General features: G+C 55.2%; 2 protein-coding genes across 5 annotated transcripts in view; both read left to right on the top strand.

Annotated features, from left to right (window-relative positions):
* The first annotated feature begins 28509 nt into the window (after positions 1-28509).
* Positions 28510-55816, top strand: LAPTM5 (lysosomal protein transmembrane 5). Its single transcript, XM_026014451.2, has 8 exons — positions 28510-29071; positions 45568-45661; positions 46363-46439; positions 48057-48188; positions 48850-48972; positions 51229-51324; positions 53109-53201; positions 54475-55816. Exons 1-8 carry the CDS (start codon positions 28985-28987, stop codon positions 54562-54564), a joined length of 792 nt encoding a protein of 263 aa, XP_025870236.1. The 5' UTR covers positions 28510-28984; the 3' UTR covers positions 54565-55816.
* Positions 55817-66104: 10288 nt separating this feature from the next.
* Positions 66105-69123, top strand: part of MATN1 (matrilin 1) — a 9193-nt gene continuing 6174 nt past the window's right edge. The window contains exons 1-2 of one of the 4 annotated variants that reach the window (XM_072750496.1): positions 66105-66324; positions 67958-68304. In XM_072750496.1, coding sequence (XP_072606597.1) covers positions 66198-66324; positions 67958-68304 — 474 coding nt within the window. In that variant the 5' untranslated portion in view covers positions 66105-66197. The remainder of the gene's footprint in view (positions 66325-67957; positions 68305-69123) is intronic. The other 3 variants (XM_026014525.2, XM_072750495.1, XM_072750497.1) reach the window with 3 other exon arrangements.

Below are 69123 nucleotides of genomic sequence, written 5' to 3' on the forward strand. Positions count from 1 at the left end.
AAAGGCAGGCACCAAACCCCTGAGCCACCCAGGAATCCCCCCAGGCTGGTCTTGGTGACCAATAAGATATGGACGGAACTGCTGGAGCCTCACTTCTGAGATTAGGTCCGAAGAGACAGGGCAGCTTCAGTCCGGGTCACCTCCCTGTCTTAGATCATTTGCTCTGGGGAAGGCCAGCTGTCCTGCCATGGACAGCCCGATGGAAGGCCCGTGAAGCCAGGAGCTGCAGTCTCCAGCAAACGGCCGATGGCCGCAGGGTGAGCTTGCAAGTGTGTCCTCCAGCCCCATCAAGCCTGCAGAAGATAGAGCCCAGGGTGACATCTGACTTCAACCTCACCAGGGACCAGAGTCAGGACCACCCAGCGAAGCCACTTCTCCATTTCTGACCCTCAGACACAGCTAATAAATGCTGCTCTGAACCACTAATGTTAGGGGGTAATATGCTCCACAGCAGTAGAGCACTACTTCATCCTCTGACCCGGTCCCCCTGCCTGACCCCACCCGAACCCTGGAATGCAACCCTGATGGAGTGTGGGCCGTCCTCCTGGTCCAGCACAGCTGACTGGACCAGGGGAGCCACCTGACGCAGCTTGACTCCTTCCAGAAATTCTTCCTTTCTCCTTCCCTCTTATTTCTTCCTTTTTCTTGCCTGCCTGCCTTCCTTCCTTCCTTCCTTCCTTCCTTCCTTCCTTCCTTCCTTCCCTCCTTTCCTCCTTTCTCCTTCCTCTCTCCCTCTCTCCCTTTCTCTTCTTCTTTCTGCAGGAGTTGAAGATCAGATCAGAGACTCAGCTGGAATAGAAGGGGCGCTCTGGGGTGGCGCTGCCAAGCCGGTCTCTCTTCAGAGAGACAGCACTGAAGTCAGAGAGCAGCAAGGCGGGGGAGAGCCCTGGTGGCCCCGGGGGACACACGCTGCCCTGGGACCTGGCAGGTTTTGTGTCTCCCGGCTATGCTGTTGGCGGCCGAACGGTGGGGAATTCCTCTGGCCATTAAAATAATCTGTGTGATTTGAGCTCCCGTAAGTTTCTGCTTTCCCGATCATATCATCTTATGCCAATAATCTTTGTTGGCAACATTTTTGGACAGACATAAAATGTTCCACTGAGCGGGCCGGTCTTAGTTTGCTCTATCACTGACCTCCGGTTGGACATCTAGGTGATTTCCAGTTTCTTTCTATTATAAATAATGCCATGACGAACATCTCCGGCACTAAAGCCTGTCTCCCGTCTTCAGTGATATCTTCAAGAGGTGTTCCCAGAAGCGGGGACGAGTGGGCCAGAGGATACAAACCTCTTGAAGCAACCCAAACATCCTTCCTTCCAGAAAAAACGGCACTGAGTCCCGCCAGCGGGACACTGTTCATCTCACCTCCCCCGACCCCAGCGCCAGGTTTGTCTCCGGCTGCAGCGGGCCTGGCTCCGGGCACCTGCTGGGGGACGGGCCCGCGCATCCCCCTGTGTAGGCGGCTGCTGTGTTGTGCCAGTGCCTCTAGGGTCTACACAAGTCAGGGAAGATCTATGTCGTTTTCTTTGATTTCAAATGAAGTAGATTCTAAACACCACTTAAAAATACATTAATAATGGTGTTGGTGCATCATTCATCTTGGAGAAGTGACAGATGTTTCCCTCAGCAAAATGCTGAAGTGGGAAAGTGGGTTAGGGAGTTAGGAGATTGATTAGTTTCTGTCAAGGGGCTCATTACCTCTAGCCTAGACGACCTCCTAACTGGCCCCCTGCCGCCAGCTCCCACAGCCTGTAACCCTGGCCCAATCTGTCCCCTACACTCGGGTCTAGTTAATCTTGCTGACACAGTTCTGGAAAGTGGGGTGTGTGAGTGGTCGGGAGTCAGGTGCCCGGGGTCCTCGTTTCGGCTCTGTCACTGAGTTCCTGGGCGTGGCGGACGCACATCTGCTTCTGTTTCCCCCTCTTCTTGGGTCAGTACTCTGATTTTCCTTTGAGGTCCTACCCTGCCCCTTTCTCAGTCCTGGGGTGTCGTGCTAGGCTGACACTTCTCCCCTCCCCATCCCACCCCATCTCAGAGGTAGGCATATCATACCCAGGTTTGGCCATCGAGAGTTCTGCAGACCTCTGGCCCGATAATTGGTTCAAGGGGCAGCCTGTGTCTGAAGTTGAGCCAACTGTTTTCTGAGGCCTGGATCCAACTGTACCTGAAGTTCACTCTTCAGCATCCTGGTTATGTGACCCAAATCTCTCTCCCTCCTGCCTCTGCCCCCTCCTCCACCTTCACTTTCTCCTCCTTTGCCTCCTCCTCCTCCTCCTCCTCCTCCTCCTCCTCCTCCTCCTCCAAGTCCATCAGGGTTGGGGGCTTGTTACTTACAAACCAAAGAGCTGAGACTGGTATAGTGTGACCTTGAGTACGTCCTCTTTCTTTGGTGGTCTCAGTTGCTCCGTCTGGGAAATGAAAGATTTCTGGATTCTTTGAGGTTCTTCCCTAGCCTGGAAGGTTCAAGTTCCCCATCTGGGCTGTGGTGACCCTCATCTTGGGAGGGTCACAGGTGGAGGGGCTGACTCGTGTGGAGATTCATCTGTGGGGCAACATCACCAGGAGAAACCTCAGTGGGCACGGTGTCCCCAGACCTCCGAAGGGCTGCCCTGGAGCCAAGGCAGTAGCAGAGCAGGCTCCCTGGGGAGCAGGGGGGGAAGACCTAGGGGCCTACTGGGGTTTCGTGGAACATTGCGAACAGTAACGAGATGCGCTGCCCATCTCTGTGTCTGTCAATGGTTCCCAAGTACCCTCAGGATGAAGTCCCATCCCCTTAGAGGGGCAGAAGGCCAGGCTCCACGTGGGGCTTAATAAATATTAAAGGAACAATTAAATGAACAAATGCCTTTCATGACCAGGCTCTTGCCTAACTCCCCAGCCCTAAACTCAGACACTCCACTGTCGACCCTGCACACCTCCCCTCACTGGCTTCCTTGTACACACCTCAATCTCTCGTACATGCTGTTCCCTCCTCCTGGCCTCTCTTCCCACCACCCAGCTGGCAAACACACTTTTCCTTCAACCCTCTGCTCAGCTCATTTGCTGATTCAGCAAATATTTGTGGAGACCCTTTACCAGAAAGTGTGGGCACTCCTGTAGGTGCTAGCATTGACCAGGCGAAGTCTGTTCTCATGGAGCCTCTTCCTGGGGTGGTGGGGTAGGGCGTGCAGCAAATACGGAGGGTGTCAGTAGGTGATGAATTCTTTGGAGGAGATTATTCAGCCATGGGGGTGATGGGGAGCGTGGCTGGGGGACGTGGTTGTTTTTGTTTTTTAAAGATTTTATTTATTCATGAGAGACACACAGAGACACAGGCAGAGGGAGAAGTGGGCTCCATGCAGGGAGCCCGATGTGGGACTCGATCCCAGGACCCCGGGATCACGCCCTGAGCCAAAGGCAGACGCTCAACAGCTGAGCCCCCTGGGGCGTCCCAGTTGTTTTTGTTTTTAATAAAGGGCAGCCAGGGAAGCTACTCTGATCCAGTGACACTTGAAGGAAATGAGGGAGTTTGCTGTGATCTGAGGGAAGGGTGGTGCAGGTGGAGGGAACAGCAGATGCCAGGGTCTTGAGTGAGGAGGAAGCTCAGAATGTTTGTGAAATGGTGAGGCGAGCCCTGTGCTGGAGTGAGGGGGCGAGGGGTGTGGGCAGAGGTCAAAGGGTGACAGCAGAGGGCAGCTGTGCAGGGTGGTGTAGGCCAGAGCGGGAGGGGGGCAGGGAGCAGGGAGACGGGCGGGACCTCCGGCAGAAATCCAGGGTGACGGCAATGGGAGCAGTAGCAGTGGCCGGATTCTGGGTCTGCTTTGAGGGTGGAGGGGCGGATCGGCCTGCAGGGGGGCAGGAGATGGGTGTGGGGGTGGTGAGGACGAGCCCCGGGCCTGGGGAGGGGTGTTGTACACAGGCTGGGAGGCTATGGACGGACCCCAGGTGGAGGGCAGGGCTGCCTGGTGGCTTCACCCAGCCATTGGCCGCTGGACTGGTGCTGGAGATGGGGACTGACACAGGAATTTGGGGCCATGGGGAGAGGTTGGGGCCGGAGGCATGAGTTTCAGCAGGAAGCAGGTGGTTAGACCAGAGACTGCAGGGGGCGAGGCGGGGAGCCAGGGAGTCCTGACTTGGAGGAGCCACCAGGAAGCAGGAGGAAGACTGGGGAGAGAGAGGCTGCCCCAGAAGTCAAGAGGAGAGAGACATGTCCCCTGCTGAGACCGGGCACAGGACCTGAGGGCTGGAACCTGGCGGGTGGCCTCAGCAGCAAGTGGGTGCATGGAGATCTTGCGAGAGAGCGAGAGGGCGGCGGGGACAGTGGATGAAAGTGTAGATGAAAGTTCTGCAGGGAGGCCCCCAGGGGCCGTGCTTCGTGGGGCTGGGGATGTGTGGTCTGGAGGGTGGCGGAAGCTTCTGGAGGACTTTGAGGGCTTTATTTAGTTTAGAAATCGCTCTCTGGCTCTCCAATGGGGAACTTCAGGAGCCTTTGATCCTGAGCAGGCCCTGCCAAGCCCCTTCCTGCCGCCCCTGACCCAGGGCCCCCTGCCCGCGGGTGCTGGCCTCTGTCCCCGCTGCCTTGGATCCTGGCCAGGCTGCGCGCATGTGTGCGTGGGCCTGGCTCAGCCCCACCAGCCCCGGGGCCGCGGAAGTTGGGGCGCAGCGGGAGCGTCCGGGCAGAGCCGTGGGAGGGCCTTTTGTCCTAGGCCGGCCCTGCAGTTTGGTCAGGCCCTCGAGGGGCCGGAACTGGCCTCTGATGCCCCAGACAAAGGTCTCCTTGAGAGGCCAGGCAGTGGGGACCTGCAGCTTATCCCCCCTACTTTTGTGAGACCATCAGAGGGTCGAAGAGCGGGGAGCACGGCTCTTACGTCACCAATACTGTTGGGGAGGCTGCCCTGCCCTCACTGCTCGGCTCTTCCTGGCCACCTTCAGCCCTGCTTCTGGCCTCACCCCTCCAGGGCACCTGTTGGGGCCTCAAGCCGCCCACGAGAGTGACTGGTGTGGGTCAGAGTAAGGGCGGCACTGCCCGAGGGCCAGGCCCGCGCCCCTGGATGCTGATCCTCACGACAGCCTGCAGCCTGCAAGACCGCTATCCCCCTCCCAGCCCCCCCCCTTCACAGATGAGCACCCGAGGCAAGCAGGGTTCAGGGTGTGCAAGGGGTGGGGCTGGGGTTTAGCCCCAGGCAGCGTCTGGCTTCCTGAGATCTGAGATGGTGCCACCGGGAGAGGGAGGTGGCCTGCTCCACAGAGCCGTGCCCGGGGTCGGGGCTGTGCCTTGCAGTGCAGAGGCTCCTTGCGGTGGCTCCTGGGACCTTGGGCAAGTCCCTTACCTCTTCGGAGGCTGCTGGCTCCCCTTCCCGGGGTTGCTGTGCTAACAGAGGCCAGGCCGCGTGTGCTCTCTGGTCTGTGGTTCTACGCACGGCTGCAAGGTGTGAGTGGCTTCTCTTCTCTTCCCTGCTCCCAGGTGCCATTGGTCACCACGGCTGAGAAGGTGACATGTTTTGGGCACCTGGGTGGCTCAGTCATTGAGCGTCTGCCTCTGGCTCAGGGTATGACCCCGGGGTCCTGGGATCGGGTCCCACATCCGGCTCCCTACAGGGGAGCTCCCTGCTCCTCTGCCTGTGTCTTTCTCTTTCTGTGTGTCTTTCATGGATAAATAAACAAAATCTTAAAAAAAAAAATAAAAAGAAAGTGACACGTTTCCAGGCATTTACCTCAGTAGTGGTCTCTGGAACATCCCCTAAAATCGTGGCTTCTTATCAGGGTGCCAGCCTGGCTTACCTGGGGAACTGTACACAAAGACCCGTCCCTGAGTCCCACTGGAGATTCTGAACCGAGCTCCTACAAGCTATTATACCCAAAGCAGTGAATCTCTAACAGTGGAATGAATGCCTGACTGGGAGAGGTGGTAAAGGAGAGACTTGGAAGGCTGAAGTTGGGTGGGGGTGGGAGGGTCCTTTCCACATCCCTGGTGTACTCAGCAACCCCCTGACAGAGAAGCAGCCCCTTTGCCTGATGGGTCAGTGAATTGAGTCTGCTAAGCTTTGCACTTAATTAAAAGGGAAGGGAGTCAATGGTCTGGGGCTCAGGGAGCTCCTGATCTGTCAGGAGGTGCCGCTCAATTGTCCTCAGTGAAACCTCACTTCCGAGCATCCTTCCCGGAGGGGAGGGCATCTGGTCTCTGCTTCTTCTCATGTGCTTCCCTCTGTCTCTGATGACAGCTGCCCTGTACGTGTGCACGCGGCCCTGGGCTGAAGGCAGTCCCTGCGGTAGGACACTGGGTGAGCTCCTTTAGTGGATGAGGGCCCGAGCTTCTGAACCACAAAACCACTTACTCAAGGTCCCACAGCTGCTAATCTGTAGGTTAAGAGTGTAAGAGTACAGTCTTAACCCCTACTCAGCGCTGCTCCCTATCAGACGGGAATGCAAACCGGGGTGGGCTGCGACCAACAGGAAGCTTACTTAGCACTGTTGAAAGGACTTGGGGCTTCTCATTCTCATGGATTAGAATTCTAGGGCTGGCGCAGTAGCCCAGCAGCATGCGCAGAGAAGGGGCTCTCTCCAGTCTATCGTCCCTGACTTGTGGTTTTTGCCCTCTTAGTCCCAATGTGGCTGCCGTATCTCCAGCCCTCTAATATGCATTCCAGGCAGAAGGGCGGTAGAAAGGTCAAAGGTCTCCAATTTGGGAGGCTTTGTCTTTTTTATTTGGGAAGGGAAGCCCTCCTAGCAGACTCCCACGTAGATCTCCTGGTCCAGAAATGCCCTTGGCTGGAAGGTAGTTAGGAAAATGAGAAATTAGCCTTCCAGTCTCTAGAGTTCCAGATGGTAATGGAGGGGGGGCTGGGTAAGGCGTTGGGGGCCAACCTGTGTTCCCACGTGGCCTTTGGCTGTGGCCTTTCCATGCATGTTCCTTCACCTGCTCAGCGGGCCCCGCAGAGGCCCACTTCTCACCTGGGTCATGGAGGGACCGCCTAGGTGCTCTGCCATCCGAGGTCTGGGCAATGGCCTAGAGCACAACATGGGGACAGTTTTCTGGTCCACGTATTCCTCATCCGTGTGACGGGGCCTTTGGGGCTTCTCGTTCCATGGGGAGCAGGTGCTGTTTTCAGCAGACATTTGAGGAGGGAGGTGGGACCGGGAGCTGGCCGAGGGGAGGGAGGCCCTGCAGAGGCCAGTGGGACTCTGGACACCTCCCATCCGGGGCCCCATCAGATGGTCTGTCCTCCACGGGCCTGTGGTGGGCTGACCCCAGCGCCCTCCCCACCGATCGATGGCTCTCCGCTGGGCTCTGGGCCGGCGTCCACAGGGGCCTGGTCTGCCCGGCCAGGCACAGCACTGTCCCCTAATACGCCTCATGGAGGAGCGGAGGAGGCTCCTTGGCACCCACCCTGGGGCCCTGACTTGCTCGGGAGTGATGCAGACAATCTCTCTCTGTGCCTCAGTTTCTCTGTGGCCCAGCATCCTGGGGCTGGTGGGGATGCTACAGCCCCCTCCCCACAATTCCATGTTGTCTTGATCCCTGGTCTGTCTGGGCCAAGCTCTCCAGAGGCCTGGAGAGGAGCAGGTGTGAGTGTCCTGGGGGTGCAAGTGGCGGTCCTATTCTTCCCTGAACTGCGTGTGACCAGGGCTCCTCACCTCTGTAAAAATGTCCCCATTCTAAGCCCCTTCCAACTCTGTGGCCCCTGCTCTCGCCACCCAGGAGCACCTCTCAATAGACCGTGGAGCCTCCTGCCTGCGAAGGGGCCCCAGGACAGTCTCCTCTTGGGTCCCTGTCCAGAGCTGGAGCCGAGCTGGGTTTGCGGGTGCAGGGCGCCCCCTGGTGGCGTCTTAGAACCCCGCTTGTCCAGGCCCCAGTCTCCAGGTCCTCTGCAGGGCGAGGTGGGGTGGGGGTGGAACGGGGTCCAGCTCAGGGGGATGCAGCTTTCTTTCCTTTGGGGAGGATGAGTGGAGGTGGGGCGGTTATAGTTCCTGGGAAGCTTTTGGCCCCAGAATGTAACCCTGCCGCCCACATCCCCACTTCAGAGAAACCAAGGTCCTGGTTGGGCTTTTTCTCCCCTTGTTTCTGGGGACCTGACGGGGTACCTCGTCTCTGGGAGGAGGATGGATCATGGCCATATTTTGGCCGAGGAGGTTGAGACCCAGGGGTCTCGGTGATCAGTTTCCCTCCCAGGCCCTGGGATGCCCTGGGAACTCTGGCCTCTCAGGCTGGGCTCCCCGTTCCCTCTGCTTGGACGCTCTCCCCTTCTTCGGAGGAATGAACACCCGTCCTTTGGGTTTCGGTTCAAGTGCTCTTTTATCTATTTATTCTTTATGGTAAAATATACACAACACTATTTACCATTTTAAGCATTTGAAAGTGTACAGCTCTGTGGCATTATATACACTCACGCTGTTGTGCGACCATCCCACCATCCATCTCCAGAACTTTGTCATCTTCCCAGACTCAAACTCCATACCCATCAAACACGAACTCCCCATTTCCCCCCTCCCCGTTTCCCCCTCTCCCAGCCCCCGAGAACTCCCATTCTACCTTCTGTCTCTATGACCTATTCGAGGTGCCTCATATCAAGTGGAATCCTACAATACTTGTCCACTTGTCCCTGGCTTATTTTGCTTTGCAACACGTCCCCAAGGTTCATCCGCGTTGTAGCAGGCGTCAGAATTCCCTCCCTTTCTAAGGCTGAATGACCTTCCACCGTGCGTGTGAACCACATGTGGTTTATTTATCCTTCCACCCGTGGATGGACACTTGGGCCGCACCTCCCTGTTGGCCATCGTGAATATGCTGCTCTGAACACGGGTGGGTGTGCAGGTGTCTGTTTGAGACCCTGCCTTCAGTTCTTTTGGGTGTACGCCTCGGGGTGCAATTGCTGGATTGCATGGCAGTTCTTCTTTTTTTCTTCTTCAAGATTTTATGTATTTATTCATGAGACACAGAAAGAGAGGCAGAGACACAGGCAGAGGAGAAGCAGGGTCCTCGTAGGGAGCCCAATGTGGGACTCGATCCCTGGACGGGGATCATGCCCTGAGCTGAAGGCAGACACTCAACCGCTGAGCCACCCAGGCATCCCTCGCATGGCAATTCTATGCTTGATTTAAGAATTGCCAACCCTTTTCCACAGTGGCCACCCCATTTCTGTTTCCATCAGCAGTGCCAAGCTCTCTTAGTCTCACCAGTACTTCTTTATTTCCTGTTTTGTTTCTTATAGTAGCCTGCCTTCATGGGTATGAAGTGGTATTTGTAGTTTTGATTTACATTTCTCTAATGATTAATGCTGTCGAGCATCTTTTTCATGGGCTTATCTGTCTTTTTTTAGTTTTTAAAGATTTATTTATTTATTTGAGAGAGAGGGAGAGAGCGTGCGAGTAGGGGGTGGAGGGGCAGAGGGAGAGAGAATCCTCCAGTGGACTCCCCACTGAGAGGGAGCCGGAGGTGGGGCTCGATCTCATGACCCTGTGATCATGACCTGAGCCAAAATCATGAAATCAGGAGCCAAATGCTTAACCGACTGAGCCACCCAGGCGCCCCAGTCTTTTATTTATTTATTTATTTATTTATTTATTTATTTATTTATTTATTTATGATTTTAGTTATTTATTCGTGAGAGACACAGAGAGAGAGGCAGAGACACAGGCAGAGGGAGAAGCAGGCTCTGCAGGGAGCCCGACGTGGGACTCGATCCCAGGACTCCAGGATCACTCCCTGGGCCCGAAGGCAGGTGCTAAACCGCTGAGCCACCCAGGGATCCCCTATTTTAATGAACACTGTTTCCCCCTGACCCGCAGCTTGTGCACCATCCGAAGACCTGTTAGAAGTGCAAGTTCTTGGTCCCCATCAGGGATCGGCTGAATGGGAAACTCCCGGCGAGCTGGGTTTTAACCAACATTCTGGGTAATTCTGAGGCGCACTCAGGTTTGAGAACCCCTGATCTGGGCATGGTGCCAGGCACTTTATCTCATTTATTACACTGTTATTATCTCCACTTGGCGGAGGAGAAACCAGGGCTCGGAGAGGTGGGGTAGCTCATGGAAGTCACGCAGAGCCTGAGGTCAAGCTCCTGGCCTGTCCACCGACCAGGTGCCTTCCCTGGGGTTTCCAGGAGCCCGGGGCACATTCCCTTCGTGACCAGCATGGGGAGCCCTCGACCCAGGACCCAGAGTCTAGGCTTGAAGGGAGTGGGGAGAGCAGAGCTTGGAAGCTTCTGGAAGCTGGACAGAACCCTTAGGGCTTACCCTCTCAAGTCCCATACCACCTGCCGGGCCCTCATCTCTCTCCATGGGCTCTCAGCTCTGACCCTAAAGAACCCTGAGGCAGGGACTTGGGGCTACTTGGTCAAAGTTTGAGAGATCTCATTAACAAGCTGTGTGACCTTGGGTCTGCTGCCCAACCATTCTGAGCCTCAGTCTCCCCATCTCTAAAATGGGGGTTACCATCCCTGCCCTGAGGATCTTTTGAGAACCTGAAAGTTCCTTCACGTCTGAGGCGCTTCAGTTTCTTGGAGGGTTGAGGCAATCGGTGATCTGTCAAGGAGAGTGGAAAAGCGGACATTTGCAGGGTGCCAAGTGGGTGGTGGGTGCTCTCAATGTGACAGCCTATTTCATGCCAACAGAGTGGAGGAAGGACTATTATTCCCTGTTTGCCGATGAGGAAACCCAGTTCAGGGAAGAGAAGTGGGCTTTGAGCAAATGGCAGAGCTGGAGCTCAGACCCAGGCTCTCTCTCTTCTTCCCCAGCCATCCATCAGAGGGCCAATGTGTTGTCCTAGGAGGGACAGGGGAGACGACAGGTGCGCGGGGTTCCTCCTAGGACCCTGGGACTAGGCCAGGTTTTTGGCCCTATCATTTAGCAGCTCTGCCCCCCAGGGTGCTCCTCCCTCATTTCTATGTTGAAACCTGCCCCCAAGGTGATGGTGTGAGGGGATGCTTAGGTCTGGAGTGCAGGGCCCTCAGGAATGAGATCCCATTCTTTGCAGAAAGGACCTTGAGAACTCCCTGGTCCTCTACCAGGTGAGCACCCTCCATGCAGGGGCCTTGACCTTGGACTTCACTGAATGCTCAGTACGAGGACCCCATTTTACAGGCAAAGGAACTGAGGCAGGGAGGCACACAGCTGGTGAGTGGCGCGGCGGGGATTTGAACCGAGTCTGGTTCCAGGGCTCACGTTCTCAGTTCACCTAGAAGAACAGCTCTAAAGGTTCCTGAGTTATCAGAGGCAGAGGGAAAGGCTGTTCATGCCCTTCTGTCACCCATGGGGTCCTTTCACGACACAGGAGGCACCCAGCCCTGGGCTTGGCACACTGTGGGCCTTCTGGAATGGAAGACCCTCCTCCTTTTTCTTGGAAAATCAGTGTGGACATGCTTCATCATGAAGGAACGGGGTTGGTGTGCCCAGCTGTAAGGGCTCTGTGGATGTAGCCCTGGCCTGCTCCCCGGCTGGACAAACTGGGGGAGGCCATTGGTTCCCTCCCCCTGCAGACCCCACTACCCGGGACAGAGGTCTCTCCCGGTGTGTCTGGAGCCCTGAGTGAGGGTCTGGAGTCTGCAGACACCATGTTCCTTGGGGGCATCGTGCCCCCTTCCTGGGCATCATGCTCTTTTCCTTTGTGTTATCCTTGGAGCCTGTGGGCCATGGGCTCACCAGGGGCTGGGGTGGGCCTCTGCTGGGTACACAAACACCAGTCCGGCATCCAGTGGCCTCTGAACAAGGGGAGCCCTCAGCAGAACTCCATAACATTTCCAAAAACAGGACTGGGCCCCCCTGGAATGCAGCATTCCTCCCTCTTGCTGGCAGCTGCTAATTTATGCTAATCAGATGTATGCAAACCCCAAGTCCCCAGTGGGTCCAGGGGGACAGGGAGGGTCCAGCTGGCTGAGAAGGGGATGAAATGGGCCTGTGTTCCCCTGGTTACCCAGTCCCTGCCCCTGCCAGGGCCCCTGGAGCGGCCCCAGTTCACTTGAATCCCTGCAGGCCAGAGGGGCCAGGCCTGGTCTTTGGTGCTGGGGACCCTGGGGAAGGTCAAGGGGATGGGGGCTTTGGGGCATGTAGGGTCTCTGGTGGAGAAAGGGCCAGGTCCAGGAGGAGCAGAGCTTTTGGACTGGCCCCTAATACCGGGCGACCTTGAGTAAGTCGCTTATCTTCTGTGCCCCAGTCTCCTCATCTGTAAAGTGGGGATGATAATACCAGTGCTTCCTTCTGAGTGTTGAGGGATTGAGCTGCTGCACCTGGCGGGGGGGACTCGGCGGCGTTGGCCATGACCCTCAGCAAGCCGCGAGCGCTGCTGGGAGCGGCTCCATCTCTGACTCGGAGGCCCCAGGCTCTCTCCTCCCTCAGGAGTGTGGGGAACGAGGAAATTCCTGAGGCCAGACCCTTTCCATCTCAGGTCCAAGGGCAGATACTGGAGGCCGGTGCTGGGGTCCCCGGGGTCCGTTCTTGGCTCCTCTAGCCCCGGGTCTGGAAAGGGCACGCCACTCAGGACCAGGGACGCGGGTCCAGCCCTGACTCTGCCCCCGTCCCACCGTGTGACCCGAGGGTGGCCTTCTGCTGTGAAAGGAGATCTGTGCCTGGAGCGCCCTGTGGTCTGCCGGGTGGCACGCGGGGTTGCTCTGTGCGGTGTGAATTTGTGCTTAGCGCGGGGCCTGGCACCTCCAAGGCCTGGACAAACCTCCCTTCTGCTCTTAGGGTTTTTGTTTGCCTTCTCTGGGCTCAGTTTCCCCTTCTGAACAATGCTGGAAGTGTTGGCAGCTGGGTTGTCCTCCTGTGGGCATGTCATGACCTCTGGCTACGTGACCGAGCCCAGAGCCCCAGGGACTGGCTTCCTTGGGCTTCTGGAACCATCAGAGCCACAGCAATCAGGTGATTCCCGGTGGCCCACCAGGAGGCCCGGACCTGCAGCCAAGAAGAATTAATTTAAATTTTCCACGGAGGGACTGGCTCCCTGCCCCGGCCACGTGAGTTATTTTGGGACACCTGGCCAGTGCTGTCTGCCCTCATCCAAAGAAACCGCCCCACCCCAACGGGCGAGGCCTGAAGTCCCCCGCCCACCCTCGTTTACCACTCTGCCGGGCTCCGGGGCTGGTCCGTGGCTGGTCCGTGGCTGGAATCCGGCATAGGCTGGAATCCGGCATAAGCCTTGGATTCCCTAAGCCCGGTCTGGGTGGAGTGGGCCCAGGATCCTGAAGTGTCGTGATCTATTAGTGGCAATGTGGTCTCTGGGCCGGGCCGGGGCATCCTGAACCGAAGTAAATTAAATAATAAAAATAAAATAACATAAACAATCCCGGTGTCACCTGGCTGCGAGGCCTCCACGGTGTGTGACGGGGCATTCGATAGGCCTCAAGATCCGGGAAGGAAACCGTGTTCTTGTCGGCTGATGACAAACACAGACACAGCCCATGGGACGAGGCAAAACAACTCTGCAATTTTCTTGCCCTTACGAAGTTGGCTACAGTTGAGTGCCCAGGTGTCCGGGGGTGCCTCTCCCTCTTGGCTTTGCTGCCCCGACCATCAGGGGCTCGTTACCCTGCTGCTAGCTCTCTCTGGGTCCTGCCCAGAGACTGGTGCCTCCAGCTGGCCTGGGAGGGCCTCCCCTGTGCCCCTGCATACTCGCGAATCTTCTAGTGCAGCATCCTCAAGAAAAGACTTTCTCAGGGGGTCCCTCACATAGGACGGCTTTGATCATCCCCCCCACCCCCCACCACAGCCCTCCTCCAGCAGTGAGACAGGGGAGGGACAAGGCTCGGAGCTGGGGCCAGGCCTCCCTGTGTTAGGGCAACAGCCCCGACAGCAGCCACCACTTACAAAACATCTGCTGCGTGCCAGGCCGGGTGCGGAGCGCTCCGCATAATTTTACTTGATGCCCGTGACCACCCTGGGTGGGGGGACATCCTATCCAAGGATGTGCTGGTAAACAGGATCTCTCTGAAAGACAAAGCCAACTGCAGCAATTATCACTGACTGCTGGTGTTTGCCAGTTTCCATGGGGAAACACCTCCGCTGTGGCTGAGAAGGTTGCTGAGCACAGTTAGGGACGCTGGGGCCCCGCCGGCCTCACCAGCGGGGCAGGGGGAGGCGGGGAGGCTGCTCCAAGCACACCGCTGGGCTGTTCGCTTTCCCATCCGTGTGCTGGGAGGTGGTTGTGATTTGCAAGCAGAGACGTGTGAGGAAGGCAGCTTTCTGTTTTCTGAAGTGACCCTAATTCCTATTTGATGTCTTCACCCCCCTGAAGTCATGAAAACATCATCATCCATCTGGTCATTCTTGGTCCCCTAGCCCGAGGGTTGTGGAAGGCCTGGGGGTTTAGGTGGCACTGAGACGCTGGCTGAGAGGGGCCCATTAGACCCCGACGTCGTCATCTCCTGGCTTCCCCTGGGTGTGGTCCCTGCTCTTGTCTCCTCCTTGCAGGGTCCTGCTGGGTCCTCCCTCGTTCCTGATCACTACGTTGTATTCAGAGCCACCAGCTCCCTGGTCAGTGCTGCGTCTATGCCGCCAAGGGTGCCGGGGAGGCATTGCACTGCACCTGCCCCTCTGAGGGGAGAGCTCTCTGGGCACCTGCCAGGGGCCGGGGGTCTGGCTGAGGATCTGCTCCCAAGAAGGGCCATGTCCCTGGCTCCTGCGCCAGGTGGCACCTCTGCCCTCATCACATCCTGAGCCTCTGTCTTGGGTCTCCAGAGCCATTTGGATAACTCTGACTGCAGCGGGAGCTTGGGACCCCCAGCCCCCCAGCTCTCTCCGCTGCTCCTTGCCTGCCTCTTCCATAGCTTGGAAGTCCACCCGGTCTCAAGGACAGGGGGGCTTCTCTGGCTCATCGCACAGACTTCCACATTTTCTGCACTACGGCAGGGTCTGGACTTCGGAAACTCAGAAGCCGGGGAACTGGACTCCTGTGTTGTCTGCATTCTTCTGTGTTATTCCTTACGTCAGCAGCATGCTGGGGGCGTGGGACTGAGTGGGGGTGGTCAGGGCCTCGCGGGGGTGCGGTGTAGGGGGGCCCAGGAAATTCTGGGGAGAGGCACTGGTGGGTGTTTCAACATGTTATCCTACCACGTGCTGACAAAGAAGCACGCACAGAGAGGTTAAGTGACCTGGACCAGGTTGTCCAGCAGGTCAGAGGCCTGAGTGGCCGAACCCAGGTCCCCAGGTCCCAGCTGTAGAAAGCCACTAGCAAGAGCATCAGAGAGGCTGAGCTTGTACCTTGGACCATGTGGGGGTGGAGGCCTAGAGAAGGGACCAAGCTGACCTAGCAGGTGTGCAAGTCAAGGCGGAGGGAGAGCTGACACTCCCGTCTCTGTCTGCTGTCAGCCCCGTGGGACCCGCTGCTGCCCAAGATCCCTGGGGAGGCATGAGAAAGCCTGAGTGTGGAGCGAGAAATGCAAAAAGAAAGTAGCTGTTGGTGCCCGGGTGCCCCCCTGGCTGTGTGGCCTCAGGCAGGGCTGTGCCCTCTCTGGACATCCGTTTCTTCTCTTCTCTGCTGAAGGTGCTTTGAACGCAGAGGGAGGTGAGGGGCCAGGAGGAGGCGGCCTCTTTCAAGGCGGCTCGTTTCTCTTCCTGGCGTCTTCTGAGTGTCCCGGCTGGAAACCGAGTCATGACCTGCCCCCTCCACCCCTGCCCACCCTCTTCTTTCCTAACAACCTCAACATGTGTAGGAGACTTGCAAGCACAGCATGAAAAGCTATGTCCCTCCCGAGCATTTGAGGGCAAGTTGCTACCGTGGCCACCCACGCCCTTGAATATTGCAGCATCTCTTTCCTACTCTCGGGGACATTGTCCCCACAAACAACGCTGTGATGCCGATGGATCCACAGTCACTGGATCCACTGACTGGGGTCCGCCTGTGCCCCCGTTACTCCTTCCCCCTCCACAAGGAGAAAGCATCTTGCAGGGAGGGACTTTGAGACCATGTACATTGCTCTTTCCTCATCAGACTATTTTTTAAAAATATTTTATTTATTTATTCATGAGAGACACAGAGAGAGAGGCAGAGACACAGGCAGAGGGAGAAGCAGGCTCCATGCAGGGAGCCCGACGTGGGACTCGATCTTGGGTCTCCAGAATCATGCCCTGGATCAAAGGCAGGTGCTAAACCGCTGAGCCACCTGGGCTGCCCCCCATCAGACTTTTAATTCATGTGCTCGTTTATTCACATCAATGTGAACTTCATGGTTTTTGGTTTTGTTCAGGGCATCATCGTGTGTTACTAACATTTTTTTATTTTGCTGCTCCAAAGGGACTGGGGAGGCCCTCATACTGCCTGCCTCCTGCGTCCCTGCCATTCTCCAACACTTCCTAACTTTCTAGCACCAAAAGGCGTCTGTTATCTTGTCGTGTCCCCGGACCCCGCTCTGCAACCAGCTTTTCTCCAAGGAAGGGGCTAAATTTTAAGTTTTCCATGTGATTCCCAAACGAGGTAGGACACACAGTGACTGCATTACGGGGGCACGGAGGCGCGTGTGTTAGATGCGTGCTCAGAGTGTTCATTTATGAAACACAACGTCAAAAAAACCCAGATGTTTTATAACGATGTTTGGGCAGTTCTTATTTATTTATTTTTTTAAACACACTAGAAGCTTTCAAAGCTGGGACTGGGTGGGTGGGTCATGGGATTGGGCCCTGGACCTCTCACGGACTCTGCTTGGCCTCCCGGCCTGTGGGGCACGCGTCCTCCGCCTGGCCCCTCCCGCCTTGGCCGGCACAGCTGAAGCCCAGAGGGGCGCAGGCCTGGCTGGGGGTCCCGCCAGAGCAAACACAGCCCCCGCACAAGGCCAAAGGCAACAGCCCTCGGTCAATATTAGCTTGAGTGCAATAGGCCCGAGGAACGTGCCGTTTGTCCTCTGTGGTCTCTGGGCCGGAGAAGGAGAGGTGGACTGAGTTGTTCCCAGGAGCCCCCTCTGTCATTGGTCCAACCACCTTGCATGTGAATAGGGAAACTGAGTCCTGGGGGAGCAGGGACTTGCCTTGGGTCGCCGGGTGAGTTGCAGGACCAGCCATCAGAAGAACATTGATTTCTCCCTTCTTTTCCTTTGGGGTTTTCTGCTTCTCCCCCTGCCCCAGGGCATCTGGGAAGCAAAGAAGGTAGGTGAATGAGCACAGGAGTGGGAGTTGGGGATCCTGAGTTCTAGTCCGTTTCACCGTGGGGCTCTGGGGTGTCACTGCCACTCTGGGAGTCTTGCCAGCTTCCCTCAAATGTCCCCTCTCCCAGCCCACTGTACACTCTGAACCTCAGCGTCTCCACCCCGCTGGGTCAGAGGGTCACACTCACGGAGTCAGGGGGCAGGTGTGGGGGTGAGGGTGTGATGTGAGCAGCTGTGAGGAGCGGGCAGAGGAGGTCGGGGGCTGCGGGATGGGAGGGCCCAGGGGGCCCCGGTGAAGGCAGTCCCGGGCCGCAGCCACAGGAAGCATGGGGCGCAGGCCCCGCCGATCGTTTTCCCGAGTAGCTGGCTTAGGTGGAGGGACAGACCCCGGCCTTCTCTCCCTGTCACGTGGCCCCAGTGGAGCCGGCGGAGGCCTGGCGGGGGCTGTGGCATCCAGGCCCAGGGAAACCCCGCCGTGGGCCCCGCCAGCGGGGAGTGACATGTCCCTGTTCCAGCCTCCGTGTGGGGCCAGCTGTGGGGCTGTGCACATCGCCCGCCCACCTCCTGCCCTTGGCTTCCTGTCTCCCGGCTCCGGCCGTTCCCCCACCTACCCTCCTGCCCTCAAGAGGAGCCACGGATTGCCAACCACTGTCCACACCCTGGGCCAGGGGCCCCCAGAGAAGCCAAGAAAAAGCTTCTGCTCATCCTAAGCCAGCATTTGAACTGCAGCTCTACCACGTACTGGCTGGAGGATCCTGGGCAAACTGCTCAGCCTCTCAAAGCCTCGGTTTTCTCATCTGTAAAATGGGAATCCAGTCTTTCTGAATCGCTGGGATGTTGCGAGGGTAGGCCAATAAGGTAAGCCTGCGTGCTACAAGGCAGGGGCTCAGCACACAGCCTCCCTCTCAAGTTTGGCTCCCAGGCTGCATCCAAGACTCAGGTCTCTGCGCATCAGAGCCTGGCTGGAGGCCTGCCTCCTCCTGGAGGTCTTCCCTGATTGCCACAGCCCAGGCTGCACAGCAGCCTCCAGACTCAAAGAATAAATAGCTCAGCAGTGGGACAGCAGCAGGAGGGGAGCTTGGTGAGAGCATCTAGGACAGCCTTCTCATCCTGACGCCCAGAGAAGAGGAGGGGTTTGGGTCAGGTCGCACAGTGACCTAGCAGCAGAGCTGGTTTGGAGATCCCTACTGTTCTTCCCTCTGCAGTCTCTCTGCTTTTTCTGTTTAATGGCCTTCCACGTGCAACTACTGAATATCCATGAGGGAAGAATGTCTGATTTCACGAATGAATAAACTGAGGCATAGAAGAGCAAGTCAGGACACAAGGGGAGGAAGGCAGGAGTGGTTTCTGGTATAGGGCTCTTCCCTGCACAACACATGGCCTCCCGTACTCCTTCCCTTCCAGGAACACAGGCAGCCTGGGGACAAACATTAAGGACACCCACTCTGTGCCTAGCCTCTCCCTTGCCTGGTTCAGCCTCCACTCCAGACTAACACACAAACAGGAAGAAGAGACAGCATGATCACGGCCTGAAAAATGGTACAAACCAGTAATACACAAGTAATTCAAAAGAGGAAATGACACAGAAACACAGCATAAAAGCACTAGGAAAAAAAAAACAGGAATATTTTTATAATCTGACATCTTAACATACTATAACAAAATATCAACACATTCAAGGATCCTTTAAAAATGGTGAAAAAAACTTGCTGGTATATTAAAAGATAAACTGTGTAAAAATATTTGTGACTTATATTACTGACAAAAGACGAACTTCCTTAATATGTAAAGAGTACCTTCAAATCAATAAGAAACAGATCACCACCACCCCCCTCAAATCGGCAAAGGATCCAGACAGTTTTTAGAAAAAGAAACACAAATGGCTCCTAAACCCATGAAGATATTCTTAACTTATAAAATGAATTGACTGCAATGCAAGCCATGTTTTCATCTACGATACTGGTAAAGATGAAAAGTTTGATAACTCACTGTGTTGATGAGGATGTGGGAAACAGGCACTCTTACATTGCTGGTGGGAGTAAGTGTTGGTACAACCTCTGTGAAGTGTAATTTGCCCATAATGATCAAAGTTGGCACACTCGCACCCGTTAAGTGAGTAATTCAATTTTTAGGGGTTTGTTTTGCACATGTCCTTGAACAGCGTGAAATCGGTGCATATACAAGGGTATCTATTGCTGTGGATTTGTAACTGAAAAAGAATGGAGAGAAATCTAATATCTACTGGATATCCATGAAAGGGTATCTAGGGGACGCCTGGGTGGTTCAGTGGTTGAGCACCTGCCTTCAGCCCAGGGCTTGATCCTGGAGTCCCAGGATCGAGTCCTACATTGGCCTCCCTGTGTGGAGCCTGCTTCTCCCTCTGCCTGTGTCTCTGCTTCTCTCTCTCTCTCTGTGTCTCTCATGAATAAATAAATAAATAAATAAATAAATAAATAAATAAATAAGATCTTTAAAAAAAAAAAAGGAAAGAAAGCTTTTTTAGTTATGAGACAGTCAGTCGAGGGGAAGCCCTAATATAGACCGGGAACGCTTTTCATGTACTTATACAGAGCAAGCTCCAAAAGTATTTTTTGGTGAAAAACACATGGTGCACAACATGTGTAAATAAGGTATGGTACTATTTCTGGTAATGGTATATATATGGATGTGCTTATATATGCACAGTAATCTCTGGAAGGAAACACCCGATACCTGGTAATAGTGTTACCCCGGGGGAGGCTGATGGGGTGGGTAGCTGTTGGACGGGGGTGAGTTGAACACTCATTTTTCACTTTATGTTCTTTTGTGTTCTTTAAATTTTATATCACATACATTTGTTATCTATTCAAAATCAATTTAAAAAGTGAATGGCGGAGCTCCTGGTTGGCTTAGTCGGTTGGGTGTTCGACTCTTGGTTTCGGTTCAGGTTGTGATCTCCTGGGTTGTACCATGGAGCCCTGTGTCAAGCTCACACTCAGTGCGGGGAATGTGCTTGGGGATTCTCTCCTTCTGGCCCTCCCCTGACTCTCACACACACACTCCTTCTCTAAAAAAAAAAAAAAAAAAAAAAAATCAACCAATCAATCAATCTGTTCTTAAAAAACAAGTGGGGTTGCCTGGGTGGCTTAGTTGGTGAAGTGTCTGACTTTAGCTCAGGTGGTGATCTCAGGGTCCTGGGATCGAGCCCCATGTCAGGCTCCACACTCAGCCAGGAGGCTGCTTGTCCCTTTACCTCTCCTTCTGCCCCCCCCCCCTTTGCTCATTCTCTCTCTCTCTCTCTCACATAAATAAATAAAAAGATAAAAATAAAGTTAATGGCAAGGGTATTCCTTTATCTATAGGGAGAAGGGCTAACAGGATAATCTCAGGCATCGTTTAGAGGGAAATGAAGAGGTAGAGAAGATGGAGAAGATCTGCACCCTGCACACCCTGCATGGATTTCAACATTTCTTTTTAGTCCTGAGCATCAGGGGATCCTGTGGTGTGGTGGAAAGCAGAAAGCAGGTCAAGCCCAAACCTCAGTTCTGAATGTAAGCCCAGCAAACCAGTTCACCCCCGGTGTCCTCAGTTTTTTAGTCCATAAAATGGGGACAAGAGCCAACCTTCACGGGGTGAGATGGGATGAGGCATGTGGAAAGCCAACCCTCCCAACGTGCTCTGCCAAGTTGCCCTTTCCGCACTGCCTGCTGTCATCCCTGGGAACCCCCTCGGGGGCAGAGCTCGCCCGGTCCCCGTCCTCCCCAGCAGGAGCACACAGCCGAGCTGCTTAGCAAAGCAAAGCTGAGGGGTGGGGTGGAAAATGTCAACATCAGATTAGCCCCATGGGAAATAGCACACTTGTCCGACCACAAACACCCCCACGTTTCCCTCCAGTGGGGTTTTAGGGGAATGGGGTGGAGCTGAGGTTGGGGAAACCAGCGACATCTTCAGGCTTGTATCCCCCAGCCCTGGTGGCCAAGGTGTCTTTGGGGAGTTGGGGACGGCATGTGCAGGGGCTCTGGGCCCCGGAGCTGCCCCACTTTGGAGGATCCGGGAGATGTCTGAGGCCTTGGCTTTACTGGGGTGGTGCAGACAGAATAGCAGCCCCTAATTAGTGGCTGCCAGAGGACGGGTCCTACAGGCTATGGGGGAGCCACTGAAAGTTCTTGAGCCAGACAGGGCTTGTTCAGAACCAGCCTTTAAGAATATGTCTGGTAGGTGGGAAGGTGACGGGAGGGAGTAGGGATAGACGCCTCATAGAGTAGGGATGGGGGGTTGGGGGGTGGAAGAGCAGAGGGGGAGGGAGAGGGCCAAGCAGACTCCATGCTGAGTGTGGAGCCCAATGCAGGCCCTGATCCCTTGACCTGAGATCAGGACCCGAGCCAAAACCAAGAGCCAGACGCTCGACTGACAGGCAGCCAGGCGCCCCCATTATCTTAATCTTTATAATACTTCTGTAAGAAAGGCCAACCTGTTGTTATACCCATTTTACAGACAAGGAAACCGAGAGAGGTGATGAGACTGGCCCTAGGCCACACAGCTTACCAGGGGCAAAGGTGAGGAGTGAAGCTGGGTTTGCGCCCTTCCAGGGTCTGCGGACTTCCCCTACACCTGACACCCCTGCGACTGGGGGGACAGCTATTTTAAGATCACAGGTGCCATTTCGATTATGTCTTTTACTAAGAAGTGGTATTGTTCCCCGGCCCTGTGCTGCTCTTACTAATGTGGTGACTCTTCCTGGCCTTTGTCTGCCCCAGTTGGGTTTTGGCCAAGTCACTGGAGCTGCCACCTGCGGCCTGGCCTGGCCCAGCCTTGAGGCCACGCAGAAGGGGCAGGAGGCCCTCACTCCGACTTTCACAAGTGGGGGCTGAGACCTAGCAGGCACCCTGTTCAAGTGGTGACCCCTTGTGGGCAGCACCTTCGTCTTGTCCACTATTCCATCCCCAAAGCTTGGCAGATGATAGAGACTCCACACACTTTTCTTAAAATGAATGATAATGCAGTCCCTGGTCAGACTCATGTACCTGCACCGAGGGGGACACCCGAGAGGACTCGGGTTCCCTTGCCCTGCAGGCCCCTGTGGATGCAGCAGCAGAGGCTGAACAGGTGCATCTCAGGCATCGTTTAGAGGGAAATGAAGAGGGGCAGCCTCACAAGCCCAGTGGGGGACTGCGGACACCCGGGCAGCCTGTGGAGGGTGGGGTGGCCTTTGGGGCAAGCATGTGTCCTAAGTGGCCTCCTTGTTTGTCCAGTGTCTGGAGTTTTTTTTTTTAAGATTTTATTTTATTTATTTATGAGACACACAGAGAGATGCAGAGATACAGACAGAGGGAGCAGCAGGATCCATGCTGGGAGCCTGATGTGGGACTCGATCCAGGCATTCTGGGATCATGCCCCAAGCCAAAGGCAGACGCTCAACCGTTGAGCCACCTAGGCATCCCATAGTGTCTGGAATCGTTGAAGAACAGAATAGAATTCTTCCAAGAGATGGTATTGTTCTAACCAACGAGTGGACGAAGGAACAGTGCTAAGAGGTGGGACTGCTACCTGCCCCGCGATGCTATTACTAGACGTGTGCTCACTGATCGCTGATTCTGACGCTATTGCTATAAATAGATTCACTGTGCACCTGCTCCTCAGACATTCAGAGGTGGACAGAGGGCCCTGAGGCCCATGTCTGACCCTAGGTCCTGCCTTTGAAGCCTGTGAGCTAAGGAAACGCTTTCCCTGCTCCCAGAGCTTGCTCAGCCCAGGGACTCCTCGTCTGGCCCCTGGCCTCTCTCCACAGCGAGGTCCGGGGGAGAAGGTGGTGGTTGGGCCCTGGCCGTGGGAACAGGGACAAGTAGAAGGATTCAGGAGGTGGGAGGGACTGTGGATCCACAGGGCTTGGTGACTGGCAGGAAGGGGAGGGAGGCAGGGGTGAGAAGACAGGGATGCTGGGCAGTGGGGAAGCTGGAGAGGCCCCCACCCAGAGGGTTGTGTTGGAGGTATGTGGAGTGCACAGTGGATGCCGGGGTGTGTTGGGGGTGGTCAGGTTCAGCAGCCGACCTGGACAGGTGACTGGCCACACCTGGGTCCCCAGAGCAGGGTGGGTGGCCCTGGGGACAGCAGCGGTGGTGGCTGCAGAGTCCAGCAGGGCCGCCTTATGGTGGCCTGGCTTCCCAACCCGCCAGTGGCCGGGCCCAGTACTGGCAGGCAGAGATTTTGCCACCTGGCCTCTTCAGCCCATAGCCAGCAGGGACCGAGCCTTCAGCAATTGGTTGAGATTTATTGATGGCCTTTGAAAGGTGGCAATCAGGAGGCCTGGGCCAGCCCCCTGGGGACCCCAGCTCTTTACTCAGTGCCCAGGAGTCTAAGGCCAGCCACACACAGCGCGGTCAGGGGCAAGGGCATCCAGGCCCAGGGTGTCACTACTAGGGTGAAGGTGACCTGGCCGGCCCTGGGGCCTGGCCGAGAGGTGCTGAGGCTCAGAGAATGTGGCTGTGGACCCCTCCTCAATGTCTCAGACAGGGAGACAGGTTAGAGCAAGAGGGGACCACTCCAGGCCCCATAGCAAATCTGTTTTCCAGGTAAGACCAGAAGCCAGGCTAGCTTGGGTAGCAGAGCAAGGTGAGAATTACCCCTTGCTGACCTGGCCTTGTTTCTGTGGGTCCCTGTTTTATTATCCCCCCACCAGAATATTCACCCCATGAGAGCAGGGACCCTGTCTGTCTGGCCCACTGCTGTGTCCCAAGCACCAAACACAAGCCTCTTGTTGATGGATATTCATGGATATTGGATGAAAAAGAATGGGTAGGGTTTCCTTTTCTCATAATACAGGGAGTCCAGAGGAAGAGGGTTCAGGGCCGGTACAGAGGCTTCGTGAAGCTATCAGGGATCAGGGCTCCGTCTCTCTCCTCCAGCATCCTTCGAGTATGGCTTTTGTCCTCATGCTTCCAGAATACCTGCTGCCCCTCCAGGCATTGTGCCGACATCCATGGCAGGAATAGGGGAGTTAGGACAAAGGGCAGAAGGGCAGATACTTGTGGAATCTGTCCCTTCTTAATCAGGATAACTTTAGATTTCCCAGAAGTCCCTTCATAGTGCATTGGCCAGAATCATAAATAGTAATTCTCGCTCTGCCTTCCTTTTCCTTTAAACCTCTTCCAGGGCCTCGGCCCTTAGCAGGACCTGTCACTTTTGTTGTTTGGTTGTTATTGTTTTCATGTGATCAAGTAAAAATCCCCGATCTGGGGGAAATGCCCCGGTGAGGTCATTTTTACTGTGGCAGGTGTGCTGCTCTAGCACCAACTTTGTAGGGACCTGGATCTACGAGGTGCTTTCCAAGGGCATGGTTAACAGTTGGGAGGAGGGAGGTGCTGGTATTCAGCTGGAGGGCACTGGCATGGGTCTGCATCCTTTTACAGCCAGTGCCATCTCTGACTGTGGTGCCATCACCGGGAGCCTCGTGCCTGGGGGCTCACCTGGGGGCCTTCTGCCTGCAGAGCCCGCGGCAGCTCGATGGAGCAGGACAGGGTATGACTAGGCCCCTGGGTACAACCTGTGACCTCTGATTGCTTGGCTGCAGCAGCCTCCTTGACGGGGCCCGCTCTCCCTGAGCCCAGGCCTGCAGGCTGTCCTTGCCAGGCTGATCCTCTGAGGCCAAGGCCTGGCTCCCCTCCGCAGGGCAGGGGTGCAGGGGAGGCACCCCGAGGCTGCATGTGTAGGCGCCACAGCCCCTGGTGAGCAGGCAGGGTGGCAGAGAAAGGAGAAGGGAGCGAGTACTGGGTGTTTTCTTGTGTTTTCCAGACCATTAACCTTGGCCCTGCAGGTCCCAGCTCCAAATGTCAACAGTGGGTGAGATGGTGACGGCAGCCAGGAGGGAATTACAGGCTGGTGGCCTGGCAGGAAGCTTGACTCTTGGCCTGGGTGAGTTGCAGAGGATCCCCAGGAGCCCCCTGGGGAAGAGAGCACGTGCCTCCCAAGCAGCCGTCCCCAGGTAGGCCCCCGTCCTGGTTCGGTTGCTGGCCTGCTGTCTGTGCCGTGACAGGCCACTGCCCTCTTGGGCCTGCCAGGGACCGATGGACACCTCTTTGCCACCTTCCTCTCCAGACTGGGGCTGGGGGTGGCTCAGCTGTGTTATAAGCTGAGAAGGGGCTTAGCTATTGATGGGAATAATCCGGTGCAACAATCCCATCAAAATAGCTCCACTGCTGAGTCCTTAGTACAGGCCGAGCCAGCCCTCCCAAGCACTTCAAGTTAATGGAAAGGATGAGGCTCCCCTACTCCTTGTTTGAATATGAAACACCTGGTGGAGTCGTGGTGGGTTTTATTTTTACCTTCAGGCATGTAGGTGAAGAGGGAAGTCCCAGTGATGTTCTGGCTTAGCAAAGAAGCTCACCAGTAACCCTGCCTTTGAGGAAAGCGCGAAGCCCGGGAAGTCCGCTGAAACGTGAATAGGCCGCGGCAGCGGATTATGAAGCAGGACAAAAAGCTGAAAGTGCAGAGGTTTTCCAGACGAAAGGTGACTTTGCAGGACATGGGAATCCTGACAAGTCCCCTTGTCAGTCAGAGGTGACACTCGGGAGGACGGCTTCGCCAGCAGGTACGTCCCCGCCGGGCCGCCACTGCAGGGATGTGGAGCGGCTCCTTCTGCTCTGGGCCCTGGGAGGTCTCAAGTTGGCAGGCTTTCCACCAGTTTACAAAGAGGCTCTAGAAGGAAGTCTGGAGAAGCCCCAAACTTGTCCTTTGTCATGGAAAAGGGCAGAAGAGGAGTAAGGGACACAGGGGCTGTCACCCACATGGCAGTTCCTTAGGTCATCCTCACAATGAGAGGGGTGTCATCACGGTCTGATATGTGGCAGGAGGGAAGCGGAGGCTGAGAAGTCCACGACTCGCCCAAGGTCTGCAGGAGGGGGCTGGAGGCTGCACGCGTGAGGATGGGGACTGTGGCTTCTGCGGGGTGTCAGGGAGAGCCAGCGTCCAGGGCGGGGCAGTATGCCTTTCCTGTCGCTGCTGTAACAAATGGCCGGAAGCTCGGTGGCCTGAACAACACAACTTGATGACCTGACTGACTGTTCCGGAGGATAGAAGTCAGAGTTGGCTCTCACTGGGCTAACACCAGTGAGAGGCAGGCATCAGGTGTCAGTGGGGTGCCTTTTGGATGGGGGGGGGGGTTGGAAATCTGTTCCCTTTTCCACCTTCTAGAAGCTGCCTGCGTTCTTTGGCTGTCTCCATCTTCAGAGCCAGCAGGTTAGCATCTTCCAAGCTCTATCTGACTCTAGTATTCCTGCCTCCCTCTTTCACTTATGATTACATTTTCTGATGATGATTATGATTAGGTTTCGATGATTCCCTTTGGATTATATTCGGCCCTGGATATTCCTGCACATTCCAAGATAATCTTCCCGTCTCAAGAGCCTTAATCACACCTGCAAAGTCCCTTTACCATGTAAGGTAACATAGATTCGCAAGTTCCAGGAATTAGGATGTGGGTCTCTTTCTTCTGCTGACCTCTGTGACCTTGGCCAAGGGGTCTGACACTTGGGATAACAAGCATCCCTTTCTCAGGAGGCTTGGAGGGGATCCAAATAAAGAGGAATGGGCTTCTACCCCATAAGGAGTGACTGAGCCTCCCCCTCCCATCCAGGGCCCCCCTGCATGGGCTGGAGGCAGGCTACTCAGCCTGGAACTAATGATCAATTAGAATTCTGGTGCTTCTGGGAGGGAGACAGTGGTCAGGACCCAGGATCAGATAGATCAGGACTCAAGTCCAGACTGTGCCTCCTCCCAGGGGCCTGAGGGTGGGGGTGGGGGTAGGCGTGGGGAGCAGACTGGTCTGGAAAAGGAGGAAACAAACAGACCTCATTTCATCCTCACCAAGGTGGAGCTTCTGCCTTAATTTTACAGATGTAGAGACAACAGCTCAGAGAGATCAAGCACCTTGTCTGAGACCACACAGCTCCTGGGAGCTTTCCCACAGACCAGAATTCCCGAACCAGTGACACCCACGCTGCTCCCTAGCTGTTTGCCCCATCTGCCTGCCTCCTGGCCTGCGGCCGGCTTGATATTTTTCTTTAAACCAACTTGCTGCTTTTTTATTTAAATGTATCTGTTTTAAAAAAGAGGCTTTATATTACTCTCATAAATGGAAAATCACAAAATTCATGGGCTAGTTATGTGTATTTTTATAACGCACATTAAAATGAATTTATCACCATAAAAATGAAAAGTGTTCATCCATATACCATGTAAAATGGCCTCACATACCAGCAGTGGGTTCTGGCACTCTCTCTGGGAATTGGCTCTACACCTGCTCCGGTTTCACCAGATCCTGATGTTATTCATGGCTCTCATTTATTATGGTATTAAATTTTCAAGTGGTTTCCCAGCACAATTACATCCAGCCTCCCCAGCATGGCCTCAGGGTCCTTCTGGCTCCTGCTTTCCTCATCTCCTGCCACTCTGGTCCCACTGCTCTTGAGCAAAGTCTTGCTGTGCTGGCTACCCAGCCAGCAGGTGCCAGGATTTGAACCCAGGCGGTGGGCCTTAGAGCCCGCATGCGGAACCAGGACACTGTACCACCTTTCTGTGGTGTCTGCTCTCAGCAAGGCCTGTGATGGAAAATAAACAGGCTTGAAAGTGAGGTAGGGAAGGGATCGGCAGCGGCACCACCCAGGAACTCCAAGCTTGTAGATCCCTTGGTCTCAGAGGCAACACACAGAGAAAGGTTTGATCAGGTCTACCAGCTATGTGATAGCACAATTCCTGCCCAGAGGGAGGAGCGTAGAGACCTTTTATAACCTCTCCTGGGGCAGAAATGATGAGCGGCCGTAGTGGCCAATCCCAACTCTCTGACTTGCTGCAAAGATGGGACTTCATGGCAGGTCTGCGGTGTTCTCTGGCCGAAGCTGTAGGTTGCAAGTGAACTCGCATCTGGACAGAGCAGACTTTTTGCAGGGATTTCCCAAGTGCCTCATATTCCCTTCCTTTACTGCAATATGGATGATTTATCACCTGAGAAGGGAGTAGAGATCCCAGTGCAGCTTGATAATAGTCATGCGTTATTAATTCCAACTTTTCCCAAGAGTGAGGGGGACACATCCCTGACTGCATGTGAGCCTCAGGGGGCCTGGAGGCCCACAAAAAGAGGCTTTCCCAGATTGCTGTGAGGCAGTAAGGAGCCAGCTGTGAGGAAAGCCTAGCCCAGGGCCTGACACATGACTGATGGATTTGCTCAGTAATTATTCTTCTACCCTGCTTCGGATTTAGCTCAGGGACAGCACGCTTCTCTCTGTGGCTGGAGTAGAGTGGAGAGGACACCAGCTCTTCGGGACCTCCTCCCGGACCAGACAGCCTCCATTCAAATCCCAGTTACTCCACACACCAGCTGTGTGACCTCGGACCAATCACTTCCCCTCTCTGGGCCCTGGCTTTTTCATCTGTAAAACAGGGCTAATGATAGGATTGAGGTGAGGATTACAATAATTTGCCCAGGATCAGGCTTAGAACATGTAGGAGATGCTACACCAGAGCTACGCGTGCAGCCAGGCGCACCTGAGTTTGCATCCTGCCACCAGCACTGTATGATTTGGGGCGATTGCCTTGACTTCTCTGGACCTCTTTCTCTCTCTCTGGAAATGGGTTTGGTGGCGCTGCTTCCAGGAGTGATGGGAGCGTCCAGTAAGCAGGGCGTGTGAGTGTGCTCACCTACTAGACGGTAGGTCCTGAGGTGCAAGGACCTGCCTCCCTAGGACAGCCCCTCCCGGAGGGCGGAGGGCGGTGGCAGAGGGCCAGCTGTGTGGGGCTCGAGGCAGGCTGTGGCCCTTCCCGCTGCCCCGCCCCAGTGGTGACGACCGGGCCCCTGCCTGTCTGAGGGGCAGGAAGGAAGTGAGGAGGGCAGCCGGCAGCTTCCCCTTTTCTGCCCTGCTCCAGGCGCTGGGCTCTCCCCCTCAGTGCCTAGGAGCAGGGTCGGTGGCACCATGGCCCCCCGCACGGCTGCCGTCCGCCAGACCTGCTGCTGCTTTAACGTCCGCATCGCCACCACCGCCCTGGCCATCTACCATGTGGTGAGTGTGCGGGCAGGTGCGGGAGGCTGGGTGGGTGCGTGCGTGCGTGTGTAAGAGCAGGGCCCCGATCCGCTGCCGCCCGCCTCCACCCCCGCAGAGGGAGGCCCGCCACCCTCCGCCTCTCCGTGGGACCCTGGACAGATCCTCTCCCTGCCCGGGGCCTCAGTCTCCCCCTCGGTCAGGCTGGGAAGGGGGCCCTGCGGCCGCTGCTGCAGTGGGAGCAGGGCTGGGAGAAGGGTCCTCCTTTCCAGCCAACGGAACTCACCGTCTTCCCGAGGCTCAGTTTCAGCCTCTGTAAAATGGGGCAAAATGAGCAGCTACAAGGTTCGAATGGATCAGCAGCCGGGAACGTGCTGTGGAAGCCAGGAAGCTCTGGAGAGGCGTGGGCTGGGATTGTTGCCCGGGCGTGGAGTCAGGCCCTGCCCGGTGCAGGCTGCTTCTTTCCGTGGGGGGGCCTGGGCCGGGAGGAAGGTGGGAATCTCTCCCTTGTGCTCCTAGCAGGGAGGGACGGGCCAAATCCTCCGGGTTGACAGCTCTGCAGACCACTGCCTTCCCTCCACCAGAGAGGACTTGAGGTCCTGTGCCCAGGGGGAGGGTGGCTTGCCTGGTCCCACTCGGGGGCGGCCACCTGAGGAGAAGCAGCCTGGTGGTGGCTCCCCTTGGGAAGCTGGTGTGCACAGCCCCGGTGAGGAGCCCCTGTCTTCTTTTAATGCACAGTGACTCTGGCTGAGCCACAGCCCCCTGGGGCCAGAGGCTCCCTGCTCTGTTTCGGTGGGTAAGAGTCAGGGTCTCTGTTCAGTCCTTCCCAGACCCTCCACCACCACCGCACAACTCCCAGCCACACGGGCTGCCCTAGACCCAGACGCCTTCCTCCTACGGTGACTCAGGGCCTGTGGTTAACAGTTCTCTCATGAGCCTAGAAGGGCTTCCTCAAAATTAGCCTAAATCTGGCATTCTGTGGTGGGCTGCTGTAAACTGCTTCAGCCTGGCTGCATCTGCTTCCTGTCTCTGGGGGCCGGGCAGGCAGGGCTGAGGCCTTCAGAGGGGCGGTGCTGCTCAGTGGTCAGTGCACAGCCTTGGGATGCTCTCCTGCATGCAAATCCTGGCCTCACCACTTCCTAGCTGTGCAGCCTTGGGCCACTGACTTCACCTCTCTGAAACCCGGTTTCCTCGCGGAGCAGAAAAGTACCTCTCTGATAGGGTTATTGAGCTCCTATCTACAAGGCACAGAGGCAGCCCCTGACGCAGAGGAAATGTTTGTCACCAGTGTGCGTCAGACCCAGCGCCGGCTGCTGTGCCCCCCCCCCCCCCCCCCCCCCCGCTCCCAGAGTCAAGCTGTCAGACCCCAGAGTGCTGGTTTGGGGAGTTGCTCAGAGGTTGCCTCACCTACCTCCTGCCAGCACGAGAGGGATCCTGAGAGATGTGAATGGCACCTTGGCTGTCCCCACACTGAACCCGTAGGGCCCCTTCAAGCTCTGAGATTGTGGAATAGTCTCTGAAGGACAGTGAGGTATGCAGAGGGGTCCCTGTGGGAAGCGGGCCCCTGGGCCCTTACCCCAGCTCTGCCACTACCTGGCCCTGTGCCCCAGGATGACTTTCTCTTTTGGGTTTCAGTTTACCCTTTATAAAAATGACAGGTGGGGATGTGGACTGGCTCAGAGGTTTTTTTTCTTTTTTTTTTTTTTTTAGATTTTATTTATTTATTTACGAGACACACACACACAAACAGAGAGAGAGAGAGAGAGAGAGAGAGAGAAGCAGAGACACAGGCAGAGGTATATGCAGGCTCCTTGCAGGGAGCCCGATGCTGGACTCGATCCCAGGACCCCGGAATCATGACTTGAGCCAAAGGCAGACGTGCAACCACTGAGCCACCCAGGGGCCCTGGCTCAGAGGTTTCAAATGCCAACCTGTTTCCAGGCTAGATGGGTCACGCAAGTGAGTGGAGAGGGGCAGAGGGACCTGCACTGACCTGGGGGGCCCTGTCCTGGCTCTGTTCTGGCAGCTGGTCTCTGCTTCCGCTGATTATTGCCACAAAGGAATGTGGGTCTGAGCTGTTCTTCTGACATTTAGAGAGGCAGGAAACACAGGCTTTTATGTCATGTTTTCTGATGTTTCCATGTCGGTGAATGATTCAAGGTGAAAAAGAAATCCCTGTGCTGGCCAGGCCAAGTCCACAGGCAGGCTGCGGGGGCCTGGTGGCTGTCCTGCAAACCCCAAACTTTGTGACTCTTGAGGCTTCTTCTTGACTGCACTGTCTGAGGTCCTCACCTGTACATGGTAAAGCAACATCAGTGCCTGCCCACAGAGCTGGAGGAAAAGTGTGGGCAAGTGATCAGGGCAGCCTTTTGGAGTTCGTACCATTGGTGGAGGAGTAGAGTTTGGTTGTATGGATGGGGAGGAACAGGTGTGCAAAGTGTAGAGGCTGAGGGAAGGTGGCTTGTGTAGGGGACACTACACAGGCCAACCAGGATGCTTCAGCTTGGGGTGCAGGAGGTGGAAGGAGCTCAGAGTAACAAGCTGAAGAGTCTGGACCATCACTGTAGTGCACTCTTGATATCTGGGACTGGAAAATTCTTTGTCATGTGGACTGAACTGCACATTGTAGGATGTTTAGCAGCATCGTTGGCCTCTAACAAGGTGTTCATAGCTTCCCCGGGGTTGTGATAACCAAAACTACCTCCATAGGTTGCCAAGGGTCCCCTGGAGACAAAATCATTCCCAGTTGAGAGCCACTGTCAGTAATGTGAACCAGGGGGAACCATGGGACGTTCTAGAGCAGAAGGCATGGGAACAGAGGAGCCTGGAAACCGTTAAGACCAGCCCAGGCAGTCTTCTCTGAGGTCCTTGGTTGGTTCCAAGGGGGAATCAGCCTCTGGAGAAGGCTTTGCTCCTTCCCAGAAAGGGCAGGTGCCAGGGGGTTTCCCACGGCCCAGCAGTCAGGAGGCAGGTGTGCTGTCAGGGGCTCTACATCTGGATGGAAAAAGAGAAGCTGTTGTCCAGATGTGTTGATGGCCAGATTGTCATCATCTGGAGCCAGCCATGGATGACAGCTGCATACTGAGAGCTATTCGTGGACTTGGTGTCTCTGGGGAGGATTAAATTGGGTCTTTGGTGTCCAAAGACAGTGCTACACTTTATTGGTCATTGGGGACATTCTTATGGGAGGACCCTCCCATGTCCAAGGGCCAGAGGGCCTTCCTCAGGGTTCTGCTGGGCTTGTGTAGAGGGTTTGCTCAGTCATGGGTGATTTCTGACTCAAACTTGCATGTGTAGGAGGGTCAAATAGCTTTCTTAATTTGGCCTCTTTGGCTCTGGCTTGTCTGGGAACCCAAAGCACGTCCTAAGTCAATGGCAGGAGGTGGGGAGCCCCAGAAGAGCCTTTTGCCCAGAAATCTCTTTCTCCGTCATCTCCTCTCCAGGGTGCCTAGAATTGCATTAGAAATGCATCGTCCAGTGGCACCTGGGTGGCTCAGATGGTTGGGCGTCTGCCTTCAGCTCAGGTCATGATCTCAGGGTCCTGAAATGGAGCCCCACGTCTGTCCGGCTCCTCACTCAGCGGGGAGCCTGCTTCTCCCTCTGCCTCTCCCCCTGCTCATGTATCTCTCTGTCTCAACTGAATAAACAAAATCTTAAAAAAAAGAAATGCATTAATGATGAAAAGCTTATACCCACTTTAGGGCAAGGAGGGAAGGAGGCTAATGTTAGCTGTTTCTGGGTTCTAGGGTTGTGAAAGCTCTAATTTTTTTCTGCACTCCTATATTCTCTGTATTTGGTACCATGAGCATATACTAATTTTTTTTAAAGATATTTTTATTTATTTATTTGTTTGTTTGTTTCTTTAATTTTTTAGAGCCCCTGCAGGGGGAGGGTCAGAGGGAGAGGGAGAGAGACTCTCAAACTGACTCTGCCCTGAGATCACGACCTGAGCTGAAACCAAGAGTTGATCACTCAACCGACTGAGCCACCCAGGCGCTCCGAGCATGTACTACTTTTTAAAGTAAACTTAATTTTAGAATGGTTTTGGATTTACAGAATTATTGTGAAAACATAGTACAGAGTTCCTGTATGCTCTTCATCTGGTTTCCCCCCGGATTGGGAGTCGATGAGTCACAATCGATGAGTCCACATCAATAGCCTGACTCAAGCCCATGCTTTACTCAGACTTTCTCAGCTTTTCCCTAAACATCTTCCTCTGTCTCGAGATCCTATCCAGGATACCACGTTGCATTTAATCCTCATGCTTCCTTAGGTTCCTCTTGGCTGGGACAGTTTCTCAGATTTCCCCTCTTTGGGGTGACCTTGGCAGTTTTGAGGAGTACTGGTCATACATTTTGTCAAATATTCATCAAATGGGGCTTGTCTGGTGACTTTCTCTTGGATGGGTTTGGGTAAAGTGTTATTGGGAGGAGACTGCAGAGGTAAAGGGCCATCCTCAGCACATCATATCAAAGGTGTGGACTCCCCGACATGTCTTGTCACTGTTGATGGTAACCTTGATCACCTGGTGAAGGTCATGTTTGTCAGGTTTCTCCCCAATGCCCCCCCACCCCCATACTGTCCTTTCTGGAAGAAGGTCATTTAAGGAGTAGAGAGCTATTTCTTGAGGGCAGACAAGCTATAACATATTTGGGATATTTGGAATTTCTCATGGGAGATTTGTCTGTTCTCATTTGTTATAAAACTAAATGATTTATTTATACCAGTAGAAACTCATGGATATTTATTTCATAGTTTGGGTTCTAATTCAATGCTACTTTCTTTATTGATTGTTCTAGTATGCTACTTTTTTTTTAAGATTTTATTTATTTATTCATGAGACACACACACACACACACACACACACAGAGGCAGAGACACAGGCAGAGGGAGAAGCAGGCTCCATGCAGGGAGCCTGATGTGGGACTCGATCCCGGGTCTCCAGGATCACACCCTGGGCTGAAGGTAGTGCTAAACCGCTGAGCCACCTGGGGTGCCCAGTATGCTACTCTTTAAATTGGCAAAACCACAACAAAAAAGTAAAGCAACCTCCATTATTTAAAGGAGTCTGTCCTTAATGCAGATCAATTCTCCAACATACCTTCATTTTCTGTGCCAAGCCCAGGGCCAGGGTGTGGGCCTGACACGTCAGAGTCTGTGCCTTCATCGGCTCAGGCTTTGAGTGACAGTGGTTAGGGTGGACAACAGTGCTGGCTGTCACAGGGGCACAGATGAGGGGTCTCAGCCCAGTCTGGGGTGGAGGGTGGGGATGCAGAAGCAGCTCTTGGAGGAGGTGGGCCGGTGTGCCAAGGATGAGCAGACATGTGCCTGGGGCTGCTGGGGAGGGAGCAGCTTGAGCAAAGCCTTGGGGTTGGGAGAGACCATGTGATGTTTGGAACACTGAGAAAGTTCACATTGCTGGGGTTTAGGGAGGGATGGCTGTGAGGTGTAGCAGAGGGAAGGCTGGACCGAGGTCCTCGTTTCTTTTAGGCCTCAGAGCTGAAAGGATGGATCTCTGCTTGGTCCAGTCCTCTCATTTTATGGATGAGAAAGCAGAGGGCCAGGAATGTTCCTGCCTTGCTCCAGGTCACAGGGAGGTAGGGCAGGGGGCTCCTTCTGGGTCGTTGCTACCAGCACAGATACGAGGAATGAGCCAGTGAGTGAACAAATGAATTTCTTACCTGGCCCATGCGCTGGGGTGGTCCGTCTGTCTGGGAGGCCCTTCCCTCACCCAGTCTTCATTTCTTCTTTATGGTCCAGCTCACAGGAAGCTTTCTCTTCCAGAAAACCCTCCTGATTTGTCCTTGTCAGACTACCAGGGGTGGGGGGTTCTTCGTTCTCCTCCATTTTGGGATTGACTGAAAGTCACAGCGCCGTCTCCATCACTGACCTATGATGTGATCCGGAGCAGGAAGGCACCTTTGCTGTCTGCACCTCAGTTTCCTTTTCTGTTAACTGAGGCTGGTAGTCTCTGCCTCAAGGGTGATTGCTTTGAGGTATTGAGCTGATATGGCCCTATCGGAGTGAGGAGCTGCTGGCTGGTGCCGAGTGGGCTGGGGGAGCAGAACCATACCTTTGAAAGCTCATGTGTTTGGGGCCTAAAAATAGGCCCCAACTGCCAGGTGGGGAAAGTCCCAGATGAAAGTCTGTTAGAACCTCTGCCTTCACGCCTGATGCCCCCATGTGGGGCAGAAAGGCTCTGGTCTGTGCCCTTCCTGAAGGTGTGAAGAGGCTGGTGGGGGTAGGGTGGCAGTTGTGGCCTCACTCCAGTGCCATGGCCCCGGGGCCCTCGTTGGAACTGAGTTATGGTCTTAATCTCTGGGATGTGCACCCCATCCTCTAACTTATAAAATGGTGGAGGCCCACACAGCTCCTTGAGGAGACCATGGGTGCCACCAGACCAAGTGGGGGCTGCACGCAGGGCCCTCTGGGGGCAAAGTGAAACATTTCTTGTGGCACCAGGCCTGGAGGGCTGAGTGATGGAGGTCTTCACCCTGGAGTGGGCAAGGAGAGGCCAGACGCCAGGCTGGGCCTTCTCTTCTCCCCACTTCCTGCTTTTCAGGCCCAAGGGAAGGGAAGGAAGGGGCTTCTGGGAATGGGATGTGGGTGGTGGTCCCAGCCTTCAGGAATCATTGGGGTTGAAGGGACCCACTGAGTCAGAGGGCCATGGTGAGGGGAGGCACCAGCTGAGAAGAGGGGGTCCCCCCTAGAGCAGGGTCTGGGGGCCCCTTGAGACTGGCCCCGGGCAGAGTCTGGATGGGCTGAGGCTTCTCTGTCAGCATCCTGACCCTGAACCTCCCTGGGAAGTGGGGCTTATAATATAAGCCCAGGCCAGCAGACCCAGAGCCAGGACCGTCATGGAGAAGGGGGCCACAGAAGCCCTAATGAGGCAGGAAGGTGAGCAAGAGGCTGCACAGGGGAGCCTGCTGACTCCCTGCCCTTCCAGGCCGCAGCCCTGCTGTGAGCCCAGGGCATCCCTCCCCACCCCAGCCTCAATTTCTTCCTGTGTCAAATGGGAGCTAGTGACCCTGAAGTGCAGGGTTATTCTGAGATTCACAGGAAACCAGGTGGAGACACACCCAGCACCTGATGAGCGCCCCACAAATGGCAACTAACACTGGAGCCCCCGTTTGGCAGGAGAAGAAAGAGGCTTGGGGAAGCCAGTCTGCTTTGCAGCCCATGGTGGATAAGGAACAGGAGCCTCGGGGTCCTGCTCATGGCCCAGACTGTGGCGGGGAGGGCACGCTTCTTGGCAGTGATGGGGGAGGGATCGACGGTAAGATCCCGGGGGACTGGCTGGTGGAAATGTGGAGCCCACAAGGAAAGACGCAGTTTCGATTTCACCCACAAAATGGGGAGAAGGTGGGAATAACAGAACTGGCCTGAGGTGAGGATGAAGGGATGTGGGCATCCCAAGGAGGCCCGGGCCTCTCCTGCGAGCCCAGTGGTTATAGTCATAGCCTTGGGGGAGGGTGGGGGGGGCTTCACTCTGAAGGTAAATAGGGAACTGATGGTTTGGGGGAATAGTATGGACACAGAGTTTATCCCCAGATACTCAGGAAGTAGAGGCTGATGGGGCTTTGGGCCAAGCGTGGAGAATGACTCCGAGCCTCCCAAAAGGGGCCTCTTATAAGGGAAAATTTGATGACCCTCCCCCCCTCCCCCAAACCCAACCACTGAATGGCGGAGGCCCCTGGGATTCACTGGGCCGGGGATTTCACCGAAAGGCTTGCCATGCTGTCTTCTTTCACGGGGGCAGGTCTGGAAGGGCAGAGGGCACATGCGGGGGTGGAGGGGGCTCTGAGGATGGTACCCCGGCTTGCCCAGACAGCCCAGGCCACTCCCCACGCAGTGCTACTGTCACGGCAGTTCTTACGCTACAAGGTGATAAACTGAGGCACGCACCATCTGATCCGTGTTCTCTGGAGCTCCCCGCCTTTGGACAGCCGTCCTTCTGCCTGGGGTGCTCTTTCTCCTGGCCCTGCCAGTCCTGAAGCCTCCTGCTCTGTGGACCCCCTGTTCCCCCATGTCTCCTATACCCCTCTACCAGTCCAGCCACACGGCAGCTGCCTTTTCCTGGGGGCCTCCTGGGTGCCTGGCACATGCATGACCCCCGGGACACAATCCCCAAGAGAAATGCTCGCAGTTTCCTGCATGGGGCTTACCCTCACTTTTGCTTTTGCTCCTGCCTTTCCCTCTGACACACTCTCCCCACTGCCCGTAGGACAAGAACTCTAAGACTCACTGCTTCTCAGAAGCCTTCCCAGAGCCCCATGTCCTGGGCCCCTGAACTCCCCATCTTTGCCCCCGTCTCAGGGCGGCTCCCCACTCCCAAGTCCTGGGGCCCCCATGGATCCTGTCTTCTGGCCACGAGGCCCAGAAGTCTGATTTATCTTTGTGATCTCCAGGGCCTGACGCATAGTAGGTGCCAGCTAATCTGTGTCTTATTTTACTTTTGCAAACCTTTCCTGGATGCGTAATTCACATATCACGAGTGTGCATCTTGATGAACTTTTACAAAGTGAACGCACCCGTGTAACCTCTCCCCGGCTTGAGAAATAGGACAAGACCAGACCCAGAGGCCCCTCCCTCATCGCCACTCTCACCCCACTGGCCTCCAACGTATGTTCTAGAACTAGGCAGGAATGAGATTACACAGCAGGTGCTCCTGTGTCTGGTTTCCTTCTCTCAACACTGTGAGCTTCCTCCGTGTTGCTGTGTGCAGCCACCCCCGCCCCCCGACCCCCCATCATCCTATTTCTTTTTTTTTTTTTTAAGATTTTATTTATTTATTCATGAGAGACACACACAGAGAGAGAGAGAGAGAGAGAGAGAGGCAGAGACACAGGCAGAGGGAGAAGCAGGCTCCCTGCAGGTAGCCCGATGTGGGACTCGATCCCCGGTCTCCAGGATCATGCCCTGGGCTGAAGGCGACGCTAAACCACTGAGCCACCCGGGGTTCCCCCATCATCCTATTTCATTGCAAGAATATACCACCATGTATTTGACTGTCCCTCTGTGGGAGGGTGGCTTCTGGCTTGAGGCTGTCACAAATAGAGTGGCCAGGGCCGTGGGGGCTTGTGGTTTGGTGTCCACACACAAGCACTTCTGCTGCTCAGTGGGTCTTTCCGAGTGGGTCTGTCTTTGGTAGCAGACACATGTCACCTCATCAGCTCCTCACGGCAGCCTCGAGAGGGGGTGGATGCTTCTCTCTGTTCTACAGATGAGGGAACTGAGGCACAGAGAGGTCAAGTGGCCAGGCGGAGGGGTCAGTGAATAGTGCAGGGGGCAGGGGTGGAGGGAAGGGCAGCAGGGCAGCAGCCTTAGCGGGGAGCCGGCTCTGGGGCCAGGCAGGGGCCGCAGCTGGGCTCGGGCTCCGGGAGGGCCCTGCAGACACTATCTGAGGCTGGTTGGGGCAGTGACTGGGGAGATAGTGCTGGGGGGGTAACGGCCCCCACCCAGTTGTCTAGATAAGCCTCCACAGGAAGTATGGGGTGGCGGGGGAGAGGGTGGGGGAGGAGAGCTTCCTCTTGACGCTGATGCATCTGGTTGTCTTCTCCCACCCTCCTGCCAGACAAGCCAGGGGCCCCCAGGGAAAACAGAGTGGGCGGGTTGGGCGGGTGGGCTTCAGTGAGGCTGTGATGACACCAATGTCACCGCCTCTGGTGGTGATAATGATTTAAGTGCACAGCAGCCCTTCCTTGAGCCCCTAGGTCCCTGGAGTCGGAGGACACACGGTCAGGGTGGAGCAGTCCTGAAAAGGGAGAGGGGCAGGAAGAGGTACCCACTTCCCATTTTGCAAACTGCATGATCTGCTGAGGAAGGGTTAAGGGCATGCCTGGGCCTGGCTCCCCGTGCAACCTCGGTCAAGTCACACCCAGGCTCCCCCACCACCCCTCGCTCTCCCCTGACATAAGTGAGGCGGGGGCGGGGGCGGGGGGGCAATCTGACTTCATAGATTTGCCAGGAGCAAATAAAGTGGAAGGCTAGGAAGGTGCCCTGCACCGGCTGGCGCCTAGCAGGTGCTCACCGCGGGAGGGGGGGTCTCAGTGAATGGTGCCCCCTGGCATCTCAGAGGGTGGAGTTCCTCCTGCCTGCTTCTGGGAAGTTGCATCCTGAGTCCGGGAGATCCGAGACAGTGGGCCCACCTTCCTGGGCTGGGAAGTGGTTTTGAGCCCCAGAATTGGGGATCTCGTGTCGCCAACCACCATCATCATGATCGTAGTCACCGTTCTCATATCAAGAGGTCACCACCCTCGTCAACATTAGCAACAATGAATGTCAAGGCCGAATTATGACTGCAGTCAATCGCCACTTCCCAGGGTGCCCACCAGGGTTCCGTCTATCACTGCCACCCCTGCCACAGCCGTGGTCACCTCTATGACGGCTGCCCATGTCATCGTAGCAGTCACCAGCATGCCAGAACCGGCGACACGACAGCCAGTGCCCACCTTGCAGCTCGGCCGTCACGGTCAGTCCCACCTGACCAGCATTTTGTCCACTACATTTGCCTGGAGGATCGCTGCCTCTACGGCCCGGGCCACATTCGGTGGCGGCCCCCTTCCTCCCACCCTCCCTGACTTTGCTACTTCTAGTTCAGCTCAAGCTGCTGGTGGTTCCTCAGAGCCACCAGGCAAACAGAAATTCTCCTGGCTTCCTGGCCACTTCCCCCCTTGCTGAGGTTAGGAAGGTTGTGTTTGTTATTGAGAAAGAAGGGAGGGGGTGGGGATGGGAATGGGAACTGAAACCAGGAAGAAGCAGAGGGAAGAGGTGCAAAAGGGGAATGGGGAGCAGGAGTGATGGGGAGGTGGGCTGAGTATGGTCAGCACTGATGTGGTCTTGTAGCCTGAGCCCTGGCTCGCTCTCAGGACTGAGGTTAATGCAGGCTCAGCAGCAGACCTCCTGCGTGGGCTTAGGCTGGCCACTGCGTCTCCCTGGGTCTCCCTTGGGCGCTGGTGATGTCCCGCCTCTCACGGAGAGGCACTCTGGCCCATGAGTTTCCTTGGGTCTGACCTGCCAGCCTTGGGGCCTCTGCATAGAGTGTTCCTTCTTCCTGGAATGCTTTTTGCTCTTCTCTGTTGGGAAACTCCTACTTAGCCCTTAAAACCCTGCTCAACCATCTCCTTTTGTGAAACCCTCCCCGAGTCTTCCAGATAGTGGTGATCACCCCCTCATCAGGGACCTATTGTCCTCTGCATGTCCCTTGTTGTGACTCTGAACACACTGGTAACCCATGGTTTCCCCCCGGGGACCATGACACCTGCAGACCAGGCCAGGGTCAGTGGCTTGTCTGCACGGGGCCTGGAGCCAATATGTGCTCCGAGAGTATTTATTGCATGAACGAACAGAAGGAGTGAATGAATACCTACACAGATTAGTGAACCCTCCCCAACGATGTTCATCTAAGGAGCACTTGCTGTATGCCTGGCTTTGTGCTAGCGTGTCATTTGACCTGACAGTGGCCCTTTGAGGCAGGTCTCTGGTAATTGTCCCCATTTCCCCAATGAGGAGACAGGCTCAGAGAGCTCAGTGGCTTGCTCAGGGGCATGGAGCTTGGGTTGGGCCTGGGATCCCCTGACCCAAACACCCTAGCTCTACTCCGCCCGACCTCACTGCTGAAGAGGGAAGGCCCTGGGAGATGCTGTACTGGGGGAGAGGAGGATGAGTGGCTGCTGCTGTCCCCCGGGCCCGTGGGAGCCCTGTCCTGTCCCAGGAGCTTGTGGGTCACGGTCCAGTCAGACCCTCAAAGCTCCAGGAGAAGTCAGCTCTCTGTCCAGGTGGGTACCGGCAGGGGTGGGGGTGGGGTGAGGGGCAGGTGAAGGCCAGGGGCCTGGGACAACTGGATGCTGGGGGCTCCAGGCCTCCCCCAGCATACCCTATAGGTAAGCCAGGTACCTTCCAGGAACTATAAAGGCTCTTGGTTAGGGACTTGGGTGGAGCAGTGAGGGCCTTCTGATGAGCAGGGTGCAGCTCCAGGTGGGCCATCCTGGGTGACCTGGGTGTGAGATGCCATAGTTTGCAGGAGTTCAATCATCCCAGTGACCCTGGATGCAAAAGGGGTGCCTCTCCTCATTGACCAGAGAAGGTAAACCGAGGGCAGGGCAGAACCAGGAACTGGCCAGTGTTACAGAGTGAGGCAGGTGGCAAGGAGGCCTCATGCCCCAGCTGCTGGCTCCTGAGCTGGGGGTATCCAAAGCTGCTGGGGAGGGAGGGCAGATGGTTGGCAAGACCCACTCAGCCCTGGGTGGAGCCCTGGGCCCTTGGGCCGAGAGCACCAGGGTTCAGATCCCTGCCGGGCCATGTGAGTTCTCCTCTCTGAGCCTCTGTTTTCTCATCTGTAAAATGGGGGAAAATGTTGCTTCTCTTGCAAGGTTTTGGGAGGCTGTGATGTAAGCTTGTGTGTGCAAGGTCTGAGCACACAGTAGGTACTCAACAAGTGTTAGTTCCTCTCCATCCCATCTCCTAGGGAACTGAGACTCCCATCTTCCTCCTGCAGATTAGGGGCCAGCAGAGGGCTGATTCTGAGTACTTTCAGGGAGCTGAGTACTTGCCTGGCTCTGAGCCTCAGGGCTATTCCTGCCTTCTATGGACCTGCAGGGTTCTCACCTGGCAAACGGGAAAAGAATTATCTCCTTCCCCTTACACAACTGTTGAGAAGGTAGAAATGGAGGAAACCCAGGGGGTTTTTACAAAAGGAGGACAACTTCTAGCACCTGCTGCTCTGGCACAAACTATGTGTGTGGGGGAAGGGGATGGTGCCCCTCTGACTCTGCTGGGGCGCCAGCTTGGGAGTGGCAAAGGCTTCAGGCAGAGGTAGGAGGTAGGAGGTTGGGAGGTGCTGAAAGGACTGGCTGGAATGAAATCTAGCGTCCATTGGCCTGGGCTTGAATCCTGGCCCTACACCTTACCAGCTGGAGACCAAGGACAAGTTACCGGACCTTTCTGAGCCTCACTTCACTCATCTGTGAAGTAGGGGTGGGGGTATTCAGAATAGTCCCTCCGCCAGGTTTGGAAAGATCATTGGAATGGAGTCAGGGTGTGCAAACGTCCCTCAGCTTCCCTCCCCTTCTCGGGGTCATAGGATATGGTCGGGGAGCTGGGAGGCCGTAGCTGGGATACTAATGGCACAATGGCAAAGCTACGAGAGATGTTAGGGGCCAGAATTGAGGGATTGGAGACAGCTGTGGGTAAGCATTAGTCTGTAAAGTGGGGTGATGCCCGAGGGGACCACTGGGACCTCAGGATGACAGTGATAGAATTTCCAAATTCTGGGGCAGCCTGGGTGGCTCAGCAGTTTAGCGCTGCCTTCAGCCCAAGGTGTGATCCTGGAGACCTGGGATCGAGTCCCACGTCGGGCTCCCTGCATGGAGCCTGCTTCTCCCTCTGCCTGTGTCTCTGCCTCTCTCTTTCTCTCTGTGTGTCTCTCATGAAAAAATAAATAAAATCTTAAAAAAAAAAAGAATTTCCAAATTCTTCAACTATATTTCCTATTAACTTCTGGACTTTGTGTGTATGTGTGTGTGTTTTACGATGTTCATGATAAGCTGAATGGTAGCACATGCATATAATTATGAAGTAAAGAACTGTAGAGGAGTGTGTTCGAAAGGTTTTACTGACATAGGGACATGATCAAAATACCTGCACCCTCTGGGGTGCAGGTTAGCAGGGGCTCTGAGATGTTTTGGGGGAGTGGGGTGGGTGCTAAGGTGCTAGGAGAGTGCTCTGAGATTGGGACTCTAGTCTCCACTCTGTCCCTAACTTGCTGTATGTCCTTGGGCAAGCCACCTAACCTCTCTGAGCTTATCAACCAAGCAGAGGGCGCTTATAAAATACATGGGCAGAGGCTCTTTCAAGCAACTGGAGGTTGGAATTGTCTGATTCTGAGCTTCGTTCCAGGTCTCAGACAACTCTGGATTCTTGGGACTTCCAGTCTTCTCTTGCCACACCTGGCCTGTCTAAGCCCATCCACCAGCACGTGTCTTACCTGTGCTCTGCTCGCACACCCCCAGGGGTGGGGAACTCACCCTCCCACAGGGTGCCCTGTCCTGTTCTGGATGCATCTGTCCTCTGCTTCCCTTTCTCCTTCCCTCATTAAAGGTGAAATTGGGAAGGGGAGGGGCTGGGGCCCCAGGCTTCAGGGGCTGAGGAAGCGGCTTTTCTCTCTTGGGTTGTTTCCTGTGGGTTTCAGCCACAGCCCCCACAGCATCAACCTTCCGCTCTGGGCTGCTCTCAACATTTTGGTGAAACAAAGCTGTTTTTGTTTCACCCTGCACCAGGTAGAGGGGGCAGCTAGAGTGAGCTCCATGTCCAACCCCCCACCCCACCCCCAGGGCCCTGCTCCAGTCTGGCTCTGCCACCGCATGCAAGCTCACATCAGTCAAATGCAGATTGGTTTGCTGAGCACCCCGGGCTCAGTGCTTTGCAAATATGGTGCAATTTATTCCTTACTCTATGCAGTGATTGCCAGTTTCCAGATGAGAAAACTCGGAGAGGTGAAATGAGTTGCCCAAGGTCACATACTGACTTGGATTCAAATCTATCTCTGTCTGACTCTGGAGCTCAGCTCTTTGTCACTCTTCTGTGTGGTCCCCTTCTGCCCCCCTGAACATAATGTAACATGGCAGGAGGACACACTGAGACCTACGTCTAGGAACGCCTGGGTGGCTCAGCAATTGAGCATCTCTGCCTTCGGCTCAGGGCGTGATCCTGGGATCTGGGATCGAGTCCCACACTGGGCTCCTTGCAGGAGGCCTACTTCTCCCTCTGCCTATGTCTCTGCCTCTCTCTCTGTCTCTCATGAATAAATAAATAAAATCTTAAAAAAAAAAAAAAATAGAGAGACCTGCGTCTAAGCTGAAAAAAACCCAATCAGCAAGCAGAAAATGATGTTGGTGTTTGGGTGCCTGCCAGTTAAGTGTGAGTTCTAGTGCAGGGCCACCCAGGAAGCCAATGTAAACTTCGGCCGTATTAATAGAGGTAGGGCATCCACTACAAGGAAGAAAATAGTCTTGTGATTCTCAGTACAGGCAGATGGTGCCTGGAGAACTCTGTGTAGCGGTGGGGGAAGGGAAGGAGGCTTGTTGCAGGGACATGGACACACAGAAGACCGCGAGTTCCTGTGGCTGGAAGTATTTAAATAGAGGCTGCTTGGCACAAGAGTCCTGTGTTGGATGGCAGAGGGCACAGGCAAGGTGACCTCCAAGGCCTTTTTTTTTTTTTTTAAGATTTTATTTATTTATTTGAGAGCAAGAGAGAGAGAGAGAGAGAGAGAGAGAGAGGGAGGGCAGAGGGAGATGGATAAGCAGAGTCCCCCTTGAGCAGGGAGCCCTACATGGGCCTGAATCTTGGACCCTGGAATCATGACCTGAGCTGAAGGCAGACGCTGAACCTACTGAGCCACCGAAGCGTCCCTCCAAGGGGGCTGCAGTTTTGTGGCTGGACTTCAGCCATCACCAGGGCCACAACACTCGGACCCATCAGATTTGGATGGGGCTCATTCATTTGTCCGCCCACCCCGTCCCTCCATCCACCCATCCATCCTCTACTACAGTAGCTGGAGCGGTGAACGAGAGGCTTAAGCCTTCCCTGCCTGGAACCTACAATCCAATGGGGGTAACAGCAATCATAATAGCGAGCCTTGGTGCTTTAAGTGAGTTATTCCATCTGGCCACAGTACTGCTCTGCATGCGAAGCAGGTATTAGGATCTGCATTTTGCAGATGGAGAAATGGAGGGGCCGTGGGGGATGGGATTGACAGGGCTCCCTGGGGAGTCACGGATCAGTTGCTGCTATGTTGATAATTCTAAGAACCTGGAGCTCTGTGATGCTCAGATGCTGTGATTAAGATCCCATGATGGGGATCCCTGGGTGGCGCAGCGGTTTGGCGCCTGCCTTTGGCCCAGGGCACGATCCTGGAGACCCGGGATCGAATCCCACATCGCTCCCGGTACATGGAGCCTGCTTCTCCCTCTGCCTGTGTCTCTGCCTCTCTCTCTCTCTCTCTCTCTCTGTGACTATCATAAATAAATAAATAAAAATATTAAAAAAAAAAAAGATCCCATGATGCCCAGAGCCTGTTGTTGTAAAAGGGGGTGCTGAAGAGGGGCCCAGTCACTGGTGGAGGAGCCCTCAGGGCCGCCCCACCCCCAACTTTGACCTTCAGTAGTCACAGTTATGGTTTTAGAGAGAATCAGGTGTGGTTCTAAGTGCACTTTCTCCTCATAATAACCCTCTTAAGTAGCTCCAGGCACTATCCTCATCATACAGATGGGAAAACTGAGGCACAGAGAGGCCGAGCAACTTGCCCAAGCTCACACAGGTGGGAAAGGAAGAAGGAGCTTGAGCTGTCTATCTGTACAGGCCACACTTTATACCCAGGAGCCCCATGGACCCCGCCTGCCGGCCTTCCATCTCCTCCAGGAGCCTCCCCACAGGCCCCCACTCTGGACTGCCCGCCACCAGGGGTGGGAGGTGGCAGGGTGGAGCTGTGAACTGACCCACGGTCTGTCTGCCTCCAGATCATGAGTGTGTTGCTGTTCACCGAGCACTTAGTGGAGGTGGTTCATGGCAAGGCCTCCTGCAAGGTCTGGCGGACGGGCTACCTCAGGCTCGGTAGGTCCAGGGAACTCCGGAGCGGGAGGGGCAGGTGCAAGGAGGGGCAGGTGCAAGGAAGGTGTGGGGAAGGGCAGGTTGGGGAGGAGCGGGTGAGAGGAGGGGCCCTGGCTGTGGGCAGACTAGCTGAGGTCTGACGCCCCACCTCTTCCTTCTGAGCCTCAGGCATTTCATCTGCAAATGGAGACCTGTCCCCACCCTAGTATCTAGGTGTGAGAGCAGACAGGAAGGTGCTTTGTCAATCTGGCCGGCCTGGGAAGGTGACAGCAGGACTCTCCTGCTCACATCTGTCTGTGGCTGCCCACCACCCTGGAATAAAACAGAAACTCCCACCGTGGCATCCAGCCCCTGCCGACCTCTGGCTGCGGGTCCCAGCACCCCCTTGAGCTCCCTGCTCCCGATGGGCTGACCACAGCAAGCTCAGCTGCCTGGGCTCCTGGTCACTCAGCTCACAGGCTGGCCTCCCCCTGGCTAGAGCAGCCCGGGGTCACCCTCTCACCCTGCAGCCGGGTTACCCGAAATGTTGTGTTTGCTGTCTCTGTGGTCCCCCAGGGCTGAGAACTGCAGGAGGGCAGGGTCTGGGCTGGCTTGCTCACTGTCACGGCCTCCACACCAGTGATTCCCAAAATGTGGTCCTCGGAACCCGCATGGGTGTCCTGGGGGCACCTTCGGGTCCCTCACTACTGTCCCTTGCCTTTCAGCCAACCTGATCTCCAGCTTCCTGCTCATCATCATGCTCTTTGTCATCAGCTTGAGCCTGCTCATCGGAGTGGTCAAGGTGAGGGCTTGGTTGGGGTCCGGGAGGTTCTGGGGGCTGGCCAGGAGCCTCAGCTATCCTCCTGCCCCCTTCCTATTCACACCCACTGGGTGAACAGCACTGACAAGAGGGTGGGAGGTGGGTGCTTTGGGAGACCCCACCTGTGCCCCAGGGATCTTCATGCTTGAGGACAGTTTGGGAAGCCTTATTTCCACACCAGCCATCTGGGGCTGGAGGCTCTGGCTCCCCGCTGACACGCACCCTCCAGGGTGGGGGCGCGCACACAGATACTTTGGTCATACTAGCTGCTAACCTTCATGCTTGGAAGCTGCAAATGCAAGAAGCAGGGAATTTTGGTAGAGAAAAGAGGAAGGGTCATTCTGAGATGTGGGGAGGTGAAAAAACAGTGGGTTTTGTAATCAGTGAGAGGAACCAGAGCAGAGAGAGCAGGGGGGGCGGGTAGACTCTTGTGGCTCAGTTCCACCCAGCTAGCTGGGGAGGGAGGAAGGGAGGGAGGGAGGGAGAGAGAGAGAGAGAGAGAGAGAGAGAGAGAGAGAGAGAGGGAGGCTGTAGCTCAGTCTTCTTCGAAGAGGAACCGGTCTGTCCCTTATCCCCCAGGGGGCAGGAAGCCAGGGCCTCACTGCACAGCCACCAAAGCAGGACCCAGCAAGAGTGGCCTCTTCCAGGGAGCCTGTGGCCTGGCAATCACTGGCCAGGAGACTGGTGCAAGGAAGGATCAGGGGCTGCTTTGGAACGCCTTCACCTTGGCTGCACCCCCCCTCATCACTCCCTTAGCTAACAGCACCCTTTCGAAACTCTGTACCCCAGAGAGTGACTTTACCTTGTACAAGGTGGGTCCTGGATTATTGTGCAGAGATGCACATGGTCCAGCTAGAAAAGTGGACTGGGTGGTCCAGAAGGCCCTGAGATTGAGTCTGGGCTCTTCTGGCTGCCTCCTGAGTGATTTTAGACAGCCACATGAGAAACCACAAAACCACCCCTTCTGTGATTTTGTCCCCAGTGGCGAGTTCATGTGCCTTCATACTGGTCACAGTAGTCACTTGCTTTAAGTTGAAGGAGAGGGACTTCAGCCTCAGCCACCCAGGGCCTCTGACCATGACCACACACCCCAAGAGTGGCCCCCACAGAGAAGGGTCCCACCATTGCAGCAGTGTGGGCTTCCCCTGCCACCATCGGATCTTTGCTCATGTTGGCCCTTCTGCCTCCAATGCGCTCTCCGTTTCCCCCATGGTTCTCACCAGATCTAGCCTCAGGGTCCCCACCTCTTGGAAGTCCTCTCTGATGTAAAATGGACACAAAGCCCCTCCTGGTGGGGTTCATCAGAACAAGCAGGGTCAGAGTCGGCTCCCGGTGGCTCTGGATCTCTGTAGATGGGGACCCTTGCTCGTGTGTCCTGGGACACCAAGACGCCTGGCCCTCAAGGCCTGGGTTTTACCTCCTCCCCATCCCAGAACCTCAGTCAGAGGAAGGTGCATGGGTCCACCTGAAGCTAAGGCAGGAGGGGGTGACAGGAGAGAGCCGTGTTACCTGGGTAGGGACAGGAGCTGCAGGTGCGGGGGAGCGCACGGGGCATCAGTCTCTGGCAGACTGCCTGACAGTGCTGGGCCTGTCTTCCAGAACCGGGAGAAGTACCTGCTGCCCTTCCTGTCTCTGCAAATCATGGACTTCCTGCTGTGTCTGCTCACCCTGCTGGGCTCCTACATCGAGCTGCCCGCCTACCTCAAGTTTGCCTCCCGGAGCAGCCGGGTGGTGAGTACGCAGCCCCATCCCACGTCCCATAGTCGGCTCAGCCTGGGGAGGGGGCAGGGGCTCAGGCTGGTGTGGTGGTGCCCTGGGGCCCTCCCGGGCTGATGAGCCCGAACCCATCCAATCACCTCAAGTTCCTTTGTCTGTAAGATGCACCTGCGAGGGCTGCCACCCGTGTGGGCTACGGGCATTAAGTGAGGAAAGGTTGCCCTCTGAGGGCCCAGTGATGCCCCTGTGGGTCAGGGCCTTGTGGGCACTATATCACAGGGAAGGGGGCATGTGCGCCTCAGTCTCCAGCCTCTGCTTTGTCCCTGTTTTGTCACCACGTTGAAGGAAGGAAGATACAGTCGGTTAAAGCCAACAATGAGCATCCACGGGGCGGATGCCAGTGACGGAGCTGCAAAGCCCTGACTCTCCCTAACTGTTGCCCTGGAAGTTAGGGAGTGGCTGGCCCCAGGCTGGGCATCGGGAGACCCTGGGCAGAGGCCAGGTCCTGCCAGCCAGGGCGGGAATGTCCAAGAAGCGGGCATCCGTTCCTTTCTGGGTCCTGTGGGCTGGAGAGTCCCCGGTGTCTCTGGCTGATGGCCTCTCGAACAGCACCGGGACCTCCAGCTTAGGGCTTCATTGCTGGTTTGTCTCCTTCCTCCTGCCTTTGCGCCCCAAGGGTCCCTCCAAGGTCCCACTGATGACCTTGCAGCTGCTGGATTTCTGTCTGAGCATCCTGACCCTCTGCAGCTCCTACATGGAAGTGCCCACCTATCTCAACTTCAAGGCCATGAACCACATGGTGAGTCTGGGCCAGGGGCCCGCCCCCATCACTGGCTGTGTGGCCGTGAGCGAGCTGTGTCCCTTGTCTGTGCCTCCATGCTTAGGTTCCCTAGAGATGGAGCCCAGGAGGAGGATGCTTGTGCTAGTGATTGGTTGCCAGAGAGCTCCCAGATAGACACTTGAGGAGGACTGGGGACAGCATGGGGCGGGACAAAGGGAAGGAGCTGGGCAGGCGTGTGACCTTAGGGGTGGCCCTGCCCCATCCTACAGGGAGCCCTGCTGTGTGAATTCCATCACAAAAATAATACTCGTTTTTTATGCTTGGAGAGAGGGGCACTCAACACCTCTCAGTATGGCCCCACGGCTTCTCTGCACAGTTTTAGGGCACTACTCAATATAAGTAAAGAGGACCAGACGACTTCTTCAGGTCCTCTACATCCTTTGATCGATGACAAAACAGCCTGGTCTTTATAAAGATATGTCCTCAGATTTTTGCGGATCTCCACATTAATACCACTACAGTATGTCATTATCCCTCCCTTCCCAAATATGGCATAATTTTACCAGAGTAACCACACACACAATACATGAGAAGCTACAAAAACATTCAGAAATGACAGGCTGCGTAACTCCCAGGCTCACTTGTTGCCTACACGACTTGTTCCCACACATCAGCGTTGCAAAATAATGTAACACTTCAGATAGAGCCTTTTAAAAAGTAAATTTTACTTTTTAATTTAAATTCAACTAATTAACATGTAGTGTATTATTGGTTTCAGAGGTAGAAGTCCGTGATTCATCAGGCTTATATAACACCCAGTGCTCGTTCCATCACGTGCCCTCTGTAATGTCCATCACCCAGATACCCCATCCCTCCGACCCCCTCTGCTCCAGGGACCTTCAGTTTGTTTCCTATGATGAAGAGTCTCTTATGGTTTGTCTCCCTCTCTGATTTCGTCTTGTTTCATTTTTCCCCTCCCTCTCCTATGATCCTCTGTTTTGCTTCTTAAATTCCACATAGGAGTGAGATTATCTGATAATTGTCTTCCTCTGATTGACTTATCTTGCTTAGCATAACAGCCTTTACTTCCATCCACGTCATTGCAAGTGGCAAGGTTTCATTTTTTTTTAATGGCTGAGTAGTATTCCGTTGTATGTATATGCACCACGTCTTTATCCATTCATCTGTCTACGGACATCTGGGCCAGATAGAGCCTTTTGCATCGTCTTTTATATAATCCCATTTGTTTGGTTTAATGTTGGATTTAGCATGTCACTCCAAAGTGTGCATAAGCATAACAGAAACTAAACACAACCCACCATCTCATTCTCAACATTAGAAATGATTATGGCAGGAACGCCTGGGTGGCTCAGCGGTTGAGTGTCTGCCTTCAGCCCAGGGCGTGGTCCTGGAGACCCGGGATCGAGTCCCACATCGGGCTCCCTGCATGGAACCTGCTTCTCCCTCTGCCTGTGTCTCTGCCCCTCTCTCTGTGTCTCCCATGAATAAATAAATAAAATCTCAAAAATGAAAAGAAAGAAATGATTGTGGCAGTATAGTCAAGATTTTGTGAAGTTCATATCAGTTCTATACATATTCTTAAGGCATGATGAGATTCTTGAATCAATGAAATATCAGAGTTGAAGAAATTAAGGATGTCCACGATAAACACACACACACACACACACTGAAATAAACAAACATAAATGAATACTTTCTCTAAGGAAAAAAAAAAAGAATAATATTCGTTTCTTACAGTCAAAAGTAGTGACTTGAAATGGTAAACAGTCGCTGTCTCACACTGTTTCTGAGGACCAGGGATTTAGGAGTGGCTCAGCTGGGTCATTCACACTCAGCACCTCTCATGAGGTCTCCCCAGAAATGGGGATGGGGCTGCGGATGCCCAAGGGCTTGACTAGGTCTGGAGGGTCCACTCCCGCCATGTCTTGCTGGCACAGCGGGGGTGTGCATCCCAGGCATGTCAGTCCTGGGTGGTTCCGTCAATGAGCCTCGCCTCTGGAGAAGGCCCCACTGCAGCCGGGGGTGGGGGCTCCAGCCAAGCAAGGGCCAGCTGGGTGGGCATCTGCTGGACCTGCTTCCCTCGGTGTGCTCGCCCATTGCAGGTGGCCGATGGCAGGTAGCGCCTGCCTCTAGGGTGGTGGCAGGGATCAACGGGGACAGCGGTTGTGCCACGCCACGTCTTCCTCCACGTGTGGACGCTGGAGGAGTTCCTTGGGGGGAGAGGCACTAACTTGGCTCCTGAATCTGTTGCAGAATTACATCCCCAGCCAGGAGGGTGTGGCTCACAGCCAGTTCATCAAGATGATGATCATCTTCTCCATTGCCTTCATCACTGTCCTCATCCTGAAGGTGAGGGTCCCCCGAACACGGCTCTGGGAAGGGTGGGGAGCCCGTGCTGCCCAGGCCCCCCTGACACCAGACTGTCAGGAGGCAGGGGTGTCACCAGCTGTCTCCCACTGATGCCCTCCCTGCTCTTGACTCCTTACTCCACCCCCCCACCCCAAACCAGCTCCTTGGACACCACTTGGGATCCTTGGGATGAAGGAGGGGATCTGTGAAGACCATCAGCATCCAGGTGTCAGGGACTTAAGATATAACCCAGAGAGACCCTGATCCAGGGAAGGAGGAGAGATTCAGAGAGTTTTGGATGTGAGTCCCAGTTCTCCCCTTGCTAGCTATGAGGTTTCCTTTCAAGCCATTTCTCTCTGGGCCTTGGGTCTCATCTGTGAAAGGGACAGAATGAATATTGCTTTGCCCTTCTCACAGTTTTATATGATTCAGGCACCAACATGTAGATGGCTCCTGAGGTCATATTATTAGAGGTTTGCTCATGTGGAGGAGGGAGGGGAATGGTTTTATTCTTCTCTGAGGTGGTCAGGCCCAGAAGATAGAGTCCCACTTCAGGTCCCCATTCTAAGAGAGATATGACAGACTGGAGTGTGTTGATAGCAGCACAACCAGGAGGGTGAGAAGGTTAGAACACTCTGCCATCTGAGGGAGTCAAGGAAACGAGGGCAATTCAGCTTGGAAAGAGGAGACACGATGGCTATCTCCAAGTACCGGAAAGACCCCCATGGGGATTCTAGAGGCCAGAACTAAAGCCAGAGTCCCAAAGCCCAGGGGAGCCTGATGTCGACTCAACAGAAGGGCTTTCAAGAATGTTCTTTTCTAATTGTGAAAGTAACGTAGGGTCACTGTAGAAATTTGGAAACAACAGAAGACCAGAAGGAAGGCAATCAGCTCACCATGCACCGCCACTCAGCGCCCCTGATATCTGAGCGCATTTCCCCCCAGTCTTTCTGTGTGTGTGGGTGTAACCGGCTGTCACTGCCTCCTTCTACTGGGGACCCCGAGCAGCCTCTGCCATCGCCTAATGCCATCCTGGAAACGGAGCTTCACTCCTCTGAGCCTTCCCTCAGAGGACGGACCTAGCACCATCCTCTTCAGCAAAGGGCAATGAGAACTTTCCTGAAGGCTTAGGGGAACCAGCGCGGGTTGGCATCATACACGGTCCTGGACAGTGACTCCCCAAGGCCCACGGCACACTCTGTCTCTCCCGCCTCCAGTTCTTTATCCCCCTTGAAGGGGACTTCTCTCTGTGTTCCTCACTCGCCTCACTGGCCACCGTTCTCACCTGCTTCCTACTTCATTCTTTTAACATTCATTTTATTTATTCCTGCCGCCTCTAAGTCCCCACCATGGGGTTCCATGAAACAAGAAGACTTCCAGAAGGCAGGACCCACCTCCTTCCTTAGGAGGCAGTTTGGGGGCAGAGAGAGACCCATTGGCTATTGTTCCTTGAACAAGTCCTGGGGGCTTCATTCCTGGCCTTGGAAGTCCCGGCAGTGCCCTTCCATCAATCGCTAAGAGAAAGCAGTTGCTTACATCACTTGCCATCTCAGGAGGTAGTGAGCTTCCAGCCTCAGGGGGCAGAGAAGAATGGTTTGCAGGGCCGTTGCCCCCAAAGCCCCCTTCTGTGCTAGGTCTGTAGGGCAGTGGAAAGAGCAATATTCAGAACCTGGGGCTGGCAGGTGAGGTACCCCTCATCCAGGAAGTGCCCAGCATCTGTCCCAGGCATGCTGGGGCAGTGGGAACGGTCAACGAAGCATAGTCTGACCTGGGTCTTTTTGCAGGTCTACATGTTCAAGTGCGTGTGGAGATGCTACAAACTCATGAAGTACATGAACTCAGCTGAGGAGAATAGCAGCTCCAAGATGCTACCGAAGGTGAGCCTGGGGATGGGGAGGGCCAAGCCCCAGCCCTGCCACTCACCCCATCACCTGAGGCAGGTGACTCTCCTTCCCTGGGTTTCGGTTTCTCCACTTGTGAGATGATTGGGCCAGAAGAAATGTGAAGGTCTCTTTCGGCTCTGATAGTCTAGGCTTCTGTTCTTTCATTCATGCATTCCACATTTTTTGCCTCTTACTCTTTGTTGGCCTAGTCTCCAACCCTGGGAGTGCAGAGAAAACTGAGATGTCACCGTGTCCTAGGGGAGGGTAGAGCCCAGAGTGAATCCAGACACAGAGATTGGACTGCAATGTAGTGTGAAGCATGGGGGAAAATGGGAACACAGAGGAGGTACCTGGCCTCCTCTGGGGTATCAGGGAAGACTTCCTGGAATGGGTGACACTTGACCAAATGTCAAACTGTCAGCTGATGCAAGTTAGCTGGGAAAGGGGAAAGGGCCTTCTAGGCAGAGGGATGAGGTGCACTTAGAAGCAGCTCGTTGGAGACATGATGGGAAGAGTGTAGCTGGTTTACATTTCCCCTGTCACTTTCCTCATCTATAAAATGGGGATTGTATTAGTGGAGACTCTTTTGTTTGCAAGTGGCAGAAGCCCAACTCAATCTGACTTACATGGAAAAAGGAAATTTATTTGCTCCCAGAACTTCAAAGTCCAATGGAGGTCTGGCTCGTGGAGGCTGGCTGAGTTGTGACACCTGGATGTGATCTCATCCTCTCCGTCTCTTGATTCTGCTTTGTTGGGTCCATTTTCAAGCAGCCTTTTCCTCATGGTGGCAAAATGGCTGCCAAAACCCCCAGGTTGACATCCTACCCTCTCCACAACCCCAGGAGCATGTCTGATGGACCACCTGGGGTCACTAACAAATCCCAAACCAATGATGTTAGCCAGGGAGGATGAAATTCTACTTTGAATGGCCATACTCAAGTCGCCTGTCCCACCCCCGACCCGAGGGGTGAGACCAATTCTGAAAGCACGTGGACTGAGAAGGTTTTCCCAGGGAAAATGGTGCATTGTCAACACGACAAGGGTGCTTGAAGCCTGACAGGCAGAGATGAGTCTGTCCCCTATAGGAATAGACACTGCCCCTGTCTCGTGCATGCCGTGTCTAGCATAGGAAGTACCCAAGGTGTGCTGGTCCTCACCATCAACCATTTTGCCGGAGGTGGGGGTTGGATGGAGCCCCTTGGCTCCACATTGGGATCCTGGTTCCTTCCGGCCCGGTCCTTAGCCCCCATGTCTCTGTCGCTCCTAGGTGGTCCTGCCATCCTACGAGGAAGCCCTGTCTCTGCCATACAAGACTCCGGATGGGGGCCCAGCCCCACCCCCCTACTCAGAGGTGTGACGCCCACCAGGCCCCGGCCCTGGTGCTGTGAGGGGCGGAGCTGTCTCACCATCCGCTTCTCTGCTTTGGTGGCCGCCTCAGCTTGGGTGACCCACCCAGCTGACTTCAGGACAATCTGCTTGTGTCCCCCTCGCTGGCCTGCTTTTCCCGTGGGGCCTGGGAGATGCTCACAACTGGGTCAACTTCAGTCTGAAAGACTCCTTGAGTCTCTCGGAAATTTGGTCCAACAGGCCTCGGCTTATTTTTGATAGGCCCCAACACTTGTTCAAACCATTCATCGTCCTGAATTCAGTGAGTTTGCTGAAACCACTTCAACGTGACCAGTTTAACTGCGTGGCTGACAAATGAAAAGCACCCTTCTCGGTGCAGGGAAACTAGCTGGGTCAGACAGCCACAGTCCATCGCATTGGTTTTTAGACCGTTGTCTGTTCACACGGCAACGCAGCCAAGTCATCATGCCTTGGTCCTCCCCGCCAGACACATCTGTGCGATTTCTTCAGATTGCTTGTTTCTACAATTATGGAGAGCCAACCACCAGTCGATTCAAACCAGGGGTAAAATTCAATAACAACAATAAAAATCAAATTAGTCCCAAACCGTTCCCTTCAATCTAATCCAATAACTGGCTGCCCACTAAGGTCAATTCAGTACTTCTGAGGGGCTGAGTAATTGTTAGTTCGAACGAAAATTCAGGCAGTTGCCAAACGCCATCCAAGTGCTACTTCCAGGAAATAACAGTTGTTACAATCACCGAACTGTCCTGACCAACACACAATTGTTTTGCTGAAGACAGACGATCGTCACCAACAACAGCCGCATGTAATCAGTGTAGTGGCGCAGCAGTGGGATCCGTGACGAGGGTGGCGTCAGGCGAGGCTGTCTCCGGCAGCAAGCTGGCGGGCCATTCCGCAGGGTGGCCCATCTGTTGCCAATTTGGGCAGAGGCAACTCTGATCTGCCCAATGCTTGTGCTTATGCAGAAATTTAGCCCTGACATCGGGCAGGTCCGATTGCTGGACTAAATCCACATGTCAGTTCAGTCAAAGCAGGCAAACTCTTTGTGGGCACAGACCCCGCCAGGGGGGCTTGTTTCGGTGGTGGCAGAAGGGAAGATAGGTCCTCTGGGATCTGGGAGTGGGGGTTCAGAAGGAGAGGGCTGTGTAAGAGGCTCCCCACCGGCACCCCTTTGTTTAATTGCTTTGTGTGTGATGGGGAAGAAGGTTCAATAAAGCAGCGCCACGCTTCTCTTTGGCTACTGTGGTTCTTTTTTTTTCTTTTTAAAAAAAATTTATTTATTTACTCATGAGAGACACAGAGAGAGAAGCAGAGATACAGGCAGAGGGAGAAGCAGACTCCATGCAGGGAGCCCGACGTGGGGCTTGATCCCAGGACCCCAGGATCATGACCTGAGCTGAAGACAGAAGCTCAACCACTGAGCCACCCAGGCACCCAGTTGCTGTGGTTCTTAAATTGTGGTGTAGGCAGGGCTGGGAGCTCGGCCTCCATTTCCCCCCAACACATACGTACACACATACACTGCCCCCCCACCCCCGCCCCAGAATTCAGAATTCATTCCGTCCAGAAACAGGGGCCACGTCCTGCAGCAGAGTGTCATGACCCGGCTCTGTTTCTGATCACAAGTCACAGGCCATGTAACTACCGTGATGTCCCCCCAGATAAGGTGTGAAGTCTACTCACCTGGAGAGTGCCTATCTGGAGCCAGATCCTGTGCTGGGTGCTGGGGGTGACTGTTAGGGGTCAGACTTGCCTCCAGTTACCCACAGTCTGGGGTGAGAGGAAGACAGATTCATGAGTGATTTTAATAGGCCGTGGCCAACGCCACATAAGGGAGGTCCCAGAGACCCCTAGGCTCTGGAGGCTTCTTGGAGGACCTTTCGCCAAGCTGAGTTTGGAAGGATGAGCGGGCAGCAGTAAGCAAAGGGAGGAAGGATGCAGAGGGCCCCCCGTGGAGGTGGGCAGAGGAGCCGGGGTATGTGGGCCAGTGTGGCTGCAGGTGAGGATGGGGAGCCTGGGGGAGTCAGGGTGCCTGGATCGTGGAGAGCCTTTGCATTCATTAGGGTCCTTTGGCCACAAGCCCACCCTGGCTCACTTCAGCCAAGAAGGGCATTTGCAGGAAGGAGATGGTTGCAAGTAACAGAAACTTAGTGAGCCAACTTAATTAGAAAAAAAATAAAAAGGTGGTTGTGATATTTCTTGGCTCACATAAATGAAAAGTCCAGAGTTTTGGCTTCAGGCATGGTTGGACCTGGGAATTGAATTCTTCAGTAATCTCTCTCTCCCTCTCTCTCCCTCTCTCTCCCTCTCTCTCCCTCTGGACTTCGTCCTCTAAGGCTGAGCTGCTGAGCCGCCTGCCTGGGAGCGAAGTCAGCAGAGAGCCCAGGGCAGCATGAGTTGGGCTTGGTCACCAGCACTAATGGAGCCTTGAATGTTGTACCCAGGAGCAGGGACTTACCCCAGGACTGGGGAGCTCCTGAAGGGTTTGGGCAGGGGAGTCACGGGGTCAGGCTCTGAAAGGAGAGCAGATGCAGGAGGTCACAAGAAGGCGGAGGAAGAAGTTGCCAACCTTCTCGGGTTGTTGGCTTTTCTTGGGAGAGCAGATTTCTTTATTGTTTTTATGGCTCTTTGTCAGCTCCCCAAGGAACTGATGAAGGGAGGCTCTAATAGAACTGGACGGCAAACTCCCATTCACACCTGAGGGAATTGAGGCCCAGAGACGCCAAGTGACTTTCCTGAGGCCACAAAGCATTCAAAGATTAGACCAAGTGCCTTTCTTTCTTTCTTTTCTTTCTTTTTTTTTTTTTTTAAGATTTTATTTATGTATTCATGAGAGACACACAGAGAGAGGTAGGGCTGTGGGATCACACCCCAAGCTAAAGGTAGATGCTCAACCGCTGAGCCACCCAGGCATCCCCCAAGTGCCTTTCTTACCTATTTCAGCAGTGTCTGTTAGGAAGGTCTGAGGCCCCAGCCTGTGTGAATTCTGGCTTCTTGGGGTGATCCATGTAAAGAAGCTCCCCAGAAGCCCCCATCAAATGGGCATTGGGGGCAGAGGTGGGGGGCGGGGGAGTTGGTCTTGTCTCCAGCCTTGAATCCTCCTTAAGAGGACGCCAGGGGCATTGGCTGTGTGTCCTGGGGACCCGGTGCAGTGACACCCTCCCCCCCACCCCAGCCCTCCTGGCCGCAAGCCAAGGAACAGGCCGAGATGTATAGGGGGATTGTGCCCTGTGGCCAGGCGGCCCGGGGCGCGCTGGCCCGAGAAACAGGAAATAGCTGGGTTTGGGGAAGTTGCGTGGCCTGGCCAAGCCAAGCCAGCCCGCCATCGGCTGGGCAGCCCTCACTATGTCCCTATCAATGCCTCGTTTGAGGCTCACACAGGGGTCCTTTGACAGGGCTGAGTTGGGACCCACTGAGAGGGCCTGTTTGAGCTGGATGCCCGGAAAGGAGCTGGCCCCAGGAAAGCGTGGGCTGCGCGCAGGCTGGGCAGGTGAGGGCGGCCCGTGCAAGCGCTGTCTGTCCGAGGGAAGGAGAGTCCGAAAGATTAAATCTGGGTCCCTGAGCGTCAGTTTCTCAGGACTGTCATGGTAGCAGGAATGTTCCCCTAGTATTGAGTAGACTTCAGTGTCACCTCTGTGACTCTCCCACTTGCCCCGTGTGGCTGGCGCTGGGTGATGATTAATCCAGAGGCTCAGAGCCAGCAAACCACTTGCCCAAAGTCATGATCAGTTGGAGGGCAGAGCTAGGGTTTGACTCCGACAGGCCTGACCAGAGTCTGGGCTTGTCCCTCTGGTCCGTTCTGGCCTACCTCAGCCATCCCACAAGCTGAGCAGATCAAGGGCATGATTTTAGAAGCTCAGGAAGCTCCTGGAAGCTAGGGACTGATGTATAACCATCGTTGTGCACCTGGCACTGAGGACAGGCCTACTCAAGAGCCCTGGTGCCACCTGTGGTGGAAGACAGGGGTCCATTATGGGGGCAGAGCCCAGACAGAAAGAAGGCTGATGGGGGAAGTGGCCCAGGGGAGGTAGGGGGTGTGAACTCAGGCAGTGGCCATGGGGCTGGGTAGATTCAAGAGGCATTTGGGAAGCAGGACCCACAAGGCCCGGATGTAGAAGTGAGGAAGAGAGAGCATCAAGGCTGGTGCCCATGTCTGGAGAGCATTTGAGATGGTGGTGCCCAGCTTTGAGCTGAGGACAGGGAGCAAAAGAGGACGTGCTGAGTTTTGCTTGTATTTGTGCTACCTTGTGGCACACACGATGGGAATGCTCAGGAGGCAGCTATGGCTATAGGTCTGGAGGTCAGGAGAGTGAAGAAGGAGGCAAGTTGGGATGTGAGTGTCATCTGTGGACATGTGGGTGGGATGCCATTTGGGTGGGGTGTCATTGAGGTCCATGGAGGTGTTAACCCATCGTGGGACATAATGCTGACCTGTGGCTACCCTGTGCCCTTAGATGAAAGCCCATGACTCCTTGTCCCATCCAGCTTCTGGCTTCCCACCCTGTCTGACTGCTGGTAGAGCCCGTGAGCAAGCAGCATGTGTGAGGCCTGCTGGACACATGAGAGGGCTCATCTGCAGTGGAGTGGCCCCGAGGGGCCGTGGACAGGATGGGCACCCATTATGCCTCAGCGGCCAGGGGCGTGGGGATGAGTATCCCCACTCTGCAGATGAAGAACCCTTGCCCTGTGCTTATAGGCAAGTTCTCCACTTTGTGGGGGCCCTTCAGACTTCTGGAGAAACCAGTTTCATGTTCCCTTAGGCACCCTGGGGATGTCCCCAGTTTGCAATGAAAAGTATCGAGAAAAGTACTCCCCAGGTTAAAGGAAGGGGATGAGCCACCCTTAGGCTCACCTTGGGTTTTTCTGGGTGATGCTGGAGCCTCTGCTGTGGGTGTAAGGAGCCGCTACTGTGTGTCTCTGTGCTCTACTTGCTTGGATGGGCTCTCTGGGAGCTGCTCTCACATTCCAGTTTCGTGGCACTCCAGGAGGAAGCTTGCCTAATTAGCCACCAAGAGTATTCTGATAGGGGGTGAGCTTGGCATCCAGCAGCCATGGCCCTAAATAAACAGAGTCCATCTGGTCAACCTGAGTGGCCGAGCTGGTCAGACAGGACACTGGCCTTGCAGCTTCCTCTGTTCCACATGCTGGGAGGACAACCCAGGTAGAGGGACAGCCCGGGCAAAGACCTAGAGATGGGGCCACGTGTCAGGGGGGTGACTGCAGCCTGGGAGTCTCACCTCTGATGACTCACCGCTTACAATACGAGGAATACAGTGAGCTCACCACTGTTCGCACATCTGCATGTGCTCTTCTGAGGTCTCCAGAGGCTCTGTTTTGAAGTTGAGGGGAAAATAACAGGGACTTCCTGCAGGCAGCACGAAGAGAGGTGAGGTATTCTGGAAAATGGAGGAGAAATACATTCTATTCTGTGAGCTGGAGGATTATATTAAACTCCGAGCTGAAATCTGTAGGAGGAGAGAGACAAATCGAAATGCCCTGGGCACCAGGCTGGTAAGGAACCCAAATCCACTGTGGATTCCGCTGTGGAAGATGGGGGAGGAAAGGAGGATGTTTTCATCAGGGAAGATTCCACTCAGTGGGGCCCTGACCATGATCTTTCTGGTCACTGAATTTGGTAAACAGGAGACCTGCTTGCCCTCTGAGCTGGATGGATCATGCTGGAGAATAGCAAACTCCCTAACCAACAGGTGTCCTACCATAGGCTGGACAACAGCTTTCCGAGACAGTGAGAGTTTCTGTTTCATACCAGAGGGCGGATGAGATTGTGGTTTAGTCACATCAGGACTACCTGAAGAACTCAGAAATTCAGATTCACCGAGTCTGAAATGGACTCTGGGAATCTATTTTTCTTTTGAGAAATTCTTTTTTTTTTTTTAAGGATCTTATTTATTCATTTGATAGAGCAGATAGAGAGAAAGAAAGAGGGAGCACACACAAGTAGGCAGAGTGGCAGGCAGAGGGAGAGGGAAGGGCAGGCTCCCTGCTGAACAAAGAGCGCCTGATGCGGGGCTCAATGTGGGGCTCGATCCCAGAACCCTGGGACCACGACCTGAGCTACTCAGGTGCCCATCTTTTGGAAAATCTTAACCAATCTCTATTGATAGTTGTGGTTTACTAAAGGAAGTATAAAACAGAGAAAAACTCATAAATGCAGGTAGGTGAGGATTCTGCAGGTTCCGGCTGGCCACAGGGTATGGAACAGGCATGTCCCTCCTCCCCTTGCCTGCCCCACCTGTCAGAGGCCTGTTTTCCACCCCCACGAGGGCCCCACATGCATCCTCATCTTCCTCTCCCACACCTGGGAAAGCTTTGCCTTAGCTTTGTTTAAAGCCCTCCCCAAAGCAGCTCCTGAGACACGAACTTGGGTGCAGGTGGTTTATTAGGGCCGTGGCCCCAGGAAATACAATGAGAGGGGAAGCGAGGTGAGGAGACGGTATAAACCAGTAAGAAGGGCACTGAGATACGGGGTCACTTCTGCAGGCAGTTGGGGTTCCCTCCTGCTGGGGACCTTCTAAGGAACCCTGAGGAGCCTGTGCCAGAACTGTCCAGGAGAGAATGGGGAGCTATGTGTCCCTGGCCCCTTTCCTCCACTGGCTGAGGGCTGCCCCGGGGATGTGTATCCCCTGTCCTTGTGTGGGGGAAGTGCCCACACACGGTGGGCTGAAGGTCCCTGGGAGGGGGACCAACCGGCTGTGCCATGGTTCCCAGCGCTAAGCCTAAGCCTCCCCTCCAAATGCTCTTTCCTCCTCCCAGCGTGCTTGACTGTGGGAGCCAAACCCCCACAGAGGCTCCACACCTGCCCCTCGAGTGGGGGCTGACCCTCTGGCCCCAAGAAGGCAGCCAGCATGGATGGACTCTATTTTCGACAGCTTCTCCAGGTGAGTCTGAAGTTGGCTAGGCTGGACATACTGCTCTACATGACCTTTGAGTTTCCTTTAGAGCTCCAGAGTCAAGATTTTATGTTTTCCCCCAAAGCAAAACAAGTCACCATTTACTGAGCACAGCTCGGGATCATGTGCTGGTGCAAAAGGCAGAGCCTCTATCTTGGAGGCCCCCATGGGCTCACGGGGCAAGAGCCACTAAAACCAGTCAGTAAAACCTGAAGTCGAGTCTGCTTCGGGGAAGGAAAAAATTATGCTTTGAGAGCACGGAGGCGGGAGTGGTGACTCACTCAGTGACAGAGAAGGGAGGGGACAGGAGGGAGACTGGGACCTGGAAAAGGTGACAAGAAAGATTGTGAAAAGGCTTGAGTGCCTGGTTGTCTGAATTTTCTTTTTCCTTTCCTTTCCTTTTTTTTTTTTTTTTAAATTAAATTTATTTATTGGAGAGACAGCACCAGTAAGTGAGCACAAGCAGGGGAGCAGCAGGGGGAGAGGGAGAAGCAGACTCTCTGCTAAGCAGAGAGCCTGATGTGTGGCTCAGCGCGATCCCAGGACCCCGAGATCATGACTTGAGCTGAAGGCAACCTCTTAACCAATGGAGCCACCTACGTGACCCTGAATTTTCACCTAGATGTGGTATAGGGCCAATAAAAGCTTTTTTTTTTTTTTTTTCCACTTGGGAAGGTGACAGAGTGTCACTGGCTCACTAAATACCCCCGTGCTACCCCTGGGCTTCTAGGCAGAGTCAGGCGACGTGCACTCCTTATCAGAGGGCGTTAAGAGAGACACTTGCTGTCTCTGTCTCGTTCACGTGGCCAGAAACAGAAGACGCAGAAATTCTGGGATAGTCAGATGGAGGTGGCTTTGGGAAAGAGCCTGTGCAGGGGAGCCACGTGTCCAGCACCAGACTGTGTCATGAGAGAGAACCACACGCTTGTGTTAAGCCACGGCCTTTTGAGGGCCTAGTTGTTACGGCAGCTCAGCCGGTCCTATTCTAACTAATACAAGAAGGCGAGGCAGAAACAACAGATTTGGATGTGACGTTAATCCGTGTCGTTCTCAACCATCCTGTGACAGGGGCGCTGAGGTCCCCACTTTACAGATGTGAAGCAGAAGAGCAGAACAGTGAAGGGCTTCGCCTGAAGCCAGCGCAGGGAGTCACGCCCGGCTGTGTCTGGTTCCGAAGCTCTGCGCTCCATGGGATTCCTCAAAGTCGGGCACGCGTGCCACTGGGAGAACGCAAGGTAATTTTTTGGTGATGTGCGGATGCAGAAGTTAAATTTAATTAGTTTCGGATTTATCTGAAGGCCTACTGGAATACGTTTATAAGGTGTTCATCAACCCAGAGATTTCACGGCTGTTATTTCTTAGGAGGAGGAGGAGAATGTTTCTTGCCAAGTGAGTTGGTTGGTTTGGAGTTAATTAAAGAAGCAGAGTAAATAAATAAGAGTAAAGGTATGTGTGGATCCAGCCAAACTTCGAGGCTGGGGGATCAGGGAGGAGGTGGCATGCTGCCCTGGACCACATCGCCTCTCTGGTTAGGGGCGCGCGACATAACCAGGTTTGCTCTTCAGGAAAAGAGCGGAGCCCTGGGGTCCGCTGGGGGGAGTCCTGCGCCCCGGCCCCCCCGACCGCGCCTGCCCCGGGCCCCTCGCTTTAGCGCCGAGCCTCTCTCGGATAAAACACTAAAGGCTTTAAGTTTCTGGAAACCCGAGGTGTGTGAAAACAAGGAGAGGGAACAGCGGGAGCCCTTCACGGCTGCCCGTCTGACTCGGGAGCATTTTTTTTCTCTGGTTCATACCGGACACACTGTTCCCGATTTTCATTCCTGGGGGGGAGGGGGGGGGTGGGGGATGCTTCACATTTTGAAAACACAAATATTTATTTTCTTTTCTCAATGTATAGGCTGAACTTCCTCCCTCTCAGCCCAGTGTGGAATGTGAAAGCTGCCCCTTTCTCGGGGGGAGCCTAGCTCTGGTCCTGAAAACGTACCTGTGGCACATTTCTGTGGCCCTGCTAATGAGCGGACGGTGACACAGAGAAGGCGCCTGTGTTCCTCCGGGGAGCCCATAGAACTGCCATTCAGACGCGGAGCTGAAAGAGCTGTTTCATGGGCCCAGCTGCTGGCCCGGCCAGGACAGCCGCGTACCCCGAGCTCGGCCGCGGCCCCCGAGCATCCTCGGGGAGGGGACGTGGCCAGGAGGCTGCGGCTCACGTTCTCCCTGTACAGCTCCAGCAGGGCCGCAGCCGCTGCAGACCCCGGCCTGACCCTGGGTGGTTCGCAAGGAAATGGAGCCCGTGTGTCACCTGCTTCTTCTTTTAAGTCATCTCTTCATTTGCTTGCCAGATATACCCTGTTCCTGCATCATGCCCGATACCCTGTTCCAGCATCGCACTGGGTCCCCAGGGTCAGTGGTGGCTGAGTCAGGCCAGACCCCCACTTGGAAGGAGCTGACACCTGGAGGAGGCGGTTAACACGTTTATGACCCAGTTTTGGGAAGCGAGAGGCACCCCCGTCTTCTGCCCCGCAGTGTCTTTGGAGAAAAGAGTGACACTTCAAAGTCGTCAAGGGAAAAGAGACTGGCAGCCTCGACTACTGTTTGGAACTGGGGACAGCTATGAATGATACGAATAAATGAAATATAAATGGGAGACGTCAGAGGGAAATGCTATTTGCTTCCTTGTTTTCTAAACCTGGGGCGAAGAGGGATGAGGCTTGGGTTCCGGGCTGGGCTCTGCCCCTATACTGGCTGGGTAGCTTCAGGCAAGTCATGAACTTCTCTGGGCCTCGGTTATCTCATCTGCCAAATGGGATGATGCCCTTGGAGCTGCTGACCTCACAGGTTGGTTTGGAGAACGAGGAGACACAGTAATAGAGCGTGGCTGCCATTATTGCTACAGATTGTGAGACTATTGGTTGGGTCACTTAAAAAAAAAGTCTGTGCATTTCTTTTGGAGGCATAGCTTACACGGAGTGAGGCACACAGGTCTTAAATGTTAACGATTCTGTCCCCTGGAAAGATGATAATCCTTTGACCCTCATCTCCCTCCTTCTGTCTTCTCATTGCCTCCCCATGTGGTCCCAGTGAGGCAGGGGAGGCAAGAACTACCATTCCCACTACATGATAATAAGCTGAGGCTCAGAGAGGTTAAGTTACCAGCTCTGGGTCACACAGCTTTTCAGCAACAGGTGGGGATCTGAACCTGGGTCTCTCAGTTGGCCAAGCCTGTGCTCTTTCCATGTTATGCCATCAATTACTGGACCCACAGGCAGCAGCAGGGGCCATCCCTGGTGATGTTCCTTTATTTACAATCCTTTGTTTTTGCCTTCCAATGCAGACCCTGGGCTGGGCTCAGATGCAGGGATGAATCAATCAGACTCTTGCCAGCTCACGGGTGAGACACATAGCAGGTGTCTTTGGAGAAGAGGGTCTTAATCCAGGAGGAGCAGGGGAAAGGTGGGCATGGAGAAGGCACCTCCACCAAGCTACACCCATGCAAGTGGGGTGGCTGAGAGCACTGGCCTGGGGCCTTATTCTGGCCAGTGATACTATTTCTTCTTTTTAAAAAAGATTTATTTGTTTATTTGAGAGAGAGATTGCACACACGTGCATGTGTGCAGGGGCATGGCAGGGGTAGGGGGTAGCAGGGAGGGGCAGAAGGAAAGGGAGAGAGAGAATCTCAAGCAGACTCCCCTCTGAGCACAGAGCCCATCTCGGGGCTTGATCCCATGACCCTGAGATCATGACCTGACCCGAAACTGAGTATTGGACATTTAACTGACTGAGTCACCCAGGTGCTCCTGGCAGTGATACTTCCTAGCAGTGTGACTTCAGACAAGTTACTCTCTGTTTTTCAGTTCTTCTTCTGGAAAAAGAGGGTAATAATAGTAGCTGTGTCGGGGTTGTCAAGGGAATTAAATGAGACAGTTCATAGAACCCTGCTCCTCTAATCCCCCCAGGCGGTAGGCTCAGAGAGGTGAAGCAACTGGCCCACGGTCACACAGGTAGCACATAGCAAACCCAGGTAACGTGGCTTCAAGTCTGTGCTCCTCACCGTCCTCTCTGCTGCCTTGTGCATACATGTTCGTTCCAACGATGATCTTGAAAGATTCTGTTAGGCAGAGAGTGAAGAGAAGGAAGGGCATTCGGGGTGGGTGACCCTGCATGTGCAAAGGCCTGCAGGGCAGCTCTGAGACCCCAGGTATAGTTGCTCAGCGGGGAGAAGGTGTGGAGAGGAAGGGGACAGCTGAGCTGGAGCAGGGGAAGCGCCCTGGATGAGGAAATGGATGCAGGTGAGAGAAGCAGGGGTGTGGGGGTGAGGGTGCGGGCCAGGGCTTGAGGCCATGGGCTGGGCTTTCCCTGGGCTTGGAGTGGCAGCTTTGGGCCGGGGCAGGCTCCAACCCCTGGAGGAGCCACCCTCCACCCACCTGAGATTTCCTGAGTTTCAGCTGCAGCTCTGGTTGCTTCTGCAGGCAAAGGAGCCCTTGTGGTCCGAGGGGCCTCTTGAGCCCCGGCCAGGTGGCTCCCTCCCATTCTGGGCACACACACACCTCCATTCAGCCTGGGCCACGCCCCCCCAAGGGGGCTATGGCCCGGGCAGCCGCCCCCGCGTCAGTGGGGGCCGCCCGGCTGGGAGGCTGGGCAGCGAGGTTGATAAGACCGGGCCCCCACCGGCCCCCACCACTGTGCCGGCCGCTGCCCGCGCTGCCAGAACCATGAGGCTCATCTCTGGCACCAGCCTCGTGCTGTGTGGCCTGCTCCTGCTGCTCCAGGTCCCCTGCACACTGGGCCTCACCCCCCAGTCCAGAGGTGAGGGGGTCCATGTGAGGTGGGGGACAGTGGGTGAGTGGCCTCTGACCAAAAGCCTGGGGGTGCTGGGTTCTGAGGTGAGCAGAGGTTAAATGGGGTCCACGAGGGGCTGGGGCAGAAGACAGGGAGGCAGGGGTGGCAGTGGGCTGACGCAGGAGCAGAGAGCAACGGTGACATTCAGAAGGGCCAGGGGAGGGGTGACCCTCAGCCTGTTCTATTGGGCCTCTCACTGCAGCTTCGGAGCCTTCCGTGGGGCTCCTCAGCTCCCAGGCCACCCTCAGGGACCATGCATCCTGCAAGGGCCACAGTCTGTGGGTGGCTGAAGGCAGAAGCTGGAGCTGCAGCAGGCCCAGGGCCAAGCCCATGCCCCGTTGAGTGCAGCTCTGGGGTGGCCAGGACCCCATCTGCCTGTCACCAGCCCATCAGGCATATCTGGGTGTGGGCTCCTACCTGCTGGACTGCTCCCAGCGCTTCAGCCTTGGGCACTGAATCCCGGCTCATCCTGTACAGAGGGGTAAACTGAGGCCAAAGAAGGGACGCCCTGCCTAAGAATTACTTAATGGCTCCTGATCCACTGCTCCTTGGTGTGGCTAATTCCCTCACCCTCTCTGTGTCTCAGTTTACCCATTGGGAGCTTAAACTAGTAGGGACCAGGGTGTGGTTGCACCTAAGGTCCCTTGAGGAACTCTGATACTGGGGCACTGGGGCTGGGGGCCTGGGAGAGGCCAACACCCCTTCCCTCTTCTGAGCCTTCCTGCATCCTCACTTGGGAGTGGCTCTGCTCTGTTCTGAGGCCAGGCCAGTGACAGTACCAAGCGGTGAACCTTATTCTCCCCACTGGGTGGAAGAAAAGCCGAGGCTCCTAAAAGGTGCCGTGAGCTGCCCAGGGCCACAGGGTGGCTGGGCAGGGATTTGAACCCCGCTCTGCTTCATTCCAGCTCTGTGCACTTCCCAGCACATGGTGCTGTCTCCCGGGGTGTCCGGAAAGACATGCCTCCGCCTCCGTGGGGATGCGACTTAGGAGCCCCCGCCCCTGGGTCCAGGCTGCCATGGTGGCCACGAGGAATCCCAGCCCCTGGCCCCTGCCCACGGACACCAGCCAGCGGGCTCCTTGGGGCTGAGGGAAACTGGGCTCACTTTGGTGACTGGTTCTGATGCTGAGATGAAAGAGGCCAAGCCAATGGGCCCTGCACTGGTCCCTGGGCTTGTGCCCCCCCACCCCCACCCTCCCCAGGAGAAATGCTGCTCTTGCTGGGGCAGCCACTCTGGGCCAAAGTCCGAGAAGTGTGTCTTAAAGCCTGTCATCTCCTTTGTTGCCTTGGGGCACCAGCTGCTTGGCGTCACCTTACACCTGCTCCTGCTCAGGCCCCAAGGGATCCTATAAAGAGGAGGTTGTCAGGTCACTGTACCGACGAGGAAACCCAGCTCAGAGAGGTGCAGGGAGTTGCCTGAGGCTGACAGCTGAGCCTCAGTGTTTCCCACGGGGCTGAGTTGGGGGGGGCCTTTGGCAAGTAGTTTGTCCCGGGGTCTACAAGCTGACAGAAGGACCCCACCGGCCTGGCTCAGGTTTAGTCCACACTGCCAGGGGCCTCAAGTCTAGATCTAAGTAGCCCCTGACCTTTGCCTCCTGCTCTCGCCCCTCCCCTCCTCCCCCGACCCCTCGCAGGGCACCTCTGTCGGACCCGGCCCACGGACCTGGTGTTTGTTGTGGACAGCTCGCGCAGCGTGCGGCCTGTGGAGTTCGAGAAGGTGAAGGTGTTCCTGTCGCAGGTCATCGAGTCGCTGGATGTGGGGCCCAATGCCACCCGGGTGGGCGTGGTCAACTATGCCAGCGCCGTGAAGCAGGAGTTCCCGCTGCGGGCCCACGGCTCCAAGGCCGCGCTGCTCCAGGCCGTGCGCCGCATCCAGCCGCTGTCCACGGGGACCATGACTGGCCTGGCCATCCAGTTCGCCATCACCAAAGCCTTCGGCGACGCCGACGGTGGTCGTGCCAGGTCCCCCGACATCAGCAAGGTACAGGTCCCAGCCCTCCCCGCCTGTGTCCTGCTGTGTACCATCTGCGTGATTCTTGAACCTGGCTTACAGTTGTGTATTAGACCCCGCTAAGCCAAGAGGCAGACCTGGGGTGTGAGCCCATCTTTCCCCACCCTCTGACCACGGGACCTCAACCTGGCGAGCGCTTGATTATTTCGATTTAGTTAACCTTGGCTCCCCGAGGCCGAGTGAGGCGGTCCAGATGCTTGCATGTTGGCGCCCGTCTGGATCGGGGCCCCCACTCCCCGGACTAGCAGTGCCACCCCGAGCCATGCGTGTGGCTCCTTGGCTCAGTCCCTTCACTCATCAGATGACAGTAACGCAGCTCCTTCTCCAGGGGCTGTCGGGAGGACTCTCGACAGCTTGGAGTGCTCAGAACAACGCCTGGCCCCACCAGGCCCCACCTAAGGGTTAGCTCATTTTTTATTTAATAAGCCTCTGAGCGTGGGGGTTCAGAAAATTGAGGTGATGCACCGTAAGCAGACGTCAGTATGGGGACTTCACAGACCTGGTGCCCACAGTGTGACTTCCGGGACTCAGCCCAGGGCCTGCGGGGCCAGTCAGGTGTTCTCTCCCACGGTGGTCGCGTCTCCCTTTCATAACCCTCAATGGCCTTGTACCTGCCCAGGCCCTCAGCCTCAGGGACGTACTTTCTTACCACCGTGCAGGACACGCCTGATGCACAAGTGCCAAACGCACACAATCCTGCTCCGAGGTGGTGTCCCCATTTCACAGATGAGGAAACTGAGGCACAGGGGATCTCAGTGTCTTGTCCAGTTAATTAGTGGTAGGAATGTC

The sequence above is a fragment of the Vulpes vulpes genome, chromosome 2 (genome assembly GCF_048418805.1).
Source record: "Vulpes vulpes isolate BD-2025 chromosome 2, VulVul3, whole genome shotgun sequence".
NCBI classification, from domain to species: domain Eukaryota; kingdom Metazoa; phylum Chordata; class Mammalia; order Carnivora; family Canidae; genus Vulpes; species Vulpes vulpes.

Excerpts from the sequence above, each read along its gene's own strand:
- LAPTM5 (XM_026014451.2), top strand. The coding sequence starts at position 28,985 with ATGGCCCCCCGCACGGCTGCCGTCCGCCAGACCTGCTGCTGCTTTAAC. Across the intron at positions 48,189-48,849 it reads CCTCCCGGAGCAGCCGGGTG|GGTCCCTCCAAGGTCCCACT; the intron begins GTGAGTACGCAG and ends TTGCGCCCCAAG. Across the intron at positions 53,202-54,474 it reads GCTCCAAGATGCTACCGAAG|GTGGTCCTGCCATCCTACGA; the intron begins GTGAGCCTGGGG and ends TGTCGCTCCTAG.